The following is a 63510-nucleotide window of genomic DNA, read 5'->3' as shown; positions in this document are numbered from 1 at the left end:
TCATGAGAGGACAATTACATTTGTTAAACATTAAAATATTCTCTAAAGCAAAACGCTCATCAATAAATACCAGATAAGCACGCACCAGGCTGCCATTTAACTGAGTTATGCTTCCTTGTTGTCCCTGGCTTTCAGCACGTGAGGAAGACACCGAAAGACGTCACAAGCGGGTTAAAAATATCTAAACAAGATAAAGTCTAAATATATGTAGAGAAAAAAGCGCTAGATAAGGTGGCACTGGAGTCACGGCACCCCGAGTCTGCCGGAGAAGCTGCCCTTCAACCAGCTCCTGAAGGAGAGCCGCAGGAAGCGGCTGCACACGCCCGGACCGGCCCCAGCGCCCGCAGCGAGAGCGACAGCGCGGCCGCGGAAGAGGAGCGAGTGGCGGGGGATAGCGGAGCGCCCCGCCAACAGGTCCCCCTCCGCCCACCTCGTAGCGCCGAGCCCCTCACCTCGAAGCCGAGCCAGGAGTACGGCGACACCACATCGTAGAAGAGCTCCACGAGCGTGCGTGGCGCCGCCATTGTCCCAGCCTCCGCGCCCCCGCCTGAAGAGTGGGCGCCACCTCCACCGCTGCCGCCTCCTCCGGGCGCGGCCCCGCCCCGGACTCTGGCTGTGTTTCTTCCCCCCTTCCCTTCCCTTAGCTTCCAAGATTTGATAAGAATGTTCCTTTCTGGTAAATAAAACTTCAGAGAAGAGTGGTAATCAGTAAGCCAGGGCAAATGTTCTACAGACATGGTACACACTTCAGCAGCTCCTGGGCAGTGCCTTGTGCAGTCCTGGTGGTGCATGCTCAGAACGGTCTGTTATGGTGGTGGTTATTATTAAAGGAGGTATGTGTCCCATCCCCCAAGGCCTATTCTTTTCTTCCTTTAGGAAGGTTGTTTCAGGAAACTGGAATTTCATCTCTGCCCTTTGCATTATGCTTACTTACTCTCCTTAGATAAGGTGTTGGTAGTGTTTCTCTGAAATTTTTGTCCTTTCTCCATGCTCGTTCTACCTCACCAGAGGTAGTTCAGAGCATTCCTTTTGGCAAACTGTGCACAATCACATCTTGAACCACTTAGTGGATACAGATGTTTTCTAAGGATTATTCTGGTGTGATGGGCCTTTCCTTTGTTGGCTGGATACAAACACAGGAGACGATAGGGTACTGGAAAAGGCTGAAACAGTGACCTTGGAGGGAAGTATGAGACTTAAATAGGTGTGCTTCTGACAGTTTATCGGTGTGGAAATAACTTGCTCTTTTCTTGTTTCTGCTGTATTCTGAAAAAAAGAAGATTTTAACTATGTTTTTGAAAATAAACAACATCTTGTCCTGTCATCTATTTCTCATTACACTGAAGTGATTCCACAAGCCAGGAAATCTTAGTTACCCACAAAGGTTGAAAGGGGCAGCTTGATTTTCCTTCTCTGCAAAACTTAGGAACTTCCTCTTGAAAGTGACTTCATATCATTAGTAATCCAGAAGATTAAAAAAAATAAATAAAAAGCAAATAAAGTCTTGTCAGAAAAGAGAGATTATTACTTCCTTTCTAACGATATGCTGCAATTTGAGAATTAAACTGTTCTTTCTGCTCATGCAAGGGGAGTTTACAAAAGTATAAAGGAGCAAGTATATTGGAAAAGATCAAGATCAAGGTGTTGAAAAGAAAATTAACACATGGAAAAGAATATTAAAAAGTGCTCCTGCAAGGGGAACTTCAACATGAACAGGCAATGGACTCTTTGGTTGTTCAGTTTGCAATTCCATGCATAAAGGGTGAGTGAAATAAAAGATTCACTTTCTTTACTTTCTCTTAAATTCCTAAGAATAAACTCAGTAAAGTTACTGTAATGCATTAAGTAGATTAGTTAAGCTCCTTTTACTACTAATATTAGAAATTAGTGCTATCATTAAATTATTGGAAGGAAAGTTTCCTCTCCCTCCTGGAGCCTGTCTCTGAGATGGAATCAGTCCTTTTTTTCCATTTTCTTCCCCTTTCTTTCTCAAGATAAGGTGGAGTTTGCCATGGCCATTGATAAACATGCTTTCTAGAGTGTGAGGATCCGGACTGTTCTCTCTAAAAGAAGGAGATTTCCGTTCTGACCATGCAGTGCAATTGGAGAAGGACTTTCTGGAAATACACCTTTTTTCAGGGGGCTAGATTCATCTCAGTGCCCTCCAAAGCACTGGCAGATGTAGGGTGAGTTCCTGCTTCCTGATGGCCGTGCAGGGCTATACAGGAAACTCTGCCTGTACTCATGGGTAGATTTCTTCCAAAAAGTGGACAGCTAACCCTCTTAGATACTGAGTTTTCCAACGCAGTTACTTCCTCCCTGAAGGCTGGCGCTATATATGCTTCGCAAGGCTTCTTGAACATATCTAGCACATAGGTCCTTGCACATGGCTTGTGCTTTATGCTTCACCCTGATACACTATCCTGACAAAAACAGTCCCAATCCGTTGGCATCAGTCCTATTAATCATTATCCTAAATATTAGGTAGATTTTTAGTAAAAGAAAGTTGAGGTTCAACAAATTTTAAAGCATAGTTCTGCATTGGAATAGGCATTAGGATTTGAAACCAAAAGGTTAAAAGTTAAAATGTAAAGTAAGTAGTACTTAGTAGCAAAACACTTACCTGCTTGGTCTGACATCTAGAACTCAAAATTCAGTTCTTGAGATGTTTGAAGAACTCAGGGAATTTATATCATGTCTGACTTTTAAATGCTCCTTAAATTAAAAACTTACTCCTTTCTCTCTTCTTTGTAGATTTTCTAGTTCAGCTGCTTACAAATGCTGTTTCAGTGGCTAATATCCTGGGCATGTTTTTGAAGCATTCCACACTTGAATACTTTCTTAGGAAATACAACAAACTCCCGTTTTGAGTCTACCTCGCTCAGATTGTTATGATCCTTTGTATCACTTTCACTATAGCTCCTTTCACCTGCTTCTTCCTCAGACTGAATATCATGGGACTGAACAAAGAGATGATGATGCTATAGTAAAGAGAAACCATTTTGTCCTGATCTGGTTTACAGCTAGACCCAGGTCTCATGTGCATGAACATTGCACTACTGTGAGATAGTAAGACCATTGTAAGGTCTGAGGCACAGATCGAAAATCCTTTGAGATGTACCACAGCAGTAGGAATCCTTCAGATGGCCACAAGAATTTGGATGTAGGAGATCAGGATCAAGCAAAAAGGGCAAAGAAGAATAAGAATGCCAATAACAAACACAGTAATTTCATTCATGTGGGTGTCAGCACAAATGAGTTTAAGGAGTGCCAGGATATCACAGTAGAAGTGATTAATCACATTTGGGCCACAGAACGGCACCTGCAAGATCTAAACAGTATGGATCATAGCAAGAAGAAAGCCACATATCCAAGCTGCTGTTGCCAGCCCTATGCAAATTTTATGATTCATGTTCAGAGTGTAGGACAGTGGATGACATATTGCTGATCATATGCCATGACTGCTAATAAAATACATTCAGTAATGCCTAAGGCCAGAAAGAGGTTCATTTGAAAACTACACCCAGCAACAGAAATAATTCTCTTAGGATTCGAGAGGTTGGGCAGCATTTTAGGGACAGTGCTAGATATGTAGCAGATATCTACAAATGAGAAGTGTTTCAAGAAGAAATACGTAAGTGCGTGGAGCTGGCAGTCCAGCCAGGTTAGTACCAGTATGATCATACTTCCCACCAGAGCAAGGGTGTAGATGACAGTAAACAGCCCAAACAGTAGAAGCTGCACTTCTGAGCTACTGGAGAGACCCAGGAGAGGGAATTCAGTCACAGAGATTTGGTTCTCCATCTTTGCTTTTTGCTACTTTTCTAAAATGGTAGAAAAAAATGTCATGTAAACTGCATTACCATGTCGAATGTGAAGATGAATTTAAGAGAGGGGCTATCATGAGTTTCCATGGAAGTATTCTTTGGAATACTGGAAGTATTCCAAATATTCTTTGCCAATTAGAACAAGCCAAACTGAGCATATATAGCAGTATAAATACAACATCATTATATGTTAGTGATGGAAGAAACAGAAAAAAACTTAAACCTTCTGCATACACAGTTCCTATAAAAAAGTGTTAGGGCTAACAAATGTTCTATCAAAATCATTGAAAAGTGTAATTTAAGATCACAAACAATAATTTATCTTCTGTTATTAAACTAAGTCTTGTAGCTTTAAAAGTAAGACATTTGTATGAGAATATCAGCTTTAATATAGAGAAAAATATTTTCTAAATGACAAGTATTATTACTTGGAATTGATAATTAAGAAAAAAGTGAAAGCAATCCATTGCTGAGTCCTAGTATAGTGTTTATTTTCTCTTTAGATCTTGTTTTTTTTGAAGATAAAGTGAAAAAGGATACATGCAGATAATAATCCAGCCGTCACAACTGAATTTTGATTCAGACAAAACAGTAATCTCAGTTAGTACAAATTTTGCTACTTGAAGGGCTCAAAAGCCTGTCCTGTAATATGAATGAAGATGAAAGATGTTAAAAATATTGAAGTTCTTATATTTTATTCTTTGAGTCATCATTAGTTGATCTAAAATTGGAGAATAACATTCTCATTAAAAAAAATGAAAGAATCTTATCATTATTCTTTCATTGTTTATCCTGAGGATATTCAGAAGACATCAAATCAGATGGTTTATTAACCTGCTCACGTGCAGCAGCATCATATCCATCAAATGAAACAACCCATTTAACTTAGAGCTTAGATTTAATTTCATGCTATGAGATGAAAAATAGAACATGCCTAAGTAGAATACTATATTGTGTAAAGACTAAAACACAGATATGGCAATTATCATGATATTAAGGAAAATTAAAGGTAACACCTCATCATATTACCTACTGCTTGAAGAGAAACTATTTCTCCTCCATTAAATAGCACCACAGAACTGTGAAAATTTGTCAAATTCATTATTTTTATTTCAAATCAGTACTGCATTTCTAGACAAGTATATTGGAGATGTGACTCAAATATGACAATGCTTAGGCCCTTAACCAATTGAGTTGTAGGAATATTTCTCTAATGTCACTGTAGAGACAAATAATGTTGAAAAAACTTAATCTCTGTAGAATTTTGAAATCCTATAGGATTTTAAACAATAATCTGAAGTATAAATATCCTGTTAATTTATTTATGTCTCAGGAATCTGGTCCTTAATAAACTTAACAAAATAGCACTGAGATTCACTCTTTATAACCTGGAGAGTTTGAATATGCATTGGAGAAGACACTCGTAATCTTTTCTTGGAATGTCGTTAAGAAACTTTTCAACAAATATTTGAAAGAAAAGATCTCAAACTGTTTAAGATCCAGTAGATCTCCGATTTGACTCACGCACCTCAATAAAGGTGCAATGGTGATGTAAGGTACAAAGAAACCATGACCATGTGCTTCTGCATCTGGGATGACCATTAAGGAACAGTTCTGAACAGCAAAAAATTAATTATGGATCTTTATTCTAACTTCTCAGAGCAGGAAACCTTCCAAAGAATTTTAGGTCCACTCTTCAATCAAGGTACAAAAGAAGTTCTCAGAGAAAAGAAAGCCGTAGCAAAAGAATTCCTCCACCTCTGAAAGAAAAGAACAACCCTAAAATAGTTGTTTGTATTAGTGTTTATAGTGAAGGAGCTTGGGAAAGTTTTATACTAGGATCTTCCTTTAATCTCTTTAACTGAAGAGTGATTTAAGGTGGTTATAGAACAAACAGATAAAATGAGCAGTAGCATGCTCCAAGGATGTTAGCCAAGTATCTTCAGGGGATTCAGGAATAAAATAGCTGAATAACTACCAGGGATGTGTGACCTCTCACTTAGCATCATGATTCCTGGAGAATGGAAGGTTGCTGCTGTGACACCAACTTTATAAAGTTTTTAAGAGTAACTATGAAACCACCAATAAATCTGGATAAAATAGGATCTTCCAAATATGTAATTCTCAAGGGAAAAGAAAGTCAAGGAATGAGATCTGCAGTCTTAATGATGAGAGAAAGGAGTCCAGATATAGGCTTTTATCTGTGCTGGTCTGTATGTGCCCCCTGTTGGGAAAGCGAGAAGGTGGAGTATTCAGCAAAGACACTGAAATTAAAGTAACTTTAATTTCTACTTTAAAGTGATTAAATTGGAAGATGTTACGGTATATACAGATGAACCATTATACACAGAAGTCACTAAAATAGGATGATACTCACGCAGAAGTTCTGAAAAGAGGAAAGGTTTGAATTATCAACAGTAATTCAGTCTGTGACTTCTCACTGAAGCCTTTCTTAATACCTGAGTATTAGGCAGTGAGAAAAGTGGCACCAATTGTTTAGAAGGATCTGGAGGAGAGCTGGCAAACTTCAGTTTGTCTGTCCCAGTAATGTCTATACAAGGCAAATTGGTAGACATGGTAATAAAAAGAATTAATGGATACCTGAATAAAAAAGTCTATTTGGCTTCTCAAGAATTCTGCCTTACATTTTTTCAAGGGTCAGCAAAAATGTAGAGGAGGATGGGTGAAGGGATTTTATCAGCCACCTTCTCCAGAACCTGGAGATTCTTCCTTCTTGGCCACTGGAGCCCAACCCAGAGACCTAGAGGTCACTCTTTCCATCCCAGGCTGATGACTGCATCTGCTGCTTTACTCTTTGCAGGTTCCACCAGTGATGAAGCTGAGTGTGTATCCCAGCAAGGCACACACGTACCCACACACAGAGGGCACTAACACGGCTGGATACACAGAACCTGTGCTGCTTTTGACAACACCCACATATAGCACAACGAGAACTCAAAACGTAAGTATAGGTAGCCCAATCATGCTGCTCCTCTCTGGTTGATCAGGTATGAGGTTCACTAGTGAAAATATACGCCCCCATACTCTGGATTCACAAGTTCAAGCACACTTTAGATCCCTCAGATATCAGCATGGGCCCTCAACCCATCCAAAATCCATGCCCTGGGTCTTTGGGCCTCTTTCCAGTATACGGATCCCTTCTATGTAGTCCAGCTTGAACAGAGGCATGCACTCACCCTCTTATTTCACAAGCAGCTCCATTTCCATGGATCCCTTGAATACCAGCACAGATTCTCAGCTTGTCTAATATCCGTGCCTGGAATGTAGGCTCCATTAATCACCTCTGGATCAAAGTTAGAGTATTTTCAGACTCCTACTTGGCCAGTTAGTCCTACTTACCCCCTCCAGTTGCTCACATCCCAGATTCATATGTCCCTATGACCTGCAGTTCCTCCAGTTTTTGATGCTAAGACGCTTACTTGCTGTAATTGCTGGCACCACAAACACCTACAATCCTATGATTTCAGTAAGGGTTCAATCAGTAAGGTTGGAAGGGACTTCTGGAGATCATCTAGTCCAACCTCCCTACTCAAGCAAGGTCACCTAGAGCATGTTAGACAGGGTTGCATCCAGGCGGGCCTTGAATATCTCCTGAGAAGAAGACTCCACAACCTCTCCGGGCAACCTGTTCCAGGGCTCTGTCACTCTCACTGTGAAGAAATTCCTCCTCACGTTCAGACGGAACTTCCTGTGCTTCAATTTCTGCCCATTGCCTCTTGTCCTGTCACATGGCACAACTGAAAAGAGTTTGTCCCTGTCCCCTTGACACCCTCCCTTCAGGTACTTATACACATTGATAAGATCCCCCCCCTCAGCCTTCTCTGCCCCAGGCTAAACAGGCCCAGCTCTTGCAGCCATTCCTCATGGGGCAGATGCTCCAGCCCTCTGATCATCTTTGTATCCCTAAGTGGGACTCTGCAATACCTCCATGTCTCTCTTGTAGTGGGGAGCCCAGAACTGGACACAGTACTGGCTACCCCTCTACTCAGCCCTACTAACCAGGGCTGAGTAGAGGGGCAGGATCACCTCCCTCGACCTGCTGGCAATACTCTTCCTAATGGACCCAAGGATACCTTTGGCTTTCTTGGCCACAAGGGCATATTGCTGGCTCTCTGTCAGCTTGTCATCCACCAGCACTCCCAGGTCCTTCTCTGCGGAGCTGCTCTCCAAAAGGTCAGCCCCCAGCTTGTACTGGTGCCTAGGGTTATTTTTCCCCAGGTGCAGGACTCTGCACTTGCCCTTGTTGAACCTCATGAGGTTCCTCTCTGCCCAGCTCTCCCAGCTGTCCAGGTCTTTGTGAATGGCAGCACAGCCCTCAGCTGTATCAGCCATACCCCCCAGCTTGGTATCATCAGCAAACTTGTTGAGGAGACGCTCTGTCCACTCATCCAGGTCATTGATGAGGATGGGACCCAGTACTGAGCCCTGGGGAACTCCTCTAGCCACAGGCCTCCAACTAGACTCTGCATCACTGATAACAACCCTTGGGCTCTGCCTTTCAGCCAGTTCTCAATCCACCCCAGTGTCCAATCATCTAATGTACACTTCCTGAGCTTATGTAGGAGGATGTTATGGGAGACGGTGTCAAAAGCTTTGCTGAAGTCAAGGTACACAACGTCCACTGCTCTCCCCTCATCTACCCAGCCAGTCATTCTATCATAGAAGGCTATCAGATTGGTTAAGCATGATTTCCCCTTGGTGAATCCATGCTGGCTACTCCTGATCCCCTCCTTTTCCTCTATACACTTGGAGATGACATCCAGAATGAGCTGTTCCTTCACCTTTCCGTCACAGGGATGGAGGTGAGACTAATCAGCCTGTAATTTCCTAGATTCTCCTTCTTGCCCTTTTTGAAGACTGGAGTGACACTGGCTTTCTTCCAGTTCTCAGGCACCTCTCCAGTTCTCCATGACCTTTCAAAGATGATGGAGAGCAGCCTGGCAGCAACATCCGCCAGCTCCCTTGGTACTCGTGGGTGCATCCTATCAGGGTCCATGGATCTGTGAATGTCAAGCTTGCCCAGATCTCTAATCCTATCCTCCTCAACCGAAGGAGGAGTCTTCCTTTCTCCAGACTTTCTCTCTTGTCTCCAGGCTCTGGGATTCTTGAGAGCTGCCCTTAGCAGTGAAGACTGAAGCAAAGAAGGCATTCAGTAATCCTGTTTTCTCTGTAGCCTTTGTCACCAGGGCCCCTGTCCCATTCAGTAGTGGGCCCACATTTTTGCCAGTCCTCCTCTTGCTGCTGATGTATTTGAAGAAGCCCTTCTTGTTGTCCTTAACATCCCTTGCAAGATTCAGTTCCAACTGGGCCTTAGCCTTCCTCGCAGCATCTCTACATACTCTGACTGCATTCCTATAATTCTCCGAAGTAGCCTGTCCCCTCTTCCACATTCTGTGTACTTTCTTCTTCTGTCTGAGTTTTGTCAGGAGCTCCTTGCTCACCCATGCGGGTCTCCTGCCCCCTTTGCTGCATTTCTTGCTCATAGGGATGCACTGCTCTTGAGTTTGGAGGAAGTGATACTTGAATATAAGACGGTTCTCCTGGACCCCTCTTCCTTCTAGGGACTTAACCCATGAGATTCCTCCAAGTAGCTTATTCTGATTCCCAATACAGGCACTTCATTCACTCACTTGTGTCTCTCCAGTTGTTGGCACCTAGACCTTGTCTCACACATAGAATAGATCAAGTTATCATGCTTAACCAATCTGATAGCCTTCTATGATAGAATGACTGGCTGGGTAGATGAGGGGAGAGCAGTGGACGTTGTGTACCTTGACTTCAGCAAAGCTTTTGACACCGTCTCCCATAACATCCTCCTACATAAGCTCAGGAAGTGTACATTAGATGATTGGACACTGGGGTGGATTGAGAACTGGCTGAAAGGCAGAGCCCAAGGGTTGTTATCAGTGATGCAGAGTCTAGTTGGAGGCCTGTGGCTAGAGGAGTTCCCCAGGGCTCAGTACTGGGTCCCATCCTCATCAATGACCTGGATGAGTGGACAGAGCGTCTCCTCAACAAGTTTGCTGATGATACCAAGCTGGGGGGTATGGCTGATACAGCTGAGGGCTGTGCTGCCATTCACAAAGACCTGGACAGCTGGGAGAGCTGGGCAGAGAGGAACCTCATGAGGTTCAACAAGGGCAAGTGCAGAGTCCTGCACCTGGGGAAAAATAACCCTAGGCACCAGTACAAGCTGGGGGCTGACCTTTTGGAGAGCAGCTCCGCAGAGAAGGACCTGGGAGTGCTGGTGGATGACAAGCTGACAGAGAGCCAGCAATATGCCCTTGTGGCCAAGAAAGCCAAAGGTATCCTTGGGTCCATTAGGAAGAGTATTGCCAGCAGGTCGAGGGAGGTGATCCTGCCCCTCTACTCAGCCCTGGTGAGGCCTCATCTCAAGTACTGTGTCCAGTTCTGGGCTCCCCACTACAAGAGAGACATGGAGGTACTGCAGAGAGTCCAGCTTAGGGCTACAAAGATGATCAGAGGGCTGGAGCATCTGCCCCATGAGGAATGGCTGCAAGAGCTGGGCCTGTTTAGCCTGGGGCAGAGAAGGCTGAGGGGGGGATCTTATCAATGTGTATAAGTACCTGAAGGGAGGGTGTCAAGGGGACAGGGACAAACTCTTTTCAGTTGTGCCATGTGACAGGACAAGAGGCAATGGGCAGAAATTGAAGCACAGGAAGTTCCGTCTGAACGTGAGGAGGAATTTCTTCACAGTGAGAGTGACAGAGCCCTGGAACAGGTTGCCCGGAGAGGTTGTGGAGTCTTCTTCTCAGGAGATATTCAAGGCCCGCCTGGATGCAACCCTGTCTAACATGCTCTAGGTGACCTTGCTTGAGTAGGGAGGTTGGACTAGATGATCTCCAGAAGTCCCTTCCAACCTTACTGATTCTATGATGCTACGATTCTGTGATTGCTCAGTAAGTTTTACAGACACCTTCAAAAATCTATAATACTTGAGTTCTCTTGCTTCCTGCTGCTTATTAGTTACAAAGTTCAGGTTGGCCCTCTTCAAAGTTATGCCTGTAGTTTCTTAATGGCCGATCATCTAGTGACTGAAGAATTTAAATCTCGGCTCCCTTATCAGGTTTGTGTCTCTGTGATTTTGTTTCTCACTCTCCCTGTTACTTATTATTTATTCCCTTGAAGTGAAAAGGTCCTTGGTCTGATAACCTTAATGAGACAGATGTTCTCACATTCTATAACCTTTTGCATTCCCCCACTTGTATACTACCCCCTCTCTTCTATAGAGCCTTGCCTGACTAAGAATTCTATGGCATCCCTTGCATGGGCTGCATGCATAGGGGCAGGAGCTTGTCTATATGAAGTGTTTCCTGGACAGGGTGCAAGGAGGTGCAGTGTAATGTCCCATAGATGACCCAACAGCCATGACCCCTTTGAGGCAACACAGTGTGTGAGGTGCTCAAGACAAATAATGCCTCTGTAGGAGTAACAATCTGTATAGGCAAGTTCAGTTGTTTGGCTCTGATAGCAGCCTCTCTTTCATGCCCAAAGTCATGGGATATTGATAGCTAGGTGGATTCTGTAGTTTTGATCCCTTTCCTGCAGATGTGAGTGAGCTTACTTCATGGCTGATTCTGCGCTCACTGCTAAGTTATGTCACAGCACTGAAGATCATGTTAAGTTTACTTCTTAGCTTCTCAGAATCAGTCTTAGCTCAGGACCATTTGTAATGTTAGTCCACATTACACATTCTTTCACAAATCTTAGGGCAATTGGTGGTCTTTTTTTCCTAGATAGGGTCAGCACTACGCTTTTCCCGTACTTCTTCATTTACAGTAAGCCATTGTTCAGGCTTTGCTGGGAGTATTTATAAACATGTAGGAGTATGTTATGGCAACTGCTGCCATAGATTTCTCAATCTAACCTAAAGAGCTGCTTCCATCATTTAATGGGTTGTAAATCAGAAATTGTGATTCAAGATGAATACATGCCTCTCAAATTACCTGTATTACTCAATCTTATACACCTCCTCCTCAAACCTGAAGGAAAGAGTCATTCACTGGTAACCCTTCCCCCCATCTTACCAGCAGTTTACATACTGAAAAAAGGGGGAAATATTGCTGAAATTTACAATTCTATGAGTCAGTCGAGTTATTTCTCTTGAAGTTCTGGTTCTTCTAAGGATTACCTTGTAAAACAACTCAAGAAGGACCCAACAAGGCCATTAGTTATTATATTTCTGACTAAAGGATTTTCATACTTGGTTACATGCTGATCTTCCTTCAGTACAAGGTTCTGTGTCTACTTGGAAAACGTTAATGATGTAATCAGGTATATTTGTTGTTCTTTTTCCTGTGCTCCCAAAGCTATATTGCCTGGAGCTTTGCAGGTATTTGAGTAAGTCATTCCAGCCTGGTTTACTGCAGGATGTTTTCTTGTCTCTGGGTAGTTACAGTACAATGAATGTAGAGTGATCAAGTGAACTGTACCCTAATTACATCTATTGAAAGCAGAGAGGTGGGAGTAAAGTGATACAAGTCTCATCCTTTCCTTCTCCTCAATATTTCATAGTGAGAAATCCCCTGACAAGCAGCAAGGGCCTGATCAGATTCTCATGATGATGTACAGGAGGGAAGTATCTTAGCTTCATCTGGTAAACCTCAACATCTCCATTGTTCAGTCTTCCACAATAGCTGATCTCAGTCTGTGGTGGTTCAGTGGTTAATTTAGAGAGGGTTCAGCACAGATTAAAGCACAATTCCTGCTGCTACGGTAAATCGCAGAAGCACAGAACGGTGAGGTTGGAAGGGACCTCTGGAGATCATCTAGTGCAGCCTTCCTGCTCAAGCAAGGTCACCTAGAGCATGTTAGACAGGGTTGCATCCAGGCGGGCCTTGAATATCTCCTGAGAAGAAGACTCCACAACCTCTCCGGGCAACCTGTTCCAGGGCTCTGTCACTCTCACTGTGAAGAAATTCCTCCTCACGTTCAGATGGAACTTCCTGTGCTTCAATTTCTGCCCATTGCCTCTTGTCCTGTCACATGGCACAACTGAAAAGAGTTTGTCCCCATCCCCTTGACACCCTCCCTTCAGGTACTTATACACACTGATAAGATCCCCCCTCAGCCTTCTCTGCCCCAGGCTAAACAGGCCCAGCTCTTGCAGCCATTCCTCATAGGGCAGATGATCCAGTCCTTTGATCATCTTTGCAGTCCTATGCTGGACTCTCTGCAGTACCTCCATGGAATCATAGAATCAGTAATGTCTCTCTTGTAGTGGGGAGCCCAGAACTGGACACAGTACTCGAGATGAGGCCTCACCAGGGCTGAGTAGAGGGGCAGGATCACCTCCTTTGACCTGCTGGCAACACTTCCTAATGCAGCCCGGGATACTATTGGCCACGAGCCTTGTATCTCTGACTCTCCGCAGCAGGTTTGTGATGGTGATGTCTTAAAATGATTTGAACCTCCTTCCCTTGTGGTGACCCCCTTTCCAAAAAGTATTTCTGCTGTTACCTTTAATGCTCAAATTATTGAGGAGAAAGGACTTATGCTTTGGTATACTTAAACTGTAAACTGAGTCATCTTGTGCACCCATATTGCTGTCTTTCTTCAAGGGCAGAATCTTTAAGGATGTCTAGGAGAGCCCCAGGTCTTTAGAAATTGCCTCTATTCCCTTGGATCAGGGTCTTTATCTGCGCGTCCTCGGAAACACAGACTCTTTGCGAAGGTGAGAATTATACTGGCTGATCCTGAATTGTCCTGTCCAGCCAGCTCTTCTTTAGAAGCAAGATTGATGGGATTGTCTACTGATGGGAGGCATGAGGAATTTATCATTCCAGTACACATAAATTATTTACGTTATTTACAAAGTTAAGTGTTGTTCAGGAGTAGGAGGTAAAGGAGGTATAGGGAGGGGTATGAGAGGACTGAAAGGAAATAAAGCAAATAAAGCAAAACAAGGTAAGGTTAAAATTTGCACCTTTTGTTCTTCTCTTTAGTTCATCATTTTTTTCTTCAGTACGTCAAATTTTGCTACCTTGTTCCACAAGATTTGAGTCTTTCTCTAAGTTGAGGTTAATTCTTCACAGTGGTGTGTTTCTCTTTTATACTTTAATTTTTCACATGTTTGAAGGTTCGATTTGTGGACACCTTGGCCTTAGCCTGATTCTCTCAGGTTTCTTACCTCTCTCTATATATACTGCTCTATAGCCAATGTAGCTTGTTGATTTAATACTTTGAAGTGATCTATTACTTACAGGAGGGCTGGTACATACTCTTGTAAGCGTCTGTTTACCACAAGGTACAGGTCCCACCTACCTGTTTCCCTCTGTCTGTATCTGTTAGCCTGCCTGTCAAGTCTTACTGATACTGCTGGAGAAGCACCCAGCAAGTCTTCTTTTCTCAGAGGCTTAGTTCCTATGACAGGTCCTCCTGTGATGTAAGTTTAATCAGGGAAGAAGTACACAACTCCTGCCTGGAGTTAGATGTCCAAGTGGTTGCTTTACCTTAGGCTTTCTTCTAACCAAGTACCTCACCTCTGTTAGACTTGGCTTTCTTTTTGAATTTCTTCCTCACTGCTTTCAGCCTACATCAAAAAGAATAATATCAGACAAGCTGAAACATCCTATGCATTACAGAACAACAAATACTCCACTCTCAAAACATCCCATGTGGAAACTCCATATAGTGCTCCATCAAGACATACACAGAAGTGTAGGTTTGCCAGGCTACTAAGTAATATAAAGCAGTATTTAGTTCATCCCAGTGCCACCTCTTCTGCCTTAATCTTTGGTACAGGATTATGAAGTGTCCTAATACTGGGCTAATGAAGTTAGTGAGTTCCTTCCAGAGAGGATTTGCTTGTCTGTTTTTTTCTGCTGTTTGGGATGAACTCACATTTCTTTCTGTATTATAATGACTAGAGCAACTGTTGTTTTTACATATAAGTGAGAGTCTTATCTAGATTATTGTGAATCTCACAAGTATTGCTCCTTGACACATCTTTATGTTGGAAGGTGCTAGGCAAATACTCAGCAACCTAGATTTCTATGAGAACCTCTGATCAGTCTACCTGGTTCCCAAAATATATCAAATCCTTGTTGAAGATTCAGCCCTTCTCTTTAAGATAATTAGGTGGGCTGAATGAGGGACATAAAATAACATTAGATCACATTCTTAAGTAAGTCAGAAGCTTTGTTAAGGAAGTGGAAGGATAGGGCTCAGATTTTGAGGGATAAAAGGAGGAGAAGACAGGTGACAGATTGCAAGGGAGTCTTTTTGTTTCAAGATCTGAGACAAATTTCATTAGAATCAAGAATCAAGAGTCAAGAATCGTTAAGACTTCACCTTCTATTCTACCGACATGTGGGCTTTTTCAGTTTGCTTTCATGTGATTTTTAAAAAATGACTTACAGGTATGACCACCACCTGCCATATGTGGCATGAAATTAAACTTTCACTTACTGTATGACTCCTGTGACACTGGGAGACAATAAACCATCGTGATATAGACAGAGAAAAGAGAAGAGAAGCTTTTCCCTCCAATCAAATCTGTGATTCACCTGTATGTAATTCATATGACAGACCTGTATTTGAAGTGAGGACAAGCATATTCTTGCTGAATTGCTCATTTCACAAAATACTATCTAGAACATTAATGCAAGCCCTCACATTCTGTGTGACAAGCAACAATACTGAGAAGAAGAAATTTAACTTTGGTGATTTTCTTTCAGTTAAATCTCCATTTCTAATAATCTCCAAAAAGTTTCTCCGTGTGTTTTGGAGGAAAAACAGAGATTTGGGAACAGATCTTTAAACATTTCATGAGGAAATATGGTAAGTTGAAATATTAACTCAGTAGGAAAAAAAACCAATGAAAATATTTAGAAATAAAAATCAGAAACTATCCAGGCAGACTTGGCAATAAGAAATTAGAAGAGAAATAAGAAGAGGTTTTCTTAACAGTCAAACCTATGTTTCTTCTAAATATGTAATCCCACTCCTGAAAAAAAAAAAAAAAAAAAGAAGTAGGTAAACTAATACTAAGTGAAGGTTGCTCTGGTTTTGCTAGTACCTGATTAACATTTTATAGACAGAGATATATTTCAAAAAGAGTTCAATGCTGTCCAGCAGTCTTTGTCAGTGTCTCAGCTCATCAATGTCATTATGAGCTATATCTTCAAAAGGAGGGGATGAGTCCTCTCTCTCAGTCTCAGAGGTCCTGTTGCCTGGTGCATTAGGATTCCAATCTGAAAATGTGAAGGGAAGGACACTGAGATAAATACACATTCTGTATGTATAGCCTTTACATGGTCATGCAGCTGGCAGCGTGGGCTATCAATTTTCTCTCCCAGATGTGAGAACTATGGATATGCATGACTGTGAATGACCTGAAAATACGTTGTCTCATCCTGCTTCCCCCTTCCTACACACGTACCCCAGCATCACTCATACAGTTCCCAGAAAACAGGTTACTGATCTAACTTTGAACATTTCAAATAAAGGCAATTCTTCAGTATCCCTCAATAACCCATCCCATATTTTACTGCCTTAAGTGTTAGAAAGCCTTTTGGTTTTTCAAATGAGAGTTTGTCAATACAATTAAGCAGATTTGTATGAAATCAACGGAAGATGAAATTCACAAAGACACTGAGAATTATTCTATGTGATGTAGAAATTTATGTAAGAATGTGCGTAAAATAGAAAAGAATATAATCATAGTCTGTTTAAAAAACGTTCTATAATGTTTCTCTGATCATTTTGAATCCTAAAATATTTTGTTTTTTCATGACTTTAGCCTGTCAGATATATGTATCACTACCCCAAAAGGTGACGTTTAACCACTGATGAAAGGTCAGAAGTTGTTCGAAGATTGTATTAAGTGCACAGAGAAAGAAAAGTCTATTTTTACTATTTTTACTATTTTCTTTCTCTCTTTTTTTCTTTTCTTCCTTTTTTTTTTTTTTTTTTTTTTTTTTTTTCATTAACTGGGCCTGATGAAATTCAATACTAGGATAAACAACTAGTTGAATCCCTCTTTCATTCACTATCTACTGTCTTCAAGAACTCACAGAGAACAGGTGGGGCTCTGAAACACTGGGAAAGTGTGAACTGCTTATCTTCAGGCAGGTAGGAGAAGGGAAGAAAGGAGATTAGGAATTAGAGAGCATTCAACTTCAGTATCAAAAATATGAGAACAAATAAATTACACATAAGGTGACAGAAGAAAAAGTAGAGGTAGATAACAGCTATTATGGATTTATCAAAAATAAATCAAACAAGATAAACCTAATTTACACTGTTGAGGTCTTTGTACTGTACTGTACAGTACAGAAGTACTGAAATATTTTTTACCACACTTTTTGAATGATACAGGCCTTCTGAAACAGTCTAGATGTAGACATTCAGAATGATCAGAGTTCTAGCCAAGAGGACCTATGTAGAAAACTGACTAATTTAGATTGCTTTAGTCTAAGGAAATATAATGTAAAGCAGAACTGAGGGGACATATGTTAAGTTTTTAAGGACTTAAAAGACTGTTACAACCATGACTATAATAAACTCTTTTCTATCCCCACAGTGGTTATAGCAAGAAGTAACAATTTTGATTTGCAGCAGGGAAGACTTAGGCCACAGGGAAGAGTTTTGTACCTGTAAGGAGAACAAATCACTGATATAGATTATGCGTAGAGGTTGTGGAAATGTTCACTGAATGGCTGTAAGAACAGATTAACAGGTATGCATCTGGAACTTTGTAGATTGCTAGTGTTCCCAGCTTCCAGTGTTTAGATAAAAACTAGGTGATTCGTTAAGGTATCCTCATTTTCCCTGAATTCATTACAATAGTTCTAGCTTACAGAAACTAGCAGCATTACTTTTTCATCCTCACCAGTCTGTGAATCCCGGCTTTCTTCACTTTCTTCAGTGACCACACTGATTTTCTGTTCATTCTGCTGAGAAAGAGGATCATCTTTTGGTCCAGGAGCTTCTGTTGCATCATCATAATTATCTTCCAGAGTATTTCCAGGCAGTGAAATGACCTCTGGAACAGGTACATGCATGAATTTTAATGGGAAACAATCTTTCCCTAAAGAAAGCAATAATTGATGATCCAGAGATAAATGCTGATAATTCTGACATGATCAGAATGATAAGAAACCAAGAATGCTCCTGCCAACTTTAAGCTATTCCAAACAACAATGATATAGCCCCAATAATTGTTATACATTGCTGTAGCAAGTAGAAAGCATAAACCAAGCGTGGAGGATGGACAGGAGAAGGAGGAAGAAGATATGGAAGCAGGCAGTTGGTGATAGGATTTATTTCACAGTAAGCTTTTCCTTTACATTTCATTATTGCACAATGACAGATGACTTCTTGTTTATCTCCATGTAGCACTCACTTCCTAGTCTTTTCATTACTTTAACCATCTTCTAAATTTCACTAAAATGGTAGCTGCCCTGGCCTGCTATTTATGGACATGTGGTCACAAGATTTGACCAAGGCTTTGGAGAAGAGTATCTACAGTTCTTTTTCTCTTCTCTCTCTTTCTTCACTCTCCCTGGAGGGGAGAATCAGTGAAACCAACCACAAATGCTAATGAAGGAAATCTTCAAAGCTTTCCACAAAGCTGTCTGTTCTTGCAGGGATTTCCCTAGGATGTCTGATCTACCAGAATGATCATGAAGACAAAGACCAGTGCTGAACAGAGCCAGATGCAAATTTACTCTGAAATCATCTGAGTGTCCAGAGCTGGAGGAAATTGAGAATATTCCTAGTAGTAGAAAAGCAGGTTGCTCTTGTTAAGATATAGAAATCTTAGGGTAGCAGAGGAGAAAAATTATGAGACATCAGATGAGTTTGCTAGGCATAATTCAAAACACTTCATTCTTAAAATTGTTCTGGGAGATAAGCAAATTTTAGGCTGCCAAGTTCTGTGGGTAGCCAGCTCCCTGATTCCTCTGTGGTACATACTAACCTGACAGCTCTCTCTCAGGGAATCCTAGTTTCACTGTTTTACAGTTTTATGCATAAGTACACATACATAAAATTGAAAGTTATTCAAAGAGCTCTTTTTTTACTTGGTGCTCAGTACTCAGTATTGAATAGGAATAAGAAAATTATTTGGAATAAAGAAGTAAAAAAAAGCTTTTAGTTTAATTTTAAATATTAAAAAATAATAAAATTAAAACAAATCTTAATAAAATAAAAGCCATAGAAAATCAAATTGAAGACAGCACAGCAGAAAGCCAGGGATATGCACAAAAACTGCTTGTGCCTTTGGCAATTGGGTTCATTAAAAGTAGGCAATAATTTAGTAAACTTTTTGACCAGGTCTAGGAAAACTGCAGTTCTGCTCTGAACCCTCACTCTCCCCCAGTTCTTTCACATGAGAATGTCTGGCAAACTGCATTTTCCATCAGGTCACTCAGGTGAAAATTCCCTAATCCGCTCCAATGATATGTCAGTGTTCTTATTCTGAGCACGTTTTTTTTCTCACTTTTGATTTTCTCCATGTATCTCTGAAAGGGAGCAACAGGTTACAGCCATAGTTTCTGGGAGAAGCATTTGTCAATTTGTTGGGTTTGTGCAGCTGGATCCTGTGAAGAGTGCAATACTACTAGCAAAAATTTATTTTCCACTTCTTTAGAAAAGACTAACACTTAGATATGAGATTGTGTAACACTTTGACCACAAGACTTAATTGGAAAATTTCAGCAGCTCTCTACCTACTATCTCTAGAGGACATAAAATGCAATGAAACAGTTTTAATCACTGATAGTGCTTTGCAAATTAGAAGGTACTCTGATACTTGGATCTCTTTCTTTGTAAGACTCCCCATCTTCCATTACCTTGTGTTGCTCCAGATCTATTTTCTTCATTGCTGTCCCCACTGTAAGATTGTGGTTTTGTTGGTGAACTCTCTAGATAGGAATCTAGGTAGATGAGAAACAGTGTAATGTCAGAGTAAAACTTTCTGAACTGGTAAGACTGCATCATGAGAAAAAGAGTAGGCAAAAGGCAAATGACAGGAGATTTAATGTAATGGGTTTAATGGATTGTATTAATCTGGATTATTGGTCTATAAGGTAGCTGCTTATCAAAGCATCTGTGGCAATGTGTGAAGGACACAGAGGAGATATCAAAATACTCAGGTGCTTGCTTGGAAGAAAAATAGATGCTTGGGTGGTCAGTATGACTGCTACTAGACCTAAAGCTGGAATATCCAGGAATGCTTCGGAGGCCCCGTAACACAATTAAAGGATTATGAGAAAGGCAAGCCTTGAAGGGAGGAAGCAGTTAACAGGTGTAAGCCTACAGAGACATGTGCCTGCTGAGAGAGAGATAGAGATTACTTCTTTATTTATTCCCATCTTAAATAACTGTTTAGCCTGAATCTGAGCAAAAGCAACTTTTCTTGACCCATACTGATCTATACTGTATGGCAGTGGTGTGGGCAGCATAAAATGAATTGTCCCCAGGATTGAAATTTACAGAGTTGAGTGAGCAAGAAACTGTTCTCAAATCTGCAGTGTTTGGTTACCCTGTAGGCTTGGAAGCAGCAAAATTTCAGACTAGGATCTTGGTCACCAGAAGGAAATAGCCTGTGTTATTTTCCCCTGACAAGAACAAGATGCACAAACCTGAGAGGCCAGTCACCTGCTGCTTCTCCCTGATCAAACTATAATTGATCTCTTCATAGACAGCCTCAGAGAAGGGGTCATAGGATTGTCTGGAGCCTAAAAGTAAAAGGTTGTTACCATTCTCACATAGTCTCTACTCATACTCAGACTGAGGTGGTGAAAAGAAGTGGCTCAAAGGGGTCTACATGGCTTGGTTACAACCTACGAAGTCACATACTTTGTACTGTGAGAACAGTACTGACTGAGAATAGGCCTGGAGAAAAACACTCTGACAAGGAGACAGTAGAATACTGAGTGGGAGAGCAGGTTGAGTTTATTCTATATCAAATCAATGCAGCAACTAGAAACTTAATAATTGTGTTAGCTGCACAATTCCAGTTGCTGCACTGATTTAATACCCTAAAATAAAAGCCTGCTAGTCAGGTGGCTGCACTCCCTGATTTTTTGCTTCCTTCTTTTTCACACTGGTGTCCTTTTCCACTCATCTGAAACCTCTTGTCTTCTCCTCTCTGTTCCTCTCCTCACAGGTGTTAGCACCACAGGATGTGCCTGACAAAGGCAGGACTGAAGTCTCCCTGTGCTTCTCCTGGCTATTGCCAGCTCCCAATTGTACCATTCTTCCCATACCAGAAGGTGATGAAAGCCTGACCATGACTGCAGTAGGTACACACCTCAGCCCCACCCCACCCCCCCAGCTTCACTACCCATTCAAACATCCACTTCAAACCCATGCATTTCAAGGAGGGACGCACCTCTCTGCTGTGCCCTTGCACTTTGGAACTGTCCACCGAGAATGGCAAGGACTAGGCAGAGAAGGGCTCCCAGGATAATGCAGAGGATGACAGGTGTTGTGACTCTCCCATTCTCTGTTGCAGGGCGACGAGGAGGATCTGAATGGAAATGAACAAGCAAGAAGTAGAGAATCAGGTAGCCCAAACGGCTGTTCCTCTGTAGCTTCCTCTGTGCTAGAAGGATAATGAGTGTTTCAGAACCAAGTCATCTGCTATCCATTTTAGATCAAAGGAGCTAGAATCCAAGAGGTGTGGATAGTGCCTCTTCACACAGCCTCCCACAGCCTTCCTTTATAAATACTGTGGGAGATCCTTTCTCATGAATTGGAATGTACTGCTGACTTTCTTGCTATGCATGATATAGACATTAGAACCTCACCTGATAGGGGAAAGAAAGGGGGAAGAGGGAATATTTCACCTGCTTCAGTGGGTGCTGTTGCTGTTTCTGTCACACCTGCAAAAGAAAGAAGAGTCTGGATTAAGAAAGATGTAATTGTGGAAAAAAGGGAGAACAACTTCACATCTTTTGTGAGATTCCTTCAGTCAGAATTGTGGTAGGGCAAGTCATTTGGATGTACAACTGACAGTACATTTCTCAAGATGATTTCATCATCTACCTCTTCCCCAGATCTGTGTAATAAACTGAAGGACCAGTCACTAACCAGAACAATTCACAGCAGCATCTTCCTTATGATCACAGTCATTGTCAGATAAGAGCTGGGCAGGACAGTCCCAAAGAGACACCTCTGTCCCTTTGCAGTGCACCTTTTCCAACCAGATGGGACCAGTCCCTTTCCCAAAAGTAGCTTCACTCAGAGCGGACACAGCAGATCCACAACCCATCTGTCTGCATACAACGTTAGCATCTGCCATGTCCCAGGAGTCGTCACAGACTGTTCCCCAAGAACCCTGGTGCCAAATTTCCACTCTGCCTGAGCATCCGTGCTCTCCTCCTGTGACACGTAACTTCTCCTTGTCTGCAAAAAACAGAAACCTTCTATATCACTTGAAAAACAGGAAGGTGCAGAGGGAACAAGAAGTTAAAATAAAGAAGTAATGGTACCTGTACAACTTGTAGAGTTTGGACACTCAACAAATGCAGCTGGAGTCACTACATTTTTTCTTCCTACAAAAATTAAATACTGAAGTGAATGGTTTGATTATTCTTTGGAAAGAATAACGAAGTAGAAACTACCTGAATTTTAATCACCAAGTTCATTTTTCCTGTAATACATATGGCTTCTATAGTACTTGGTACGTCAATTAAATAAACTTCCTTAAGTTTCCTGATAGCTGTGCTTGCTTTCTTCTTTAGTGAAGTAAGTGCAGTCATATTCAAAAGATCTGAATGTCATCTCAAACTCATTTCTATTACAGTGGGAACCCATAGATAAGGAATGCTGTCAGCGGAGCACGTACCAGAAATGGACCTTTAGAGCTGAACTGAATCGTACACTTGCATGTGGTTATGTGTTTGCGCACATGTGTACATATACATTTTCACCCATTTGCGTACATAGATACAGATACACATTTGCCTATACAAACATAAATGGATCTAGACTTCTTGAGAAGTCTAATCCTGACTCAGATCTCACAGACTAACTGCATGTCATAGATTTTCACCATAAAAATGTGCAATGGCACCATCCTATAAGAGCCTTTCCTGTGATTTCCCCTAGATAAATGCACTGGGCAACACTCATTTCATTTATAATTCACTCATTTACATCAATGACAAAGAAAAATGTTTGTACCATTTTTGTGAAAATAAAAATAATCTATACTGGAAAATTAATGAACATGAAGTAAGTACAGGCATCTATATATACATGTGCACACTTATGTATATGCCTGGGGTATGGGGTGTGTGTGTGGGGTCATTTGTAATTACCAGTGCAAGAAATATGGGTCTCTTCTGCTCGATTATCACATGACTGAGGATGCCAGGGGTCTGACTGACATTGCCAGAGAGAGCTATGTTGCTCAGTGCATTCAATGTGGTCCAGCCATGTGGGCCCAGAACCTTTGCCATATTGAAAGTCTCTTGCGATTTCTCCACCATCTCCACAATTCAGGTGTCTGCATACAGTTACTGCAGTGAGTTGAGACATCCGATTGGAGCAAATGCTCCCCCACGTCCCATTGTAGAAAACTTCTAGTCGCCCAGCACAGTCACTGCCATTCACCAGCCTTAGAGCCTGGAACTCTAGAAGTGAAGACACAAAAATGGAATTCAGATTTGTCTAGGAACTTAGCTATGATTAATTTAATCCAGAATCTGCTAACGGTCCTGTCTATTGCTTTGAATGAGAGAGTGCCAGAGAAAATCACTCAAGAAACAACAAGCTCATAAAACCAAAAATCATGTGTGCCCAAAATATTGTGGGCATATTTCTAAAATGTGTTTGATAAGAGGTGCTATGTGGTCCTCTGATTTGTTGAAGTTTTGGGTCACAGTGGGACGTTTACCCTCGTTTTAGATCCATCTGGAACAGGCTGTGACTGGCACATGACAGTTCTTGACCTTTTCCTGTGCAGGTCACACCAGCATCCCAATGCTACAGAAATCCTGAGATTTATGCCCACTACACCCACACCCAATCTTTTTATTTCCTTTGTTAATGCAAAAGCAAGATTTCAACATCTCTTTCATATCTTTGGGTGAACCAAGAGGACATGCTGACCCACCATGTTTGCTGTCAAGAGAGAGTCAGAGGCTGTCAAAGCAGATCTCTGTCATTCTCAGCTTCCCCTTCAAGTATCTTCACTTTAAATACCTGTAGTGAGAACACCTGTGGAAGATCTGGTGAGGAATCAGTGACTGGCAGAGTACATGCCTGCCAGGGGCACAAATATATGATGTCATGAAAAAAATGCCAAGGCTTATTCATGCATCTGACTATTACCCTCTGCTGCTCTTCCATGTGGGCACTAATGATACCAAGAGCAAATTGGAAACCATCAAACAGGATTTCAGAGCTCTGGGCATGGTGGTTAAGCATCTGGGAGCTCAGATCATTTCCTCCTCCATCCTGCCACTGAGGGGAAAAGATGGGAGGAGGAGCAGATGGATTTTCCAAGTTAACAACTGGCTGCGCGACAGGTATTGGCAACAGGGACACAGTTTCTATGACCATGCAACCCTGTCTGAAGATCAACAGCTGACAGGGAGAGATGGGATCCACCTCAGAGCAACTGGAACATATCGAACTCTGCCTAGGGGTGGATGACGAGCGAGTGGAGAGCTTATAGGTGAGGACAAAGGGCAGGCTGACATGGGGGACACTGTTGTGGGTGTTCACTACAGGCCACCTGGTCAGGAAGAGGAAGCCGATGAGGCCTTCTACAGACAGCTGGAAATAGCCTCATGATCATAGGCCCTCATTCTCATGGGGGGCTTCAACTGCCCTGATAGCTGCTGGAAAGACAGCACAGCTAGGCACAAATACTCCAAGAGGCTCCTGCAGAGCATCAATGATAACTTTTTGAAACAGGAGGTGGAGGAGCCTATGAGGTGGGGTGTCCTGCTGGACCTTCTCCTGACCAAGAAAGAAGGACTGTTTGGAAATGTGAAGGTTTGGGACAGCCTTGGCTGCAGTGAACATGAGATGGTGAAGTTCAGGATCTTGCATGCAGAAAGCAGGGCAATAAGTAGGATCGCAACCCTGGATTTCAGGAGAGCAGACTTTGGCCTCTTCAGGGAACTACTTGGAGGAATCCCATGGGTTAGGGGCCTACAAGGAAGAGGGTCCAAGAGAGCTGGTTAATATCCAAGGATCACTTCATCCAAGCTCCAGAGCAGTGCATCCCAAGGAGAAAGAACTCCAGCAAAGGGGGCAGGAGACCTGCATGGACGAACAAGGAGCTCCTGGCAAAACTCAGACAAAAAAAGAAAGTTCACAGAATGTGGAAGAGGGGACAGGTTACCTGGGAGGAACATAAGAACGTTGTCAGAGTATGCGACAACAGAGTATGCAGAGCAAGAGGAAGATTAGGGAAAATGTGGGCCCACTGCTGAATGGGGTGGGAGCCCTGGTAATGAAGGATCCAAAGAAGGAGGAGTTACTGAATGCCTTCTTTGCTTCAATCTTTGCTGCTAAGACTAGTCCACAGTATCCCAGAGCCTGGAGACGAGAGAGAAAGTCTGGAGAAAGGAGGAGATTCCCTTGGTCAAGGGGGATCGGGTTAGAGATCATTTAGGCAAACCTGACATCCACTAATCCATGGGCTCTGATGGGATGCACCCATGAGTGCTGAGGAACCTGGCGGATGTTGTTGCTAGGCCACTCTCCGTCATCTTTGAAAGGTCATGGAGAACTGGAGAGGTGCCTGAGAACTGGAAGAAAGCCAGTGTCACTCCAGTCTTCAAAAAGGGCAAGAAGGAGGACCCAGGGAACTACAGGCAGGTCAGCCTCACCTCCATCGCTGGAAAGACAATGGAGCAGCTCATCCTGAATGTCATCTCCAAGCATACGGAGAAAAAGAAGTTGGTCAGGAGTAGTCAGCATGGATTCACCAAGGGGAAGTCATGCTTAACCAATCTGATAGCCTTCTATGATGGAATGTCTGGCTGGGTAGACGAGGGGAGAGCAGTGGACGTTGTCTCCCTTGACTTCAGCAAGACCTTCAACATTATCTCATGTAACATCCTCATAGGTAAGCTCAGGAAGCATCAGTTAGAAGAACGGACAGTGAGGTTGATTGAGAACTGGCTGAAAGGCAGAGCTCCGAGGGTTGTGCTCAGTGGCACAGAGTCTAGTTGGAGACCTGTAGCTAGAGGAGTTCCCCAAGGGTCAGTACTTAGTCCAGTCCTGTTCAACTTGTTCACCAATGACGTGGATGAAGGGACAGAGCACCTCCTCAGCAAGTTTGCTGATGATACCAAGCTGGGAAGAGTGACTGATGCATTGGAAGCATGTGCTGCTATTCAGAGAGGCCTGCACAGGCTGGAGAGTTGGGTGGAGAGGAACCTCATAAGGTTCAACAAGGGCAAGTTCAGGGTCCTGCACCTAGGGAGGCACAATGCTATGCACCAGTACAGATTGGATGTTGACGTGCTGGAAAGCAGGTCTGCAGAGAAGGACCTGGGAGTGCTGGTGGACAAGAAGTTAACCACGAGCCAGCAATGTGCCCTTGTAGCCAAGGAGGCCAATGATATCCTGGAGTGCATTCGAAAGAGTGTTGCCGGCAGGTCAAGAGAGGTGATTGTCCACTTCTTCTCAGCCCTGGTGAGGCCACATCTGAAGTACTGCATCTAGTTCTGGGCTCCCCAGTATAAGAGAGACATGGAGCTACAGAATCGAGTCCAGTGGAGGGCTACAGAGATGATTAGAGGGCTGGAGCATCTCTCCTATGAGGAAAGGCTGCAAGAGCTGGGCCTCTTTAGCCTGAAGAAAAGAAGACTTGGGGGGGATTTTATCAATGTATACCAATACCTAAAGAGAGGGTGTCAAGAGGATGAGGCCAGACTCTTTTTGGTGGTGCTCTGCAAAAGGTCAAGAGGCAACAGGCCCAAACTGAAATGCAGGAAGTTTTGCCTGAACGTCAGGAAGAACTTTTTTCCTGTGAGAGTGACAAAGTACTGGACCAGGGTGCCCAGACAGGTTGTGGAGTCTCCTTCTCTGGATATATTCAAAACATGCCTGGACACAATCCTGTCTGACATACTCTCGGTGACCCTGCTTGAGCAAATGTGTTGGACTAGATCATCTCCAGATGTCCCTTCCAATTTCAACCATTCTGTGATTCTGTGAATCTGTGGTAGCAGGCCCAGCATGTGAAACTACACACTGACAAAATTGTAAGGACCAGGCATGCATATTCATTTTTTTCAACAGCATCTAGCTAGTTTCTCAAGGTTAGCACAGCTGAGATAAGGAAATAGTTCTAGTAGATATGATGGCCCTTAGGAACAATGAGTCGAGTCTCACCTGGGCATCTGACCCGGGCACCCTACCGATGTCTTCAGCAGCCTCTCATTGGCAACCCCTCCACGTGGTTCCTGGGGCTCCCCGCGCAGTTTGTAGTGTAAGCCCTTTATTAAACCTATGCTGTTTAACCCCTTATGAATCTTGACAGTCTCTCTCCATCTATATATGACTCTCTCTTGTTTGCCTTGCGGTCCCAACCCCTATGCTCATAAAGGCATTTCCTGAACACACCTGAGCAGAGGACTCCAGCATCCTCTTTGTGTTGGCAGTTGTGCTGGCCCCATTCCCTGGAGGAACATGCCCAGAGATCAGATTCAGCTCCAGTGCAGTTCACATCATCCAGCCAGATCTGTCCTGAGCCTTTTCCATAATGAGCAGATGCAAAAGCCTTGATAGCATGCCCACATCCCAGCTGTTTGCAAACAACATTGGCATCTGATAGATCCCAGGCATCATCACAGATGGTTCCCCAGATGCCATGATGATAAATCTCCACTCTCCCAGCGCAGCGCTTTGTGCCATTCACCAACCTGATCTGCCTGCTTCCTGCAGGAAGAAACCCATCTGTCAGCATGCAATATAATGCACAGGTCAGTGTAACGGCCGTATCCTTCAAGCACTTTTAAGACATCATGCTCTTACTAAGTTCCAGTTCTTTTGTTATGATTACCTGAGCAGAACTCTTGTGATGCTAAGACCACATAAAGAGAAAGGTCTACTTTTGCCTCTGTGAAATATTTGAACAATTCCTGTGAGATGCTGCAAACAGGTAGGGGTGTCCAGTCATGCTACATGTATGCGGACATCATATCTTGGAAAGCCTGAGAAACTATTTTCTAACTAAATTCATTTTGCAGAAACAACTTCTGTTAAAGATAAGGTTACAAAATAAAACAAAATTAACTTTCAATTTAAAACAATTTAAATTTACTTTATATAGATGTTTAGAAAGACTACATGACTCTATATAGAAATAACACATAACAAAACCTAGTTAATTTCTTAGTGGTAGTCAGAATGTGTGGCAATCATAGCCAATTCAGTATTCTACAGACTTCTGTATTGTATTATTTCTCTCTAATTTAATAAGCTAAATTCTTTAAGACATTCAGATGAAAAAAGCACTGTGCAAATTACAGTTGTTTCCTTGACTATCACTCATGCCTGAGAATATATAAGCAGTTGAGGATCACAAGCTCAGATCCATGCCTGTTTAAGATCTGGTCAGACCACAGCACAGGGTGGGCTAGAGGCAACCCGAAAAAACATTCTGTCCCTTTTGCAAAGTAGCTCACCTGAGCAAATTACACCAACATCCTCAGCAACTCCTTCTGGCACTGTCTCAGAATAGGAGGTCTTGCAGAGCATCAGCTGGGTCTCATTTCCAGCACACTGGACACTTCTTAAACCAACAAGACCCTTTCCTCGTTCAGACCTTGAAGGGTAAAAGGCTTTTTCAGCAGTTCCACACTGGAGCTGTCTGCACACCACATCAGCATCCTTAATGTCCCAGTCATCATCCAGGATTCTGCCCCACATCCCATGGAGGGATATCTCAACTCGTCCATCACAGCGGCTCTCTCCACCTGAGAGTCTGAGTGATTCAGCAAGACCTGGGCCAAGGGAGTTGGAAAACAAATAACATCTACTACTTTTGCCTCAGTAAAAATAACATGTAAGTCAGAGATGGAAGTCACATTTCTACAACTGTGGAAAAGTAGTCCTCACCACTGATCAAGCAGACAGTTTCTGTTAAGGCTTTGCTTGACTACATGCACATAAAGGCCTGTAATGTAAATGAAAAGGCTTCCCCAGCTCAAAGGCTAGATGCTGTGAGGAGTCAGGCACAGTGTGAATCCATCTGGAGCAGAACCCTATTAAGTGAAGTGCTTCTGTTGAAACCCTGAGAAGTGCATGCTGCAGCAGCACTGACAGCACTCTAAGGCAGCTGAGAGTGCCATGAGTCTGCATAATGGCCTACAGCGAGCATGCCATTGTCCTGCCAGAGTTCCCCATCTACTTTTGCTGCAAAATGTAGCTGTGCCAAAAAAATGCCTGCCTTGTTCACCTCCAGTCCGTGTTGGTGATATACAAGCAATAAAGCAGCCCAACATTCATAAGGAACTACCAAAATAAAGTAACATATAAAGATACTGAAATGTTTGCCATAAGGGAGAAGATTTCCTATAGTCTAAGAGAATTCTCTTAGTCAAAGAATACTTTTAATATTTTCATATGCCAAGTTATTAATTCTATGCACATTTCAATTGTATTCATTTTTAAACAGACAGAGTAGGTTCACAGTTAAGTGGAGAATTGCTGACACAGAAAAAAAGAAATTGATGTAACTGGTTTCTGTGAAAATTGCTCTAGGCCTGATCCCTGCATTCATAATTCATTTTACTCTATGACCTTACACTGATAAGTGGTGCGGTGGTATATAAGGGTAGGAAAGACAAGGCAATGGGCTCTAAATAAAGGCTGACATACCTGACCTACTTGAGGCATGCTGAGCTCATCAAGACTGCTTTGCTCTGAAGCGCACTACACATAAAAGGCCATTCCTGACTTACCTGAGCAAACAACAGTGGCTGCTTCTCTGGCTGAACAGGAAGGATTGCCCAAAGTCATGTGAGCACAATCCCACAGGCAGGACTCAGTTCCTTTGCAGTGAAAAGCATCTCTCCATACAGGTCCATCCCCATCCACAAAATGCTGTCCTGTTTGAATGGACCTTGCATAGCCACAGTTCAGTTGATTACAGAGGACATTGGCAGCTTGCAAATTCCAGTGGAAGCTGCAGAGTCTTCCCCATTTGTCTCCATGGCGGATCTCTACTCTGCCAGAGCATGAGGTGCCATTCACCAACCTGGCCCCAGGGCACCCTGAGTAGGAGAGAAAGTGAGCACTGAGATGACATATTGGTAACTGCTCATGGGCATTATATGAAGGTGACTGGAAAGTGGGATTGGGTTTTCCTTGTCATTTGGGGTAAAAATTACTCCATAGGGTCACAGGGATTTCCATACTTCCTCATACCTACACTTCAGTCCCTTTTATTTTACTGACAAGAATGACTAGAAATCCAAATATGATCCCCTTTGCAATTTTTAAACTGAGGGCATTAGGTTTAAGGGCCCTGGGTAAACCAATAGGCCTTGGGTCCAGCCTTACCTGAGATCCTGACCTATGCACCCTCCAACCATTGGTCCAGGGAAACACTTAAGCTTGGCACTAGGCCTTCAGACCTGACCTGAACTGCGTTATTGGTGTACCTGCCTCCAGTTCTATCTCTGACTCTACCTGCAGCTGCTCCTGACTGGTCCCCCCAGATGGACCTTGGACCTGATTGATTATTTTGACTTGTCTAGAACTGTTGATACATTCTGTTATGAGCACCTTCCTCTGTACTGTGTTTTCAGGTGCTCCAGACTATGCTCTGCTTGGTGAGGAAACTGCATGTGCTGTGGCCACCTTCTATTCCCCTGTTGTCCTCCCTTGTGGAGCAGCCTTGCTCTTACTGTTTACTGGCACCAGGAACTTTTCACAGAGAGCAGCCTTGTGCGGCCTTAGCTACTGGACATGCCTGTAGCAGTAGGCAAAAGATGGAGCTTGGCTCCACAAATACCCTCTGGATTTTAGGTTCATATCTGTCCCAAAGAAGGAATTATTTGGTCCTCTTCTTCCCCCTTTCTGCTGCTCACCTGAACATACCACGCGAGCATCTTTTCCAGCCGGGCAGTCAGTGTGACTCAGCACACTTACACGACAGTCTCTCAGGCGTGAGCCATTCTTTTCACAGCCGAATGTGCCATTCCAGAAAGAGCCATTTTCTTTCCCAAAGGACTGTCCACTTGGGATCAATAGAGCAACTCCACAGTCCAGCTGCTGGCAGAGGGCATTGGCAGCTGGAAAATCCCACAGGTAGTCACAAAAGCTTCCCCACATGCCTCCATGAAGAAGTTCTACTCTCCCTGAACACGTGGTAGTGCCATTTACTAGCCTATACCCACCGTAGCCTGCAAGAAAAATGAAGGAACTTAATAGCAATATTTTTCTTGTGTTATTGCATTGGAAATTGCAAGGGAAATCTAGCTGCATGGAACTAGCACTCGCTCCATCCCAGGTAACTGGGGAGAATGTTTGACCAGAATATTCATAAACCGGCTCTGAAACAACAAGTCATTATTGTCCATGTCTGCACTACATGACTAAAAGCCTTGTGACTCTTTAAATTCAGTCTCTCTTCTCAGCACAATACTGCTACCTTTTAACATCTTAACTTGCAGAATTAGTCCCAGCATTTCTTTGCATTTGAAACATGAGAGAGACTCAGAGCAGGGGCTGCGAATACTACTCTCTATCTCAGTAGCAGCTTATCTTACATTATGCTGTGTTCAGCAGCTGTGGTGTGCAGATTCTTAACTTTCATCTCTGTCACAGCATAAGGCTCTGAACACACAGGCCATGCACACCATCAGATTTGCAGTAATGTAACTGTGGTATGGCTAGGACTGTGGGGCCTAAGATGCCAAGCATTCAGACAGTGCCAACTGCCAGTCCCCTGCAGTCTGCCTGTTTTCTCACTCTATTTTTACTTTTGAAGCTCTTGCCTCATCCTTGCATTATACTTCCCCTAATGAGACTTTCCTAGTGCTGGATTTCCTCCCTGTGCTGTGAATCATGGAGGACAGAAGCAGCAGCCAAAAACTGTCAATCATTGACATCTAAACTGGGATGTCTGGCTGCCACAGCTATGCTGCCAAGGCTCCAGATCAGCTCGAGCAGTGGAACGGTGTCCAGGGGAGGACTGAAACAGACTGCAGCACTTCAGCTGCAAAATAGGCATGTTATATGAGAGGGAATTGCCAGTAGCTCTGCCCCCTGTCCATTTTGATTTGTGTCCTAAGGAGAAAGTCATAGCTGTTATGTATAATCATCACTTTTGTAGTGGGTGGCACAAAGCTAACCATTTTTAGAGTCCCCAGCACATGAAAGCAGACATGACTGTGCAAAGTTCTTAAATAATGACACCTGGCTTTCATAATAGCAGTCACCAGGCCTCTGACAGCTTTTTTATAAGCATTTGTAACTTCTGCCTCCTATCACCGTTTGGAGTTATGTAATTCAGCCTCTCCCTGTTTTATAGTCAGATTAACTAAGGCATTAGGGATTAATGCACATAGTATCAGAGTAGAAAATAAACTTGTTTTTTCCATGTTCCTGGTTGCCTGCTCTGGTCACCCCTCATCTTATCTGTATAAGAAAGACAAGGAAGGAGTTCTCAGCACTAGAGAGCCCATACCTCTTTTGCCATAAGAGAAATGATAGCCCTTTTGAGACCCTCATCCCTGGTGCAGAAGCAGACACTATCTAGAGTGAATGAGAAATTGTTCGGCTGCTCTCCTTTACTTTCTTGCTTTTCCTGGATGCAAGTGTGATAGAGAAGCAGTCAGGAACCCTCTGAGGATCACACAAATATACAGAATCTCTGAACACTGAGTTGACAGGAAGAAGACATATAAGGCATAGTAAATTATGGCTGTCAATCAAAAATCTCACCTGAACATACAATACTGGCATTGTGGAAGCATGTCTTGCTATGGTGCAACATCCTGGGACAGTGTGCAAGGTGAGCCTCATTCCCGATACACTGGAACTTTTCCTTCCAAATCAGTTTACGTCCTTCTGTGAAGTGAGGTCCTCTCAAGACATCCAAAGCCTGCCCACACTCTAACTCATTACATACAACAGAAGCAGCTTTGAAATCAATATGTGAATAACAGACCGTAGCCCAGCTTTCTTCCTGCCTTACTTCCAGATATCCTGAACAGGCACTGTCTCCTCCAGTCAGACGCAGCCCAGAGAAACCTAAAAATGTTCAAGAAATTTAGCACTGAGGGTTGGTTGCACTGACCTAACTTAATCCCTCCCATATGTTCATGGTCAGGATACATAGTACTCACTTCTCCAAGGACCAGCGACACTTTTAAGTAGTCATTGTGGCAATTTCTGTAAGCTACTGATAAGAGGAAGAAAAAGTGTAGGAGTGCTTGTTTTTTGTATATGAAAATACTGAATCTTGACCAAGTATTTGAGAAGCTAAAGAGAAAATATGAAGAGGAAGATTCATTTCCTGAGAGTAGGAGGAGGGAGATTTTGAACACTGAACTGTTGGTGAAGAACACCAGGCACAGACAATTCAAAAGGCATGGTGTCAACTGAAAGTTGACAAATTTATAAGTTCAGGCACAGTACCAGCACAGCTGGATCTGCATGGCTCCAATGGACTTACCTGAATGTCTCTGCGCGTCACTCCATGAGCACCAGATTCCCAATGGACTTTTTAGCTCAGTTATAATGGGGCTTACTAACTCAGGCACAGCAGCTCGAGAGAGAAACATGTTCTGAAAACAGCATAACTTTGTTTCTGTGGCACTGTTCCAGAGCAAGATGCCCTGTTGCACTCCACTGCCTCTGCATGTAGCCAGCTCAGAACCTACACCTTGTCTCTTTTTTTCCCTTTTGTTGTATCCACTTACTGCAAGAATGTCCTACAGATCAGCATAAAACAACATTTTATCTTTGTTTTCTCTGCTTACAGTTATACTAGCAGTAAAATACTACAAACTATATCAGCTTCATCACTGTTACCTCTTGGTGAGACATTTATTTTACATCTATTTCATCTTAGCAGACATAATGTGAATATTGTAACAGATTTGTGTGATATAGATAATTACCATAAAAATTTCTAACTGTGCAGGGCCATGGTAAGTAATGAAAAACTGTGCAGGGAGGGGAGGCAACAGATATAAAAATGGGAAGCAGCTAAGCTCATTATTGATTACTAGTTTTGAGGGGGGTCTTTCTGTATCAATTCAGGGCTTCTTTGGAACAGAGCAGAGTCATTCTATTGTAGGATTATCACATGACTGATTTCTGACTACATTGTCTGTCTTTCATCAAAAAGTACTCTGTATTGGTATATCTGCTCTTTACTCTCCTTTTAAAGGAAAAAGAAAGGTAAAAGCAAAGTTCAGTGTGCATGCACATATGAACATGTACATGCGCATAAAGTTTGAATATAGGCTATATCCAAGCTATGTTCATGTACCACTGTCATAGATCTTCTTATGGACAATAAATATTTTCTGAAGTAGCCAGATTTTAAATCATGCGGTGAAGACTGCTTTATGAACATAGTGCATTTGAACACACTAGGCAACTTTACAGACTGCAGCCAACAGAAGGAAATCTTATTCAGCAGAAAGACTATACGGAGCATAACATGTGACAGAAATCCAAAATAAAAGAGCAAAATCATTTATGCAAGGAAATGTGGTCTTCCTTTTATCAGAAATGACTGTGCAGAGCCACTGGACAATGAATCCAGATGTTAAGGGGAAACATTTTTCTTTAATGAATACAAGAGGACTTTCAAACAATGTGGATTATCAGTTTCTTCAGGACCACAAGGAAGAGTTAGCAGTAAGAATTCAAAGATGCTCCTTGGGAGAGTTGGGGAAGAAACACGTAGCACTTTTCCCTTTCTTTTTACTTGCTTTCCCCTTTCACAGCTGGGCCCTGTCCTGATTCTAAATGATGTACACAAAGATCACCTTGCTGCTGCTACTTCTGCTCCTGATAACAATGTCATTGCTGTACCTAGGCAAAACAAATATCTACCTTCAGAAAACAGAAGCCTTAAAACTGGTGAGACCTGCTGGTGGAGAAGGTCATAGAGAAAGTGTTAATTCTGTGTTGACTACAGTAATATGGATCTATCAGCTGAGACAAAAGTTATCTCGGTTCCTTTCTTTCATTGGATTTTTCTATTACAAAAGGTTTGATGGCTTCTTACCTGAGCAGATCACACCAGTATCAAAATAATGAGGGCAAGTAAATACACCCCATCCCGGATGTGGGCAGTTCCAGAGAGCAGATTCATCACCACGGCAATCAACTCGATACAGCCATGTTGGTCCAGCTCCTTCTCCGAAAGGAGCTTGATTAAGAGCCTGAAGAGCAGATCCACATCCTAGTTGCTTACAGACAACCTCAGCATCTTCTATCTTCCAGTCACCATCACACACCGTCCCCCACTGCTCCTTATGTTTTACTTCCACTCTCCCAGCACAGGGACCAGGTCCATTTGTCAGCCTCAATTCATCATCACCTTCATATATAGAGACAGAAGAAGGTTATGGAAAGGACAGAGCTTCATCATCATTATCTATTGCAAGTGGTAAATTAGATTATTATTATTATTAATTTATTATTAAGTCAGATTTGTTAGGTTTATCTTTCTAAGCAGTCCCATATGACGTTTGAAGTTTGGGAATTGTGTTTGCATTCAGAAGTTTGAGTTAACTATACTGCTAAAAAGTAAGCTGTTTCTAATGACAGACAATTTTTCTTTCCCCCTGCACAGTCAGGACTGGGAAATGTCCCTGCTGTGTGCTTCACAGAAGTTTAACCAGGAACTCCTCTTTTTTCTCCATTGTTCTACCATGTCTGATGATATTCACCTGAAAATGTTTCCTGGGCACCAATTTCTTCATTCACATGCCCAATATGTTGAGAAGAAGCAACTGCCATATCTACTTCAACTTCTTCCTCTCAGACAAACTATTATTTACAACTCAATGTTCCCCAAACTCTTTATCCATTCCCTCTTCCCTAGCCTTTGCTATAGGGTTCCCTATAGTGATGGGTACCTGAAGAGAGAAGAGGGATACTTATAAGGATGTCATCAGGGGATAAGAAACTATCTTGGGAGATGCAGCAGCATAAGTGGGAGACAAGCAGGTAAGTCTTCTTGCTGTATCTGCCATTCATGACTCACCATCTCTTGGGGTGAGACTGATCTCCAAAGGACAATGTATCCCTGCCCTGCTCCTTTCCCTGTTCCTACCATTCTGCTCTCAGGTTTGCCTCTTCCAGTGGTATAGATATACAGTTCACAGTCCTCTGACCTGAGAACCCACAAAATAGCATTATGGTCATCACAGATCATATGATAGCAAAGAGTCGGATAGAACAGAGAAGATATACATGACGTTTTCTTGCTTGATGATGTTGGGCTGCTACTATAGATCTTCAAATGATTATACAGTAGCCTAGCATCGGAACTGAAAGGCCAGAGAATACAGGAAAAACCTGCCCTGGCTCTTTCCAGAGCAGTCACAGGGCAGTTAACAGCCCTGTTGTCCAGGCGTGAAACCCATCAATTGAGTCAATAGCAGAGGCTCTCTGGGTCACCTTACAATCTGAGGAGAGTTACTGTCTAAAGGGTGTGGGACACATTATGGGATGCAAAGGAAGAGATCTGGAGATTGCACAAGACTTTTTATGAGATGTTTAAGGGAGGCACCAAAGAAGGGGAAAGGGAGTGGTCCAGATGGTTTGGGGAGGAACAAACATGGCAAAATAAAGAGATAAGGGGATTAAAGGGGATGACTGCATGTAAAAAAGATGTTGATCAGTATGCTTGTTTGGCCATGCCCTGCACCTGTTCAGTGTGGTCCATCTTTTCACCTTACTAAACTCCATTTCTGTTTTTCTGAGTGAGGAGGCTCTCTATTCTGTGCACATGTGTATGCATGGAGGTCTAAGTGCCAACAACTGGAGTCAGACCAGAGGTCATGGTGGTGTATGTGTATTCAGTGTTGCATCGGAGTGGGTACCATGGGTCATTGGGCCCATATGCATGAAATGCCAGGAACTGGAGATTGCACTAAGTGCAAATCAACTGCCTTCAACTGGAGTTAGACATGGGTCATAGGGGCTGTGTGTCTGTGATGCCAGCAACTAAAGTGAATGAGGGTACTGCATGTCAGTGTATGACAGCTGGTGAATATCAAACCAGACAAGCCAGTGAGTAGGTTAAGTGGTTTGGGAGCCAAATGTGTGTGTGTTTCTCTAGATGAAAAACAACTGGAGGAGCTGGCTACCAGCAGGACCAGCAATTCCAAGCCAACTGCTAGAATGACCTTGGGGCCTGGGGGGGGTGGACTATGTATACGTGTATACATGTGTGCACTTGTGTGTTTGTGTGGGAGGCACCTGGGAAAAGTGAGGATCCAGGGACAGCTACTAGATGGACTGAGTTTCTAAGCCCTGCTACTGGATCGACTCACGGTGTGTGTCTGTTGGTGTGTGCAAAGGCATCTCTACTAGCAGCTGGGGAGCTCTGCAGGCCTTCGGAGCTTGCATGCCCAGGGCTAGGAACTGGGGAGAGGTGGGGATCAAGAGCCTGTTACTGGATGGACTAAGGGTATAAGTCCAGCTACAGGACATTCATAATGTGGTTGTGCAGGTGAAGTGGAATGCATGTGTGTGTTTATGAGGGGGGCCTTGGGGTGCTTGTATGTCTGGGTGACAGCAAGCAGAGTAGACCAAGGCATTCAGGAGCCAGCTACTGGATAGACTGAGTGTTTAAACCTGGAGGGATCCATATTGTAGCTATTCTCACTAACAGACTTTCATCCTAATCAGCCACAAAGGGAAACACAATGAGGCCATTGGTGCTGTTTGTGTTTGTGTCAGTGTTGAATGTTTGTGTCTGTGCTGATCTGTGTGGCCAAGCATGTATGTGGGTATATGTGTATTGTACTATATATGTTTTTGTGTGTGCTACTGGGAATATATCGTCAGCCTTGCTACTGGTTGGACCTGAAGCAGCCTCACCTCTGTTGTGCTACTGGAATCAGCAAGTGCTAATACATTTTGAATACATTTACATTTTGAAGATCTAGTTTTGGATGCAGTGATAATAACATTTTATTTTTTTATAATGAAGCTCATAGAATGCTTTCTATGTGCTCTAAGAAGACGCCATTATTCTCGTGTCTCATTTTGCTACATGGAGGAAACACTGCAGAACAAGGAAGGAAGACTAGCAATATTCCAATGCTTTGTTTCTTGTATAAAAATTTCAGGGCTCTCTAAAAAATCACTAAGTATAATTGCATATCATCCAGAACATTTATATTCCAAGGACAGCCAGTTTGCAAGAGCTAGGTGCACTGGTGTCCATTACATACTTTCAGATGAACATAAGAACTGTGTCTGCACAAGAAAGGATTTTATGGAGTGGTATATTAAGCAGTAATCACCAGAGGTTTAAACAGTGATAGCATGAGAAAGATACATTCCTTGAACTTTGAGATACAGGTCAGCCTGAAATGAAGAAAGATATGTAATTATTTTGTGGATATAAATCTTCAGTTGAATTACACATAGAATATTGTAGCATTTGAGAGGAATTTTGTCTCAGAGAAATAGAAGTTTTCCTATATCTGTGATGGAACTAGGAAGTCTGGGGGACTGTTTTAAAATTTGTCTGTCAAAATCATTTTGTACTGTACTACTCATGGTGTTTATCTGTAGAACATTACTGTCACCTCATGCTGCCATTGGAATCAACTTGTTGGATTATAGAATCATAGAATCAGTAAGGTTGGAAGGCACCTCTGGAGATCATCTAGTCCAACCTCCCCACTCAGCAGGGTCACCTAGGGCATGCTAGAAAGGGTTGCATCCAGGCGGGCCTTGAATATCTCCAAAGAAGGAGACTCCACAACCTCTCTGGGCAACCTGTTCCAGGGCTCTGTCACTCTCACTGTGAAGAAATTCCCTCTCACATTCAGGTGTAACTTCCTGTGCTTCAATTTCTGTCCATTGCCTCTTATCCTGTCACATGGGACCACTGAAAAGAGTTTATCCCCATCCCCTTGACACCCTCCCTTCAGGTACTTACACACATTGATAAGATCCCCCCCCTCAGCCTTCTCTGCCCCAGGCTAAACAGGCCCAGCTCTTGCAGCCATTCCTCATGGGGCAGATGCTCCAGCCCTCTGATCATCTTTGTAGCCCTAAGCTGGACTCTCTGCAGTACCTCCATGTCTCTCTTGTAGTGGGGAGCCCAGAACTGGACACAGTACTTGAGATGAGGCCTCACCAGGGCTGAGTAGAGGGGCAGGATCACCTCCCTCGACCTGCTGGCAATACTCTTCCTAATGGACCCAAGGATACCTTTGGCTTTCTTGGCCACAAGGGCACATTGTTGGCTCACTGTCAGCTTGTCATCCGCCAGCACTCCCAGGTCCATCTCTGCAGTGCTGCTCCAGAGAAGGTCAGCCCCCAGCTTGTACTGGTGCCTAGGGTTATTTTTCCCCAGGTGCAGGACTCTGCACTTGCCCTTGTTGAACTGCATGAGGTTCCTCTCTGCCCAGCTCTCCCGGCTGTCCAGGTCTCTGTGAATGGCAGCACAGCCCTCAGCTGTATCAGCCATACCCCCCAGCTTGGTATCATCAGCAAACTTGCTGAGGAGGCACTCTGCTGAGGAGGTCATCAATGAGTAATTTGAACAGGATGGGACCCAGTACTGAGCCCTGGGGGACGCCACTAGCCACAGGCGTTCAACTGGACTCCACACTGCTGATGATGACCCTCTGAGCTCTGCCTTTCAGCCAGTTCTCAATACACCTCACTGTCCAAATTACAGGTTTGTGCTTCTCAAAAAGAAAACTTAAAATGAGAAAATGGGAAAAACATGCTATGTTAGCATTACTGAGCCATGTGAATGACAAACCACTGAGGTTTAGGGCATGATAGAGAGCAAGACAAAATGGTTGGAAAAATACATTCACAACCTTGATATTTCCAGGTTCAGGACAGATGACAAGCTCTGTGCACACAAAAGTCAGGGATATCTCGGCTGCTGCACCAGAAACTCCTCCTAAATTTGATGAGATTTGTAATTTAGTGTGTTATGGAATAGAAAAGTCACTGAACAGAGCTGGAAACTTTTTGCAAGTCCTGGGGATTGATTCAAGTTGATCAAATAGCTGTAGAAGGATGACAGGATGTTGCTTAAGAAGCCTGGTAACTTTGGCTCCAAATTAAAACTGTTTCAAAACCTGACACTCAATGGAAAATTAAAGTCAACATTTATAAGATGTTTGATCCAGTTGTCGTATCCTCCCTGGATCTTAATGGCCCTGACCTGCCTCATCGATGGTCTCCACCCATTCACCATGCCCATGGGCACAGGGCTCAATTTAAGCTCAGTTCTGGTCCTTCTGTCCCTGCCTGAGTTCTTTCGTAGGTGTATCTGTCTCCAGCTCTGCCACAGCCATGCCCATGTCTGGACATGGGCCCTGTTGATCTGGACTCTGGTTTGCAAACTAATTCCTGGCTTGACCTTGGACCTACCTCTTCACTGTGAACTTGCTTGATGATCTGGACTCTTGGTTGAACCTGGTTTCTATCCCCAGGCTGTCCTACTTGCCTCGCTCAGATACTGTGGGGCAGGGCCTTGGCTAGTGAGGACCTTGACCTGCTGGGCATGTTACTGCACCCTGTCCCTGTTTCCCTGCCCTTTAGGAAGCAGCCAACACTTGCTGTACCCTGACACCAACTATCCAGCTTGTAATTCATAGGTGTTCTCCAGGGGAAGGTGTTCTCCAAGACAGCCACGATTCTTAGAGAATAACACTGCAATGGAAAGAAGAAAGGTGCCTGAACCTGACCAGGTGACCAAGAGAAGCCTGCAGTTATGATTCAGCACTGGGCAGTGTAAGTGAATAGAAAACAGTGCAGTGATGTAATTCTTGCAGATAGTCTAGAAAGACACCTCTTGGTGATCCTCTCAAATCAATGGTAGTACTTGATACGAGAGAAAAGATAATAAATTTTCTCTAAAAGCTTATCAAAGAACTTTAGGTTTTCCATAAAAAAACATTCAGATCCATGTATCTCATCCTCTCTCCCTTCCTCAGAAAAGAGAGATGTTCTTATAGGGCCATCATACTGCTTGCTGAAACAACTAAATAATTTTGCTTTCAATTTTAAAGCAGATTAAATTATTCTCTCTATTGATCATGAGTATGCCAGCCCTACACCACAAACTGTTGCTGATGCAGCTGCGTTCTTCAGCAACTAACTGTTGTCCCATTTCTCATTCCAGAGCAGACCAATAGCTGTAATTCACTAAGAGGCAATGCCATCCCCATGTGGCCTGTAGCCTGATTTCCCCTGCCCCCCACTTCACCCAGTGAGGCTGCAAATCAGGACACAGACAGTATGACAGTGATACATGACCTGCTCTTGGACAGCTGCAAAGGTTTTACTTCTGTGCTGACCCTGCTGGACTTCCTTACAATTTCCTGCTTATCGTTTAGATTCAGAAATACAAGAAGTTTGTGGGAGATTGTTTAAACTGTTGATAACTAACAATTTCTAGAAACCATTTTTCTGCTAACTCTCTTCTTTCCTCAGATTTCCTCAGTAAGAAACGTATGCAGCACCAGCCTCTGATAACTACAAATACCTTCCTACCTGCTGCAAATTGTCTCAGAAAGAGTACAATCTTCCTGTAACAAATCTTGAAAAGTCTTCCTGAAAGATGTCCTGGAGAGTTACCCATAATTTATTTGAAGAACATAGTCCAGAAAAGAATTTTCTGAGCTAAAAATATATACTTTTGAAGGAGAGATCATTTCTAAGAAAAGCTAAATTCAAAGCTTGATTATGCTTTGAATATGATATGATTAATGGACTCAGATAACCTATTTCCGTTAGCCATAATCAGGAGTTAAAAAAAATACTCATCACTTGACTGATTTACCTCTGCACTTGATTTTAAAATCTTCTAGCATTTAATGTTTTCAACACACACTGGCATGCATGCTGGATGCAGAGGTGGTGCTAGGCATAACCCAAGCTACAATTTTTAATTCTCCCTAATCAAATCTGTCATTTCTTGTAATCAGTCTCTTACGAATTTTTCATTATACCTACAAACATACTCTTATATCTTTCCTGATGCTCCGTAGCATATCCCACAAGTGGCTTAACTGAATTTAATGATACTAATCACAGAGTGAGGTTCTGCCCGGAGAAGAAGGCATCAGACTGTGGCTTGCTCCAGCTGGAGATCTGTTTTCTCTTGCTGGTTAGGGATAAGAGTAAGAAGGCGTGCACCCCTATGCCCAGATACCCCTCTGAAAATTTGAGCCATATCTGAGCTGCCTCAGTCTCAGGTGACAGATCACTCCCCAACATCTGTGCTTCTCACATTGCCTACACACTGCAGCCTGTCTGCCCCAGGAGGGGTCTGTGGTACAGTGCTGAGAATGTAAGTACTACTGCCAGAGTTAGAGCAGAGAAGAGGATCATAGGTGCTGATGGTGAATGCAAAGGTAAAGCTACTCGTTTGCCTCTGTTATTGAGTCACTCTGGTACTCTTTCCCGTTATTGAAAAGAAGTTGGTAGAAAATACACTCTACTTTCGACAGGGCTGCTCAGTCCCCATTCAAACACTGCTTCACAGATGTATAAATACAAATGTTTAATATAGTGTTTGACATTCCTGTTGCACAGAGAGGCCCACATCTCCTCCTCCATCTGTACTGTGACTTCTTCCACACAGCTGGTGGGAACCTGTAAGACTAGGGCTCTGCTACTTTGAACAAAGTGTCAACCATGCAGTCTTGTTCTCTTCATTCAGAGAAGCAACCATCAGTCACTATACCACATTTACTTGTAGAGAGACAAAAATAGAGATTCTAAAACCTGGATTTCATCACTAGCTTCAAATATATCCATATAGCTGAAGAACAGCGAAGCGACCAACAGTGGTGAACTGCAGATACACAGGAACAACTGAGGCGAAAATATCTGACCCAGCCAAACTTACCGGACACAGAGCACAGCGAAATCATTTTAACTGATGTTAAATAAAGATCTGGAATTATTCACTCTCTCTAAGCAGAGCTTGACAGAACTTGTCCGTTTACTAAACACCTCTAAGCACTGGTGCTATCAGTTTCACTATAGTTAAACTTGGACTCATGGTCCTACAGGAATGGCTGGTCTGATGTCTGGAAAAAATACAGAACTGTTAGAAATGGCTTACCCTTCTTTCTCTCAGAATCACCAAGAAGATTGAATTGAAGATGGAAAGGGATTCAAACACCTTCTTGGCACTTCATCTTAGAAGCCGATGGAGCAACAACACATATATACTGAATTTAAATTCTCTTCCTTGCTCATTATCTTATGCAAAATAAAGCATTTACTTACCCAGAGAGATTTTAATGAAGAAGAGAAGCAGCCTCAACACTGATATAAAAAGATGTCCCTTTGTTGCCATCCTGATTTCAACCTCATATGAAACTTCAGTGTCTGTTAGGCACTGCCTAGACCGAACTCTTTGCCAGGGCTTCTCTGTATCTGACAAGTGACTACAGAGAAGGAAATATATAGATTCATGTGCTAGCATCAGCTGCACTAAGAGACCAATAGAAATAATGTTCACCTTTTTAGACATTATCAATGGATTAATCTCAAATCTGTAAGAGCCAAAACCTCCAATAAAATTCAAAAATTACGGCTATGACCATATATGAATGATGATTGTGCTTCTGATGTCATCATTGATATAGTCTTGTTTTACTATGAGGCCAACATCTGCGGTACAGGACAGCAGTATATAAAATGGTTATTTCTCACTTGAAAAAGCAATGTGAAAGCACAGAACATTTTATGAATCACTTTGAACGAGAACAAGGGAAAGAATAATCTCTAAATTTGCGACCCATCTATCTCCTCGGGAGCAATTGTATTCTCACTATAAAACATGCAGAAGTAGGGTTCTGTCACTGGTGATAATTGTGTGAGTAACAAATGACATCTTCTCTTTCTTAGCAGCATGTACAGCTTGGGGTTTCCTTCTTGCTTTAAAACTTCAGAGCTATGCAGGTAGAATCTCTTGAAAGACCATCTTTCTTAGGATGCGAACTACAACAGTGACGATCTCATAGGACTTATTGTTTCCTGTGCTGAGTTTCTTTTTGTTGTTTCAGGTTATATGTGATCACCACTAATAATTCTGTCCACTCTCTCATTCATTTTGGAATGCTGAAGTTAGTGCAAGATTTAAGGCAGTTGTGAATCATAACCACGGCTATTTGACTCATTCTTGGCAACTGGAAGGAGTTGCAGAGCACTGTGTGCACGAGTCTGAATACACAATCATCTTCACATCACTGACACATTATTGTCAGTGCTCATGTTGCCTGGTGCCATCTATCTGGTTTTCATCCAGAATTCCAAGTTCAGTGACATCCAAGCCGTTAGGGCCTTAGTGCACTAACAAGCTCTGCAACATTTTCCACTGCTCCTAGGGGTTGGTTTGAAACTAGGCCAACCACATAACTAATGTCCCATACTGGCTCCAGGAAATGTTCTCAGGAACACTTTTTGTCTACACTTACTGATATCTGGGCTTCTGCGGCAGGACATGCAGCTCTCAGTAAATGTGATAATACAGCCATGTAAACACCCAGAAATGAGCAGGCTACTTCGCAGCCTATGGGACTTTTATTGTTTTCATAGTGAGACCATCAGGACAACTTGTCTCATGTTGAAGGAAATCCCTGGTGGACCATGAAGCAGCCAAGAGAATCAGCTCTGATATTAACATACTCATGACACATCTAGGGTTGGTGATAAGTGAGTATCATTCGCTCTTCCTGGGGGCCCTGTTGGCATCTCTAGGTGTACCTTCTGGCTAAGGATTGCTTCTCTGTTCCTCTGAAAGAGAATCTAGTGTTGAGACTTCAGTTCTCTTTGTCCTTACTAGGAGGAGCAAATGGGCATAACTTACCATTTTCTAGATTGCAAGGAAAGAAAAATAAATATGGGGCAGTGCTACAACCTGATTGAAGCACAGAGTGAAGCTTTTTTGCTTTCAAGCTCTGTCCATATACATGAAGTACTTCTCTTTCTGCAAAATGGACGTACCTGGGGTGAACAGCCCAATAGCGCAATGTTCCATGAAAGAGTATCCAGTTTATTCCATAGGAACACTGAGAGATTAATAGGGTAGATGAGAGGATTCTGCACCCTCTTTTGATGCTCCCCAGTCCTGCCACTTTCCATCTGCTAAGAAATGCAGCATGGGGAACTGAATCACATAAAAATGTTCTTGCAGCATGCCTTTGAAGCAGGCTGCATTGGTATCACCCATGGATGTTGCAGTGAGAAAAGCTGGGAGGCTTGTGAGGCAGGAACCCAGAGCTGAGAAGTGTGTGGGGACTACTTTCACACAGACCCAGTTAAGATAGCAAGTATCATGGAGACTCATCTCTTAGAGCAAACAGAGAAGGATGTGGTTAGAGGTTCACCTTGTATTTCAAACAACCAGCACAAGTATTGTCCACAGTGGTAACTAAAAGATCAGATGCCAAATGGCACAGACTGACTTGCACCAACGCTGCATAGGGCTAATTTTCTCTACACGTATTTTTCTTGAAGTGGGCCAAAACAAAACTAAGGGCTGAAACAGTACCTGTGCCATTGACAGAGGTTAAGGGACAGAGGTTAAGGGCTTTGTTTGCTCGCTTATTGAATCATAAAACCACAAGATCACAGAATGGTTGAAATTGGAAGGGACATCTGGAGATGATCTAGTCCAAACTCCCTGCTCAAGCAGAGTGTTGAGCATGTTGGACAGGATCGTGTCCAGGCAGGTTTTGAGTATATCCAGAGAAGGAGACTCCACAACGTGTCTGGGCAACCTGGTCCAGTACTTTGTCACTCTCACAGGAAAAAAGTTCTTCCTCATATTCAGGTGTACTTCCTGTGCTTCAGTTCGTGCACATTGCCTCTTTACTTGTCGCTGAGCACCACCAAAAAGATTCTAGCCTCATCCTCTTGACACCCTTCCTTAAGGTATTTGTAGACATTGATAAGATCCCCTCTCCGTCTTCTCTTCTTCAGGCTAAAGAGGCCCAGCTCTTGCAGCCTTTCCTCATAGGAGAGATGCTCCAGCCCTCTAATCATCTCTGTAGCCCTCCACTGGACTCGATTCTGTAGCTCCATGTCTCTCTTATACTGGGGAGCCCAGAACTAGATGCAGTACTTCAGATGTGGCCTCACCAGGGCTGAGAAGAAGTGGACAATCACCTCTCTTGACCTGCCGGCAACACTCTTTCGAATGCACTCCAGGATATCATTGGCCTCCTTGGCTACAAGGGCACATTGCTGGCTCGTGGTTAACTTCTTGTCCACCAGCACTCCCAGGTCCTTCTCTGCAGACCTGCTTTCCAGCACGTCAACATCCAATCTGTACTGGTGCATAGCATTGTGCCTCCCTAGGTGCAGGACCCTGAACTTGCCCTTGTTGAACCTTATGAGGTTCCTCTCCACCCAACTCTCCAGCCTGTGCAGGCCTCTCTGAATAGCAGCACATGCTTCCGATGCATCAGTCACTCTTCCCAGCTTGGTATCATCAGCAAACTTGCTGAGGAGGTGCTCTGTCCCTTCATCCACGTCATTGGTGAACAAGTTGAACAGGACTGGACTAAGTATTGACCCTTGGGGAACTCCTCTAGCTACAGGTCTCCAACTAGACTCTGTGCCACTGAGCACAACCCTTGGAGCTCTGCCTTTCAGCCAGTTCTCAATCAACCTCACTGTCCGTTCTTCTAACTGATGCTTCCTGAGCTTACCTATGAGGATGTTACATGAGATAATGTTGAAGGTCTTGCTGAAGTCAAGGGAGACAACGTCCACTGCTCTCCCCTTGTCTACCCAGCCAGACATTCCATCATAGAAGGCTATCGGATTGGTTAAGCATGACTTCCCCTTGGTGAATCCATGCTGACTACTCCTGACCAACTTCTTTTTCTCCGTATGCTTGGAGATGACATTCAGGATGAGCTGCTCCATTGTCTTTCCAGCGATGGAGGTGAGGCTGACCTGCCTGTAGTTCCCTGGGTCCTCCTTCTTGCCCTTTTTGAAGACTGGAGTGACACTGGCTTTCTTCCAGTTCTCAGGCACCTCTCCAGTTCTCCATGACCTTTCAAAGATGACGGAGAGTGGCCTAGCAACAACATCCGCCAGGTTCCTCAGCACTCATGGGTGCATCCCATCAGAGCCCATGGATTAGTGGATGTCAGGTTTGCCTAAATGATCTCTAACCTGATCCCCCTTGACCAAGGGAATCTCCTCCTTTCTCCAGACTTTCTCTCTCGTCTCCAGGCTCTGGGATTCTTGAGAGCTGCCCTTAGCAGTAAAGACTGAAGCAAAGAAGGCATTCTGTATCTCTGCCTTCTCTATTTTCCTTTTTACCAGGGCCCCTGTATCATTCAGCAACAGGTCCACATTTTTGCTAGTCTTCCTTTTGTTGCTGGACTTCAGATCTTCACTTCCGATTTTAATCTTAGGATCTTCCTCTCTCACCTCAGCCTTTTTTTATATATATTTCTGATTTCTTCATTACTTCTTTGTTTTGTTGTCATATTCTTCCCCATCCATGTTTCCTCTCCATTTCTGATACTGTTGTTTGGTCTCATTCAGGTCATCATGAATGCCATCAGTCTTGTGATTGCTATGCCTAATCTTTTTTTCTTGGATTTTATTTATGATTTATCTTGTGGCCTCATACCTTCCCCTCTGTATCAGAGTCAATCCTTATGTCTGAACTATTTTCCAAGCATTTTAGTGTCTCAGAATTGGAATGTTTCTCATTTTTCCTTTTCTTTGTGTGTTGTTTTTCTTGATGGTGAAGAGACTTTTCAAAGAAAAGTCCCACTCTCATCTTAAGTTTGCATTCCTAAACAGACAATGAATCTCAGTTAATTCTTGCCATTTTTAGAGGTAGCTTGTGCAGATCTTAAAATGTATGATATACCTTCCCTTCTTGTTCTTCAGAATTTCCCCTTCTGTTCAAAACAGGTAGATTTGAATAACTAGATTCGCTGCATTAAAGAAAGATCTTTGAATAACAAGTAGTTACTTTTTTCGTACTGGGCTGTATTTTTCCTTTTCCCCTAAAGTTGCTTTTGTTTTTTCCTGCTATCATCTTGATGTTATTCTGTGTGTCTGTTTCTAATTTCAGATTTTATCTGTTCTCTGGCTCATGTCATATCCCAGTTCCCACTGAATACTAATTCTGTTATAACTGTGTTTCACTGAGGATATTAGGGCTTGATTTTTTTGTTTAACTCGAAGTATTTCTGCAAACTGGCTTTGTTTTCTTTTTTTTTTTTCTTCTTACTAGGAAGACACACTTGTAATACCAACAACCATCAGTTTTATCTCCTGGAATTTTCCTATGGGGAATATTTTAAGATAAATCTTGTTACCTTTCCAGAAATAAGTAATTTTTTGGAAATTAAAATGCTCAAGATAGTCTACCGAGAAAAACCCTATGGTGTTCCCAAGAAAGTGGGAAGAGTAAGCTATGCTGATGACACAAAGCTAGGAGGCATGAATAATGCAGAGAAGGATCACATTACCCTAGAGGAAGGATAATTTGAGGACAAGGGTAAAGTGATTGGATGAAATATATTACTAAAGATCAGGCATGGGATGACTAAAAATATTTCTTTGCTCTGAACTAATACTTATGACAGAGGAAGAAAAATGCTTATACCTTGTCATTTGGTAAACAATGAACAGGAATCATTATAGTTATGAAAAAAAGCAAATGCAATTCTAAATAGTATTACTTGAGAATTTTCAATATAGATAGGGGATTATTATGACCATTGTACAATAGGATTATTAAGATCACTATACAGAGTACTTTCATCTGGAATACAGTGAACAATTTTGCTCACATAGGACCAAAAAAGATATATTAGAGTTGGAACAATACAAAGAAGAGCTTCAAGGATGATCAGAGCAATAGAAAGTCCACCTTATAGCCAAAGGAGTGAATTAAGCAACTAAGAGGCTAACAAAAAAATGTCTGACAAAACAAATTTCTAAGTATCTTCAGAGAGATTAACACTGAGAGAAGGACTGTATAAGGTAAAGAAAGATGTAAAATTGCTATGAATATGTGTAAGACTGGATGTCACAAGGAGGTTTTTAGCAATCGTAAAAACAAGGTCCTGGAATCACCTTCCACTAAAAACAGTAACAGCAAAAAAAAAAAAAAAAAAAAAAAAAAAAAAAAAAACTATCTAGTAATGAGCAAGGTCTTGATTATTCACTGAAAGAAGTTACTCAGCAGGGAATAACACAAGCACAGACTTGATGACTGAGGTGGTCCTTTTAAATCGCTTAACCCTCTGTAATTCAGAAATTACTATCAAAGATCTAAAAATCAAAGATATAAACATACTTTTGCTGATAAACAGTGAGGTGGTAGAAACACAAATGTCATGGAAGGTGTGGTACATCAGAAGTGCAACCTCCTCTGTTTCCTGGGACTCCCTAGAGAAGTAAATCTGAAGCTGAATATGAACAAGAGAAGATGTCCGTAGAGGTGCCAAAAATGCCCTACTGTATAGAAACTATGTCACATTTTCACCTAGTAGTTGAAGACAGACTCTCCCCAGCAAAATTCCAAACTCTCAGGTTTCCTTATACTGTGACCCACAAAATGCAAGGGGCTGGGAGGGGAATGAGATGCATTAGTGGAATATTAATTGATCAAGTGGGGCACAGATGGAACTCAGACATACAACCATTGGTAAGCCTGTGCTAACCCTGAAGAGTCAAGCTAGGAAAGGATGATTTCATCATTAGAAAATCTGTAAATTTTCTGCTAAGGGATTGAGTCAGGAAAGGCAAAAATCATCAATGATGTTTATTAAATCACCTTTATTAGTTAAGTTGTTATTATTAACAGAACAAGCTGTTATTATTAATAGTAAATAACAGTACATTCAGCTATTCCCTCACACACAGATACTCATTCATAGTTACTTTTTAAAAACAACAGCTAGGAGGGCAACCCTAGGTGTTTACTTAGAAACAGAGAGTTGTTGTATGAGGCTTCTAACAAATGCTCAGAAAGACCTTCAAAAGCCCTTATTTCACTACGTGTACATATAATTCTGTTGTCTTTGTGCAGAGCAGTCATTGCATGCTTGGATGCTGTGTGAGTTACACAATCCATTTTTGATGCCAATGCATGGTAGCGGTTTTGGCAAATTTGTCAGACTCCTCATATTCTGAGTTTATCCATTCTTGTCAATTCACACAACTGCTAGCCTCTGCACCTTATCAGTTCTTGGAAAGACCTTTACATGCTAACTTTCAGTACCTTCCTGTCCTTTTTTTGTTCTGCTGTTTTCTGGTCACCATTTTCCCATTCACAACAACTTACCTAAAATGGACTTCTGTGACCAAAACACATTACATTACATGACAGAGCCATAAACCAGCATGGCTCCCACAAGACACTCTCCTGCCCTGTGATTTCAGTTTGCAGCAGTGATTACAGAAATCCTTAGCTCCAGCTACTTTGGACAAGATTCTCTTGTGCCTATTTGAAATTTATACCAATAGTACAGCTGTTTCACATTAGAACTTAGAAGTTAAAAATACTGTAAATTACAAAACTTACAGCAACATAACTAACAGACAAAACAACTCCTTGCTGATAAATTCCAACTCTCTCTACCACATGCTGACACAGTTTCCCCTCTAATGGCAGGGCCTCTATCTGTCTAAAGTCCTCTTTTCTATACTTTTGACTCTGGAGGCACACAGTTTTCCAATTAAAATTAACAGAGCACAAATTGCCAGTCTCTTTTGGTGACTAGCTGTAGGCCTATCATCCAGCAGCTGCCTCTACTGCCCCTCAGCTACTTATTTCTAACTTTCTGGCATGCTTAATGTAGGCAGGTGGTATGAAGGTGCTATGGTCTCAGCTCCATGGGAGCTGTTGCTGTGTAGCATTTAGGAAGAGTCACTCTACTCACCAAAAAATGTCATCAGTAAGGGCTTCGGGTAAGATTTTGAGTTACCAGGCTTACAGGTAAAAACAAACTTGTAATTACTTGTGCTACAGTGCTATTAAGTGGCTTTAATCAGTTTGGTCCCTTTTGTACAGAAAGCAATGCAAACTAAGAAAAGCCCCCAGGCCTTAAATCTCATGTGTATGTGCAAGTGGGTGAGGGAGATAAACACACAGAAACATACATCTTGTGCTCCAAAGCTAATTATAAACTGCTTCAAAACTGGTTTGGGGCCATGGAAGTAGATATGCCTTTGAACTCCTGTTATCTTTAAACAAAGCATATATTTTTGTAAGAAGTTGAGCTAATATAGTTAATGCTAAGGTAAAGATGAGGATGTCATAAGGGAAATGAGCAAGTTAGAAAGGAAACCACCTTCTTCCTTACTTGGGCTCTGTTGGAGGGATTTTGAGTTTAAGAAAAATGAGATGTATCCTGTGGTTAAGTTAATACTGAGCTTTGAGAAGGATTAATCTCTGTATCTCAAACTGACAACAGTTTAAACAAACATCTGAAAAGAAGTTATCTGGAGTGCTATTTACCTTTGTGAATCTTCATGAACATATTTTTCAAAAGCTAGTCACACATTGTGTAACTTCTTGGAGGACCCAAACACTTTGGAGAAGTGGTGATCAGAAATTTTTCTAAGAAAAACATGTATCTAAAAATAGTGCATTAAGGAAAGCACATTTTAAAGAAATACATAGATTTGACAAAACTTGTTCTTAGGAAGTGCCCGAAAACAAGTGAAAATGACTTGTATCTTAGAAAAATTAATATGTCATTCAATTTCAGAATAAACTATATTTTATTTTAATGACTTACTGTACCTAGAGGAAATTTGCCAAATCAATCATATGACTGAAGAAGTGAGTTACATACACATAAAACTGAGGATTTTCTTTGAGTGCATTTGATTGGAGTAGTTTGTTGCAGAAAGAACAGAAATGCATAGGATATTAAAAGGAATTTCATTTCTGAAAGTTCAGAATATTTTACAGAAACATCTGATTCAATAAAATTGAACCATGTGAAACAAACTTCATTCAAGGATTCAGTGTTAAAGCCTGGAAAAGAGGAGAGGTTTCCTGACTTAGAGTTTGATGCTTTTTCCAAGTTGTGGTGTAGATTAAACTCTGCTGATCAGATGGGTGCATTTACTGGTTGTGCTGTAATCAGCTGCTCTCTGAATCACTTGTAAATACTCTCTGACACATAACATCAAATGCTAAACATAAGAATATGGAATTCCATGTCTGATTTTCAAGATGGGACAAATGCTAAGACTGAGTCTATCTGCATCCATCTCTTTGGTTTAATCAATAACTCAACATTTTGAGTACTTTCAAATAATTGTTTTCTCTCTCCTGTGGCACCAGAGACTGCTTTTTCTAATAGCGAGAAGGTTTCTATTTTGGGGCTGGCACAAGAACTGTGCTCCTGCCCAGAGCTGATTAATGCCAGTGAAAGCAGACTATTGGCTCCCAGAAAAAAAGCTAACCAGAGTTGATGTGCATATGGTAAATGATACTGAATTGGGTTAATATCATTTGCAATGTACCTGAATGCTGCATGGACCTGAAGAACTGCAAATCTCAGGTGAGATATTTTTATTTTCCAGAGAACAAACCTGTGAAAATTAAACTTCCATCTCTTTCCATAGTTCCTTTTGCCTACTCAAGAACAACCTCAAAGAGCTCCCTGCTTACCTCACCAGATACATAACAGCACAATGGCCAGCCTTGACCACAGCCTCACAAACCACAGCCCAGTTTCTTCAACCTAGTCTGTGACTCCAGATGCCTCCCCTCTCTCAGCCAGAACACACGATCCCTTTAAAGTTTTACATTAGTGCCCCTATCTGCAACCACCTCCGGATTTAGGCACTGCAGTAGGGTGAAGAAGCTATAAACTCCTTCTCCTTTTCATTTCTTCAAGGCTCATGCAGTTATGGGAGTCACAGCTCTCTGTGATGATTGCTGGTGAACCGTCTCCTGCTGCAGGCAATAGGATTTCTGTGCCAGCTTTTACTAACTAAAAGGCGTTCCCAGGATTGTATTTAGCAATCAGGGACACCAACCCAGAACCTAGACATTGCTGCTGGAGGTCTCAGAACTGCAGTATGACCTTTTATTGGATTTTCTATGTTGGCATTAGGCAAGCAAAATCTTCCCCAAAAACTAATTTCTAAGAGAAAAAAATACTACTGTCATGTATTGAGGCCTGCAATAATTTCCACAGTAAACACTCCAGGACAGCCTTTTGAATGCAGGAAGATTAGGCTCAATAAAAGGCTTTTTCTTTGTGTCTGAACAACACATTCTGGATAGATATTGGTGCAACTGTGGTGGGCAAAATGATCACATGGCTTGGAGTGTAATGGCAACTGTAAATAGAAAAATAGAAGAGCCTTAAGTTTTTACAGATGCCAATACAAAATGTGAAGTCTAAGATCTCTGTACAACAGAGATCTTACATCTTCCAAGGTAGTTTAAGCTTTAATTGGAACCAGCAAGGAAGTAATTCCAAAGTCCTTCTGAATCATGTATATCTCAATAAATAAATATACATATATATGTGTGTATATATACTGCTAGAGAAAATAAGTACTATTAGAGAGATACATGGAAGATAAGCATCTTCACAAAGGTGAAAAAACTTTTAGAGGAGTCAAGGGGAGGTCAAAGTCCATTAGGCCTTTGGCAGTCATAGTATAGCATTTTAAATACCTCTGTTTCAGTATGTAGACTATTTTATTCTACATTTAAAATAGAATGTCTAAATTCTAAATAGAATTTAGAATGTCTAAACTTAAAACATGTGGAATAATCTTTATAGGATTTAAAATACCAAATTAGGGTTAGCTTCTCATGGCCTAAGAACAGCTGTTCCAGAAACAACCTTTGACAAAAAAGCAACAAAGCCTGTCTACAAATTAGTGAGAAAATAATAAAAATTTTGAAGAGAAAAGGGAGAGTGAAATAACTAGCTAGTGAAACGGTTTGGTGGAGGGAGGGTGATGGGATTATGAGTCCACCAGAGCGGTCAGGAAACACCTTGGCAGTTCTACCTATAGCAGTTCTCTAAGAAAATTGAAAAGCTTTTAAACACTAGTAGCAGTGTTAGTGCTTTTTCTTAGTTCTTGTTAGTTAGTTTTTTAAAAAAATCTAGAAACAATTAAAGAGAGAAACATAGTGACCAGAAATTAAAAAAAAAAAAAAAAAAAAAAAAAGGCTTCATTCACAAGGTGACCCATACCCATAGTGTCACTGCAGGTAGGTCCTTGCTTCCAACAATGGTCGTAGTTTGGTTACTTTTTCAGTCTCAACAAATTCTGTTCATTTGTCTTTGCTCTCTTGGAAGTCCCTTCCATTACCTTCACAACCCGTTTGTGTTTCTCCTCTCTGTTCCTCACTGCAATTTCTCCTTGAACTGAAGGCTCCCAGCTCCATGTTGTAGCTCTGCTTTTTTCAAACCGGGAAGTCACGCCATGATCTACAGTGTAAAACTTCCTCTCTAATTAGTAGACTCAGATCCTGAGCAGGTAAAACAGTTATGGGGTTTTTTTTTGAAAGTCTCCAGTTTCTTAGAGGAAATAAGGTAATTGTGAACATCAGTCAATGAAAAAAGATATGAAAAACTGTTCATAGTAGATTATTCTGTCTTTTTCAAACAGTTTTATAGATGTGGGAATGAGGCTTCTGACTTAATAGGGAAGGAATGTGGTAAACAAAAATGAACCTATTGCTTAGCCATTAACTAAACTAATTAAAAAGTTCCTCCTCCTGAGAAACAAAGAGCTGTTGAAACTTACTGACTGGACAGTAACCAGTGAGAGATTTAGCAGGTACTAAGTTTAAGTTTCAAAGGCTATGCTACAAAGACGCCTTATACTTGTCTGATATAACTCCCTCCTCTTGCCCCCTTCCCCCCCCCCCAAAAAAAAAAACACTACAAAGAAAAGTAACCCTTAAATCCCAGAGGTTATAATGGTGCAGACTCAGAGGAGCTGACAAAAAATGCTTTCTGCTGTTTCCAAAGTGGGTGGAGAATGAAGCTAGGAGCATTTACTGTAGCAACAGCGGAGTCTAACTGGCAGAAGCTGAAGTTTTTTCTGTTAAGATTCCCTAAGACTGGCTTTTCATCCCTGCTTCTGGTCCCCTTCTTGTAAAAGGAATTCAGATAAACTGGAAGAGACAGTGTTAGTCTGCTGGAAAAGAAAACATCATGCTACCAATTCATAGGCCTGCTAGGATAGGACTGCACAAGGAGATCTTATCAGACAAAGGAACTAACTTTCCTATTCTATTTTTCCTTAAAAGTGAATTTTTTTCTCCTAATATGATTCTTCGTTATCTTTTTTCTTCTAGTTTTTATTAATCCCAGATAGTGTATCCATAGTATGTGATACTTGGTGGGAATGGTCCGTGTAGTAACTTTTGTATCCGTACTACCTGATACTTGATGAGAATGGTCTGTGTTGTAACTTTTGGGTGTCTAGAATAATTCTGCTGTGTTAAGCGGAATACAAATAACTAACTAACAAGGTCTTGGAAATCTGTGAGAAAGAACAGAAGTTGGTTACATATGGATTCAGTGGCTTCCAGCCACAGAATAACCATGAGAAGCAGTCAACGGGAAGGTCGGAAGTTGAAGAGTAATGAAGTAGCAACCCTCAAAGTCAGTGTGGTCCCTGAAATAAGTCTGCACATGTGCGCAGTATCATAGCCTGTTATGCAACCGGAGCGGAGTTGGGCTAGGCTCCCTGCACCTGTTGGCCCCATGTGCTGGGACTCCTGCCTACTGCGAATAACCATAAATACTGGAATTTTTCCGAAGGAGAGCGAGGCTGCCACATGACAGAGTACCGCGTTGCCTCCTTGGGGACGCCCGAAAAGATTGTGCCTGCCCACTCTCTCTCTCTTCATGCAGATGATCAGGACAAGCATTGGAGCGGTCCTTCTCGAGATTACCATTGAGTCAGTCTGTTTGTAAGCATTTACTAATAAACTGCTTGCTACTGAAGAGTATTTGTGTGTGTGTGTGTGTGTTTGTGTTGGCTTGCCAAACTGGACATTTGGCCTCCGGGAATCTAACTAGAACAAATAGTCATAAAAGTATTCGTTCAGGCCATGTGTCGAGGATTTCGTGATAGTATACAGTCAAGTGGCTCAATGATCTCTGAAAAGAGGCCCAATGATTTTCTGGAAAATCTGATGGTGCATTGTGCTATGACTTAGAAGTCAAATCTCTGCTTCAGAGAATTGTGAGGTCACCTCTACTCTTTTAATTTAATGTCAGGATCTCAGTTCTGAAGGTCAAATTCATCCTTTCAAGCTCTGTAAGGAAGTGATTAATGTGTGTTTTTATGTGTGTGTGTGCACATGTGTATATATTTATCCCTCTTTGTGAGACAGTTACCTTTTTGTCTAAGTATTATAACCTTTCATCCCTGACTTTGAAGGCACAGAAGAAAAACAGTGGATATGGAGAGGTTTTTGATGAGGCAGTTGTTAAATTAATGTTTTCTCTGAACTTTCTATTTGTTATACACATGGAGAGATGGCTTCAGTTGCAAACTGATGATTGTGAGTCAGAGTTTCAAGGGTGTTGGATAATGCATGGAATAAAATAGGCACATTAACTTTGTTAAGGGAAGTTGAATCTAGTGGACTGAAAAGATTCCCTGCTCCTGGGCTGGTGGAGATAAGTATCTGCTCCTTAACTCCATTTCCAGGTCAAACCAATAGTGAGGCATAATATGAATTCCCAGTGGACATTGCACACACACACTTTGTATAGATATGGCAAGCCACACATAGATTAGCACAGACAGTACCTTTATAGGCACCCACATAAAGACAGAGAACACAAATAGCAGGACTCCTGAGGACTCCTGAGGACTGATGCTCAGAAGGAAAAAAAAAAAAAAAAAAAAAAAAAAAAAAAAAAAAAAAAAGGAAAACCAAACCAAAACCCAAAGAACTCCATCAAACTCTCTGACCCTTGATCTCCTCAGGATCCAGGCCTTCAGACCCTCAGGGTCTCCAGTACCTGGTTTCAAGACCTCTTGTCCTACTCACCCACAAGTCCAGCTTGAAATTTATGCAAGACCACATACAAACAAGAAAAAAAGAGCACATTCACATAAAAACAGTTAGAAGTAGAATTTATTAAGAAGATAGAACAGGCTGTGGTGATCAGCTGCAGGGACTTGCCAGACAAAGTTACTGATTACGTGTGGCTGGCTCTTTATGTACTTCGCTTTGCTCCATTTTCCCATTGGACTTCCCAGGTGGATTGTTCCATTTCCCTGCCTTTGGCCATTCTCCTAAGCATCCCATAATACATCATGCAGATTCCCCAAATTCTATTGTTTAATCTTCAATTTCTCTTCTTTCCCCAAGCTCCCCCCCTTTATGTAATAGTCTGCCTTAGCTTGTGTTGTATTCCGGAGAGTGTGTTGTGTTGAATTGCCACTGAGACTTTTAGAACAGGAACTATTGCTAAATGATTCACCTCTGATGATTGTAGGAGTAGCTGATTCAGAAGGATTAATTTTGCTGAATTCCTGACTTGTCACTGGTTTTCTGATTGCTTTCTGTCTAGTTGGAACTGTTGTCAGCCAGATACCATTACAGATCTCAGGCATCTGGGTCTGTAATAGTTCTGAGATTTACTACTTATAACATGGAGAATTTGAATGTGTGCAGGGGCAGATGCTCCTTCTAGAATGTTATTGTTAGGAAACATGATACCAAATATTTGAAAGACACAATCACACTTTCAGCAGATCTCAGATTTGACTTATAAACCTCAAAAAAGGCGCATAGAGGCTGAAGGGAGAAAGAAACCACAGTCATCTGCATCTGAATCTGTGTGGTACCACACTGAAAAATATCACATTAGGCTACAGAAAGGTACAAAGCTCTTGCCAGGCAACTCGTGAAACCAAAACAGTGCTCTGAGCCTACTGGGGATGTGATGGGATCAACTGCGCCCCCAAATGTGAGGGAAAGAGTGGTGCCTGATGGAGGGAGACTCCCTTCTGAAGGAATATAGATAGTGGCACAAGGACAGCTGAGGTCCAAAAATCCAACAAATATGAGGTAGCTAGTAGACTTGGACTCTCTTCCTGAGCCACTTGGGTACCATGGTAGAGCCAGTGGTACCCAAAAGTACCAGGTCTGGGTATTACATTCCCCCAAACACTAGAAAATTCCATAGAGCAGTTGACAGCAGGAGTCCCAGACCCCTCACTTCTGCCACCTCAAAGACTTTGAGGGGTGTCTGTGCTGGGAAACACCATTAAATCCCTAAATATGTTCAAAGACACATGAAGGAGCTTGCTGAAAGGCACTTCTCATTTGAACACTTGGAGGTTGGTTTGGTGTGCAGAAGCATTTCCACATGAATGAAAACCTCTGGATAGGCCAACAAATGCACAAAACCACTGTCAGCTGGCTGCTGGACCTGGACCCCTTCCCTAGGTCTCCTGAGTACCACTGTGGGGACTGCTGTGACTCAAAACACCAACGCATGGTGGCTAGTGGCTCAGATTTCTCTTTCTGGAACCTACATGCTGTTTTGGTATATCCATGCCAGCTACCCTGGGATGACAACTGGCTTAACAGCATTATGTGTGGTGCTATTAATATCATCTTCCTCTAACATCAGTTTTTGGTGAGCTGAAGGTATGATGTAACATGAACCCATAAACCTCTAGAGGTTCTCCACCACTTCAAGTCCAATGCCTTAAGTCAACTGGAAGGTTGATGGATCTCTTTCTTTCTCCTCCCCCTCCACAAACATACATAGAAAAGCAGTATAGGCACTAACATACAGCTGCTAATGCTGGCCTTGCTGGGGATCAGGGCATAGACATGTCCTTGCATATTTATATTCACTTATAGGAGTCTTCTGTGGGTCCAGGCAGGAGATCACCTCCCGCAGCAGTGCTGGAGGCCATACTGTCTTCACATCTTGTAGATGGAGACAATAAGATACAGAGAATAAGTGGGGAAAAAGGGAACATGAACCATGGTTCCAGCTTGTCATTAAAATATGCTATGATCTGACTTAATTGCCTATTATAGATATCAATCTAAAAAACCATAAGACAGCAAAAAACAGCAACACCCCAACAAAATAAAAAATAAAGAACTATTTTTCCAGCTTGACTTTTCCACATATATGTAATAGTGTGTCTTTGGAGCTGTGTGGTAATGATTAATATAGTAATGTCTCATGATATTTGTTACAAGCTACAGGCTGTACTAGAACTTCTTTAGAGTCACAGCTAAAATCAGACTAAAGAAGTGCACTGAAGGATATAGAGCATCTAGTCAGAAGTGATTGGAGCATTTCGCACAAACACAGTCATAGTTACAAAATTGAAGATGGAGCAAAGGGAAGAATCAGAGCTTCAGTTTCTATTTGATCCAAGTGAACTCTGACTCAGAATGCTGTTGGGGTGGTGGGAAATGACTTTACAGAAGTCATTTTATTGTTACAGTGCATTTTAGAAACTAAAGGAAGCCTCTTCCCTGATAAACTAGAGTTCCAGTAAGAATTATTCTGAGATAAAAGGTTTTACTAGAGCATGACTGTATATTTGTTCTTCTTCTTTTTTTTTTATTTTTATTTATTTATTTATTTATTTATTGGCCTATATATCAAAGAAAGAATCAGAAAGAGCAAGACTGAAAATAACTGAGTTCTGGCTTAAGAAAGTGCTTTCAGATGTTGATTTTGGCATGCAAGTCAGTTCGTAATCAATATTCTACTTATGCTCATGATGTTAGCATATTTGCTTCCTGCAGTGACAGTGATTTATTATTGCTAACATTTTAATTCTCTTTTCATTTTGTAGTTACATTTAGAGTGTGTGAGTGAACCCTATTCAGTACAGGAGGAATATGGAGAAAAATAATTATATTTGGTAGAATAGGAAAGAAAAACATTTCAAGGAAGACAAAGGAGTGGGAAAGAAGATTATCAAAAATATAAAAAATAATATCTATCCTTTTGTGCTCACTAGTTTAGCAGGAGAACATTTTGCCAAAAATATCATCACTAGACTATGTGGCAAAAGCTTATTCTGTGTGAGTTTCTGTGAATGGCTTATATGGGTGTTTATGGATGTGAGTAGAGAAATCGTTTCCAGGATAAAGTTTAATGGTTGAAGTGGTCTCCTATGGTCTTAAGGTCAATGAATCTTGCTCGGTTTGTGTGTGTGTATATAAGAAAGAAAAAGAGTGAATGTTTATGAGATGGTGATCACAAGAAGATATAAAATAGAAAAACATTTATGTAAAGTTAGAGTAAAAATATTCAGACATATAAAAATGGTTATAATTTTAAAAGGTGAAAGGTAGTAAGATAAATTACAAAAAAAAAAAAAAAAGCTAGATTTCTAAAATAAGTTGTATCTTTCTCTGTGCTGAGACACTGCAAACCACATGGTTATTATTACTAATGTATTATATATATAAAATAAGATGTTCTAACAATGATTATTATTAAAATAATTGATTAATCAGATTTTTAAGATCCTGTCTAGAAAGTATGTATCCACTTTCATAAGTGCCACCTGTGTATACTGGTGTTAATCAAACTAAAATCAGGATGATCCTAGTGCTCTTAAGATATATGCCCAGAGATGAAGACACAGTTGTGGATCTCTTGGAAAGCTGCAAACATAGAAGAAGATTTTCCACTTCTCTTAGCTCAGAAAAGAATGCTTTGATTGTAAAAGCCCAGCCAGCAATCATGAGGATGAAAATTACAGTGAATGGCTTTTTGCATATTCTGTTTGGATCATTTAACTCTGAGTTTAACTTATGTGTCATCTTTCTGTACAACTCCATCTTGTTCCCAGAAAAAATAGGCAACAAAAGAATTAGGAAAGGCTTCACAGCAAGCCGTTACAGTTTAATTGTGCCAGTTAAACTGGATCTGCTGTGTACTGCTGCATGAACAGTCTACAAAAGCAAAATTGAGGGTAATGGACTAGAGTAGAATAGATCTGGCTAATATCAATAACCAAGGCTGTTGCAGTCATATGCAACTGATTTTGTAAAACAAAGCCATAGGATCCTGGAAGGGAAACAGTACTCCACGTACAACGAAAGAACAGCTATAATTGTTCTACTGAAGAACTTAAGCTGTCCTGCAAAGAGGTAAGGCAAGGGTTTATAGCCAAAACATGAATATGACGCTTTGTCACATTCCTAGAGGGGACACTTCAGTCTCTGCATGAAGGATTATACCTGTTTTTTTTTTTTTTTTTCACTATACGAAAGTCTAATAAAATTTATTGGATAAATATCCAGTAAATGTTTCAGGTAAATCTCATAATCCATGGATAGAACAGGAACTGGAAACAAGGAATCTGCTCTCTTAGCCCAAGGCACTTAATAGTAAGTGGCAGTCATATTCTCTGTTGTGCCCAGTTAGTATCACCTTATAAAGTGTCTTCACCAAGAGTATGGAGAGAGCCTCTTTTCTTTGCACACTCAGAGCTTAGTCAACATTCTGCTGGTAAAGAAAATTTCTGAGATGCTTGTTTGCATACTATCTTGCAGGTCCTCTGTTCCTTGAGGAAGTATTCTAGATAGTACACTATGAAAATAGGGAGAACCACATTCCTTTCCTATTAACTCTTTGGAGCTGCTATACTCCATTGGTTGAGGTTGGGTATGGGCAGGACAAAATGCATAGAGAATGTATATGCTGCTCGATTTAGGTTTTCTTAATCTCACCAGAATTCAAGCAAGAAATAGGTTAGAGGACTTCTTAGTCCTTGCAGAACTGAAACTTGAGGCACCAATAAACTTCTAAGACAAAGAATGAGAGATCTAGTGAATTTTACAAGTTTCTTCCTGTCTTTTTTTGGACATCTGTTTAGAATATGGCTTTCTTACAGCACGCTATATCAGGAAAACACTAAAGGTTAAGTCCTCTTCTGACGTGAAGAAAATACAGTTGTTTCTCCTAACAGAGTAACAATGATGTATCTTTATATTTAACAACACCTTTGCTTAGGCTGAGTTATTGCTCACAAGTCACAAAGGCACAAAACAGTGCAACAATAACTAGAGGAACAGATCACAGTCACCTAATTTTAATGTGTAAGGCTGAGATACTATATTTCTTCTTGTTAGAAACATGGATACCTAGGAGTTTTCACAAATTCATTTCAGTGAAAGATAAAAAGTTACCTCTGAAGAACAGCAAACCTGTTTATGTAATGATGCCCATACATGAGACTGATAATATAGTTTGTCGAGTTAATTCCTTTGCAGTGTTTCTCTAAATATTTAGCTGTTCGAAGTATCTTCAGACTTGGTATCTCTGACTCCCTCTGGTGGACATAGAACAAGCACATACTACAGCTTGTGAGTGTTCTGATGAACTCTAACAGTAGAGAAGAACAAAACCTACAATAGACTAGCTAAAAGAGCAGCTACAATAGTCATATTGTTTTTAGAATTCACAATCAAAAAACATTTTTGTTCAGAAAATTCATACAAATAATTTGTGAAAGATCCACATAGATACCACATGCATGTAAGTTTGCATATGAAATGCAAAGCACTTCAGTCAATAATAGAGTGTTATCTGATGAAAAAGATACAGGATTAAACAGAGTTTACATAAGATTTTATTTAATCATAAAAAAGTTTTCCCAACAAATATGGAAGCTAAAATTATTCAATCTTAAAAACTATCTATTAAGTGTATAAAACTATATATATATATATATATATATAGTGTGAAAGTAAAACACCAATACCAATAATTATACCATTATATTATTCCCACACAATGTAGTTTCAGAATAAAAGATGATCTTGCACTCAGTTATTCATCTTAAAATATTAGGCACGTACAAGATCGGAGATGGAGCTTCATCACTCACTTAATTCTTAAAACTCATTTGTGTTTAATGAGCATAGGAATATACAAAAACCTGCCCTGTTTATGGTGCAAGTATAAGATTAAGTTATTCTGCTAAAAAAAAGTAAAACAAAAAAAGTGAATTCCTCAAATAGACAGCTTTTTAATCCTTTTTCAAATGTGCAGATGAAGTCCAGAAGTGTCTGAAAATTTTCTGTAATTCACTGTCCTCCTCCTGCTTTCTTGCATCCTTAGAAAAGTTATATTGTTTTTTCAACAACTGGAACATCTGTGAACATGCTGTCCCTCTCTGCTCCTTTTCTTGATGAGCCAGGTTTGCCTTAAAAAAACAATCCCTTGAGAACTGACATAGTATCCTTATGATCCTGCCTCTGGTTGGAAGGAAAGTGTGAGGCAGTGAAGATTTTGATGATCCTGCTCATCCAGACTCTGGAAACAGGAGCTGAGAAATTTGGTGACTTCATACAAAAAAGTGGAAGAAGTATGTACTCAACTGTTGAAAAAAAAACAATACAGGGTATTAATTATGGTGACTCCCTCTCTCATTCCAAGGAAAACAGCAGCTCCCTCAGTTAGTTTGGATTTCTGGTCACTTGTGCTCATAAATAATATATATTTTTTTCCTCCAGCTGTTC

General features: G+C 41.7%; 3 protein-coding genes across 4 annotated transcripts in view; all 3 read right to left on the bottom strand.

Annotated features, from left to right (window-relative positions):
- Positions 1-735, bottom strand: part of GSTK1 (glutathione S-transferase kappa 1) — a 6200-nt gene extending 5465 nt beyond the window's left edge. The window contains exon 1 of one of the 2 annotated variants that reach the window (XM_062593905.1): positions 453-735. In XM_062593905.1, coding sequence (XP_062449889.1) covers positions 453-524 — 72 coding nt within the window. In that variant the 5' untranslated portion in view covers positions 525-735. The remainder of the gene's footprint in view (positions 1-452) is intronic. The other variant, XM_062593914.1, reaches the window with a different exon arrangement.
- A 2404-nt stretch (positions 736-3139) lies between these two features.
- Positions 3140-3804, bottom strand: LOC134138318 (olfactory receptor 2A5-like). The gene is given in 2 exon segments (XM_062571843.1): positions 3140-3447; positions 3450-3804. Coding segments are annotated over 2 exon segments (663 nt in total).
- A 13858-nt stretch (positions 3805-17662) lies between these two features.
- On the bottom strand, positions 17663-43344 carry SCART1 (scavenger receptor family member expressed on T cells 1). Its single transcript, XM_062593889.1, has 15 exons — positions 43275-43344; positions 35047-35361; positions 32745-33053; positions 30887-31201; positions 29756-30067; positions 28478-28795; positions 27414-27728; positions 23144-23458; positions 22313-22375; positions 21912-22226; positions 21668-21703; positions 21207-21348; positions 20459-20547; positions 19667-19738; positions 17663-17856 (listed from the first exon to the last, which is right to left on the bottom strand). The coding sequence occupies exons 1-15, from the start codon at positions 43342-43344 to the stop codon at positions 17663-17665; spliced, it is 3180 nt and encodes a 1059-aa protein (XP_062449873.1).
- Between the last annotated feature and the right edge of the window lie 20166 nt (positions 43345-63510).

This window comes from Rhea pennata, chromosome 1, assembly GCF_028389875.1.
Source record: "Rhea pennata isolate bPtePen1 chromosome 1, bPtePen1.pri, whole genome shotgun sequence".
Classification (NCBI taxonomy): Eukaryota; Metazoa; Chordata; class Aves; order Rheiformes; family Rheidae; genus Rhea; species Rhea pennata.
Note: the sequence above shows the minus strand (reverse complement) of the source record. Positions and strands in the feature narration are given on the sequence as shown.

What these genes read in the sequence shown, in the direction of transcription:
- SCART1 (XM_062593889.1), bottom strand. Translation starts at nt 43,344, where the DNA reads ATGGCAACAAAGGGACATCTTTTTATATCAGTGTTGAGGCTGCTTCTC. An exon ending in TGTTGGTGTAATTTGCTCAG is followed by an intron (nt 27,729 to 28,477) that starts GTGAGCTACTTT and finishes TTCTTCCTGCAG; the next exon opens with GAAGCAGGCAGATCAGGTTG. An exon ending in TAGATCTGGAGCAACACAAG is followed by an intron (nt 17,857 to 19,666) that starts GTAATGGAAGAT and finishes TACCTGTTCCAG; the next exon opens with AGGTCATTTCACTGCCTGGA.